The 72,089-nt window shown below is 40.7% G+C and overlaps 2 protein-coding genes across 3 annotated transcripts in view; one reads left to right on the top strand and one right to left on the bottom strand.

The window, feature by feature from the left end:
* Positions 1-6,614: 6,614 nt before the first annotated feature.
* On the top strand, positions 6,615-38,634 carry LOC143296870 (uncharacterized). The gene is made up of 17 exons (XM_076608842.1): positions 6,615-6,644; positions 8,191-8,337; positions 9,094-9,211; positions 9,599-9,712; positions 10,662-10,758; positions 11,665-11,771; positions 12,351-12,428; positions 13,391-13,471; positions 14,007-14,286; positions 14,673-14,923; positions 28,267-28,353; positions 28,764-28,868; positions 29,471-29,573; positions 30,532-30,629; positions 31,377-31,451; positions 33,444-33,521; positions 36,732-38,634. The coding sequence occupies exons 1-17, from the start codon at positions 6,631-6,633 to the stop codon at positions 36,921-36,923; spliced, it is 2,025 nt and encodes a 674-aa protein (XP_076464957.1). The 5' UTR covers positions 6,615-6,630; the 3' UTR covers positions 36,924-38,634.
* Positions 38,635-49,246: 10,612 nt separating this feature from the next.
* Positions 49,247-72,089, bottom strand: part of LOC143297364 (high affinity cAMP-specific and IBMX-insensitive 3',5'-cyclic phosphodiesterase 8B-like) — a 326,384-nt gene continuing 303,541 nt past the window's right edge. For both annotated transcript variants that reach the window (XM_076609672.1, XM_076609671.1), the window contains exons 8-20: positions 69,841-69,929; positions 69,528-69,586; positions 68,755-68,837; positions 66,916-67,086; positions 66,202-66,253; positions 65,376-65,514; positions 63,648-63,846; positions 62,404-62,534; positions 60,323-60,409; positions 58,320-58,464; positions 55,827-55,994; positions 52,726-52,855; positions 49,247-49,465 (exon numbers count right to left, since the gene is read on the bottom strand). In XM_076609672.1, the coding sequence (XP_076465787.1) occupies positions 49,356-49,465; positions 52,726-52,855; positions 55,827-55,994; positions 58,320-58,464; positions 60,323-60,409; positions 62,404-62,534; positions 63,648-63,846; positions 65,376-65,514; positions 66,202-66,253; positions 66,916-67,086; positions 68,755-68,837; positions 69,528-69,586; positions 69,841-69,929 (1,563 nt within the window). In that variant the 3' untranslated portion in view covers positions 49,247-49,355. The remainder of the gene's footprint in view (positions 49,466-52,725; positions 52,856-55,826; positions 55,995-58,319; positions 58,465-60,322; positions 60,410-62,403; positions 62,535-63,647; positions 63,847-65,375; positions 65,515-66,201; positions 66,254-66,915; positions 67,087-68,754; positions 68,838-69,527; positions 69,587-69,840; positions 69,930-72,089) is intronic.

A 72,089-nucleotide genomic window follows, 5' to 3' on the forward strand; every position in this document is an offset into this window, starting at 1 on the left:
AAATAGAAATTGAGTAGACGTTTCGTCAGTGAGGATCAAGAGAAGCCATGCAATGATCATAATCTTCTCCTGAAGTGGAACTGTTGGTGTTAACCGCTGTATATGTTAGATACGGCACCGAAAAATACTGAAGCCCTTGACCATATCTGTGAAAAGCAGTTGACAGAAGATGAGATCGAGAGGGTGTGTCCACTTTCTAATCTCAGTGACCACCGATAATACTTTCTGCTTGAAATGATCGATCGCCTTATACATATGTTGTCCATTTCAAATACTCGTTACCTTGCAGAGATCGATGCGGCGTTGGTTGATTATCTCACACTCGTTTGTATTCGTGACCTATGTTTATCTTATCATTTCCAGGTATAGATGGCATCAAAAACACGTGCTCCATGTGAAAATGAAGCCTCATCTTGTGCCGAGTACTTCAGCCAAATAAATCCTTTCCATTCATTTTGCTAAAGCAATCTGTGTTAAATATACGAGTGTCTGTGTCTTTTTAGCGCGTCAGTTCGAATTCGTGTTGTTGTTGTTGGTTTAAGCACGCGCATGCAACGCACGCACACAAACATCCTTGTCCGCGTTTGACACAAATTTGACCTACACTCATTTTTCGTACGGCTCTCGTGTTTTTTGTTTTGCTTTGTTCGTTTGATCGTTGTTTTTTTGTTGTTGTTTTTTTTGTGTGTTTTTTTGTGTGTGTGTTTTTTTTTGTGTTGTTGTTGGGTTTTTGTTTTGTTTTTTGTTTGTTTGTTTTGGGTTTGGTTTTTTTTGTTTGTTGGTTGGTTGGTTGGGGTTTGGTTTTTTTGTTTTTTTGTTTTTGTTTTTTTGTTGTTGTTGTTCCTCTGTCCATCTTTTTGTTCGTTTTTTCATGTGCTTTCACTTTGGCTCCGTGCCACATTAATTAATACTTTTGTGTGTTCGATTTTTTTTTCTCTCCAGCCATGTACAGGATCCAACCGGAAAATGGCATGCTATTTTCTGTCGCGTTCCTTCCTTCATTTCCTACCTTCATTAATTCCAACCCCTTCTTTCTTTCTTTCTTTCTCTCTCTCTCTCTCTCTCTCTCTCTCTTTCTCTCTGCCTGCATGCCAGTGGTTGCGTATCAATATCAAAACAGCTAGTAGTATTGATATTTTATTATTGTTCTTCTAGAGATAGTTTGCAACTCGAAAATAACATACTTATCGAGTTAGATGTCCAGAAAAGTACATTGGGTAACTTTATTTGTGCCTAAAAAAATTAATTCGTATGTCATAAAGCATAGAGATACAGAACAGTACATTGGGTAACTTAATTTGTAACTGAAAAATTAATTCGTATGTCATAGAGCATAGAGATAAGTCGGAATCGTGCTGTGTCCTTACGAGAATAGCATTGTTCGGTGCATTTTCTAATGATCATGAACACCCGTGGTCATCTCCCATCGCTTATCAAATTGCCTTGCTGAACGTAAAGTGGGGCTTTCCTCGCGATCATTCCTGGCACAAGTTTAGAATTACACACATCTCTAAATTGGTTTCAGCTGCAAACCAACAACTGCTGTTAATTAAACAATGAATAAGAATGAAAACAAAACTATATCACGCATCCTTTTAAGGCAAGACGTATATCAGTTGAGAAAACAAACAAACAGCAACAACAAAAACAGCAACACACACACACACACACACACACACACACACACACACAGAGTAAGATGTTGTGATAGAAATATAATCTGGAAAAGAAATGCCGTACAAAGAAAGCTCTTACTTTGACATCAGTTGTAAAGACTCCAGTTGTCCAATAAAATGATTGTGTACCCCGCTGAATTCATGACATTCAACATGCACGCCATGCATGCATTCTCCTTTCCTCAGAAAGTAGAAATGGGTGAGACAGAAGGGACCCACATGTGATCCCCAAAGCCCAGTGCCCTGGCTAGCTTTTTTTGCCTGTTCTAATGTGGATTGAAGAGGGTCGTCGAATTTTGGGCGAATCTCGTTTAACTGATTGTCTGTTCAGCCTGAACATCACACACACACACACACACACACACACACACACAAAACTATGTTGTGACTGGAGAATTAAACAGTACAAGCATCTTTATTCGAGTCTGTAATTGCTTGAGGATGAACGCCTTTTCCCTTGAAGTTCCAGGCAATGCAGACGTTAAACAAAACGTCTAAATTCTTTTGAGACCAGCATTACAAAGTTAGCCTAATCAAGCGAATAGATGTCGCAGTTATGCTGTTTCTTTTTTTCTTTTCTTTTTTTTTTCTTCTTTTTTTTTTTTTTTTTTTTTTTTTTTTTTTTAACGATGGGATAGACTATAAGAAGCACTGGATGATCAATGATTTTGCCGTCGAAGAGAGATTAATGAAGACCCAGCCATGCGATTAGTTTCTTGGGTTTTTTGTTGTTGTTTTTGTTTTGTGTGTGTGTGTGTGTGTGTGTGTGTGTGTGTGTGTTTCATTTTTCTTTGTTGTTGTTGTTTGTTGTTGTAGTTTTCTGTTGATAGAGTTAATAATTTGCTATTTTCAGTGCAACAACAATAGCTGCCGTATGAAAAGTACTGTGTGTGTGTGTGTGTGTGTTGTTGTTGTTGTTGTTTGTTAGGGTTGTTTATAGGTGTTTTCTTTCGTTTGTTGTTTTGCTGCTTTAAATGCTAATATTCCATTTTCAGAGCGGGAACAAGACCTACAGTGTAAACAGCTTTTTGTGTGCATGTTTTTGTTTTGTTTTGTTTCTTTCTTTCTTTCTTTGTTTTTGTTGTGTTTAATTAATGTGCTGTTTTTGGCTCACGAACAAGAGCTGTCGAGTGAACAGCTGTGAGTTACTATTTCTGTTCACCTGTAATGAAGGGTGGATTCAGAGATCTATCTCTGGACGAAGGACTAAGACAAGCGGCAGAGCTAACTAAAACATCCCCGTAACTTTTACAGCAATCTGTGTACAGATTGGGATAGAGATTAATTCATTTAATTTAATGTCAGTGATCCAGCGTTGACAAAAAACAAACAAACAAAACACACACACACACACACACACACACAGCCACACACACAAACAAAAAAAACACAAAAAAACAAAAAACCAAACAAACATGCAGATCTATTTTTGATCCTCGGGGTCGAACAGGACCTTCCCCCCCCCCCCCCCCCCCCCTTCCTTCTTCAGTAGACCAAGACTATTTCCGCCTCCGGTAGATCGGGACTATTTCTGTCTAGGGTTGGGTCCCCCGAGACAAAACTTGTTCGCCTTATTCATCGAATGCCATTACTGATACAGAGAGAAGGAAGCATGAGTGGGAGTGTGGGAGAAGGGGGGGGGGTTAGACTAAAAAATAGCGAGAAGTATATTAGACTGCTATGGCCTTTTTTTTTTTTTTTTTCCAGGAGTGGAAGATTGCCAGAATCTCCATATCTGTTTCTGACGCGGGGAATTGTAAGAAAGGCCAGACTGGCACAATCTCTTCATGAATAGCCAATCAATTCTTTTGATTCATTCGGCCATTCATCTTGATTAATTTGCTGCATTCTTGTCATATAGCTGGAGCCTGCTGCGTGTATCTGAGTGGGTATGAATTGTGGTCTGAGTCATCTTCCCTTTGCTTCACCCTTCGTTCTAATTTTTCGTTTGATTCTTTTTCTTCTTTTTTTTTCCTGAAGGGATCCACGTCATCTTTTTGATTATAGTGTTTTGATGAATGCGATTGATTCAGAATGTCTTTGAGCAATGTTTCTGAGTCAGTCCTGTGACGTTCATCGGTGAAAGATCAAGTTGTGACTCACCATATCAGGCCCTACATTGTTCGTTTTCTTGTCTCTAATCAATCGGATGATTCGCATTAAATTATCGCCTCTTTTCCCAGGGTGTTCCCATCAGTGTAGCACAGTGCATAGAGAGACAGACCGACAGAGAGAGAGAGATGTATATACATACATACTATTCAAAAAAAAAAAAAAAAGAAAAAAAAAAAGAAACGCAACAACCCATTACAACTGACGGAGGTTTTTTTCCCCAATCGGAAAAAATGTAGAAAAATAACGGAAAAAACCGAGAATGTCTTACTTGTTACGCCGTGAAGGTTGTTCTTTTGACATTTCAGTCAGTTTCGAAGGTGCGGTAATTGGACAGTAATTGTCCAGTGAGCCATGTCGGAATCAGTAGGGGGTGTGACCGCCCTGGACAGCAATGACTGCTCGACACCGGCGGGACATGGATCTGCATGATGAGGTGGGTGACCACTTGATGTGGGATGGCATGCCACTCCTCTTCGAGTGCCTTGAACAGATCCTGCAAGTTTTCCGGCGCGTTGACCCTGGCTCAGAGCCGTCTGTCCAGCTAGTCCCACATGTGCAATTGGACAGTGAGGGCCAGGGCAGCGTGTTCACGTTGTTGACAACCAGGAAGGCCTGCGTATAACGTGCCGTGTGTGGTCTGGCATAATTTCCTGTATGAAAATGGCGTGTGGGGGCGGCCAAAATTGGGAGAGCATGAGGCTGCAGGACAACAGCCACATAGCGCTGGACGTTCAGAACCCCATCGACTCGCACCAGTTGACTACATCCATTGGCACTGATGGCGCCCCAGGCCATCACACTCCCACCACCACGAGCAGGTGCTTGGTCAGGTCAACGCAGTTTTGCTGCATAGCGTTTGCTCATTCTTCGTAAGACTCGTCATTTCCTGTCGTGACGTTGCAGAAGGAATTGTAATTCGTCATTAAATAGCACGTGGTTCCAGTGACGGGCTGGAGTCCAGAAGCGATGCTCGGTGGCCCACTGGAGGCGGTCTAAGCGGTGGCGCCTTATGAGGACAGGTCCTCTGACCGGACGTCGAGCGTGCGGCAGGCCAGCTGCGTGCAGCCGATGGCGGACGGTCTGTTCGGAGACATATGGCACTCCATTCAGTGCCTTGACTGTGGATGAGTCTGAAAAGAAGCGGTTTCGCAGATGTAGTGGACGAATAAAGCGGTTCTGGGCTGCTTTTTTTTTTTTGCTTTGCATTTGTTCGTCCAGTGCGTTGTCTGTCTGCTGTGACACCAGTGGCTTCCAGTCTGACTGATGGTGCTTCGTGCCAACATTGAATTGTCATGCGTTTTCAGCTGGAGATTGTCCAGCCTGCAGTCGGCCAATGGTGTTGTTTCTCTGTGCTGGACTCGGGTGGAAATTTTTGGCATTGGAATTTTTGCATTCAAATCCGATTCGACAAACTGCAATTTTTCTGGGATTTTTAGCCATGGTGTGAGTAAACAGTTCATCGGCATTCCCAATCAAAAACACGACTGCCATGTATAGCACACACACACACACACACACACATACAAAGACAACGAGACATTTTCACCACAGGCTTCACAATTTGCACGAGCAGATGTTCTGCGTGTGCATGCCTGTTGCTTACAATAAATCAGTTGACAAGCGTAATCGAAAAAAGACATACCCAACCCATTGTGCATTGCAATGATATTATTACATTGCCTTCTGAACAATTGTTGCGTTTCTTTTTTCTTTTTTTTTAACAGTTATAGTTAAAATCATTTTTCCATGAGCAAGAAATTCTAACACTTCTCCACCACTGTTATACCCAAGTGTATGATCAGTCGAGAAAGAAAACTGTACAACTACCTATATCTTACGTAATCAGTTATGTCCTGACTGAAATCTCAATAATGAATGTTCTTGTGACAAAACACAATTCCACTGGGGGCAGTGTGTTAGTCACAGAATCCAATACCTAGAACCAAACATTCAACTGAGTCCGAAAAATATACGGCTAGTTCGATACCGTTTACAGCCCCCCTGGTCAACAGATCTTTTTCACTGAGTGTTTCCTCAGTCTCTCACTGTGGCTCTCTAGTTTCATCGGGTACAGGCAAGAAGAAGACTGTAGCCTTCTTGGGGGCTTACAGTCGTACCACACGCAGCATACACAAACACCCGCGTTTAAAAAAAAAGAAGAAAAAAAAAGGGTTAGATGATGATTTTTATTGGCTTTATTTTTTGTCAGGTGGCTTTGATTTTGAAAAAAAGATAGTTAAAATACAGTTGAAATAATTCATTTTGTTTCAGTTTCATTTAAAAGTTAAAATCCTTCAGCGGTACATGGCAAGCTGGAGCCCCAGTTTACTCAGTGTGATTCCAACAACTGATTACTCAGTTCAGTTGCACGGCAGCCACATCAGTCCTTATGACGAAGACGACCTGCAGCTGATGTAAACTGATCACGTGAACGACAGCATGTTGATCAGGGATCCGAGCCACCGTGACTGAACGTTCCCTATCCTTCTCAATGAATGAATAAGTAAACAAATAATTAAGTAAATAGAATATATCATCAGAATTGGAAACCACAATTTTCTGACTGCTAACTTGAATTTCGGCTTCAGCCAACCAGTATGCAGTAGAACAAACAAACAAAATGTTCAATACATTTTTTGGGGCGTTTTCCAAGCCCTTTGTCACTTTTTTTTCAAACAATCAAAGTATCTGTTTCACTGTTGGAATGTATGGTTTTCGTTATCATTACTCAGCCTGTTCTGGCACTTATTAGAGTGTCAGACATCGCATTTCCAAAGATTGCGGTAATACGACGAATGAATTTTATTTTGGAAGGGAGATAATTCTATCAAAACGTACGATGGCGACTAAAAGGTAGGTAGAATTTGACGTCTGCAATAGTGTAAACATTAGGAATATGCTGATGTAGCATTTCAATGGAACTGAGAAACGGATTGCATTAAGATGTACATCGATGTATTGCATCATTAATGCAACTTGTGTGCGTTGTAAGTTGGAACAGAATCATGTAAAATTCACCGGCTGAAAAGGTCGGAAGATTTATCTTCGCAGCCTCAGCCCGATATTTCACAGACACAAACAAACAATAAGAAGAATAAAAATCATAACCCTGCGTGTGTGTGTGAGAGAGATGTAGCGAGAACCCACGTTGATGTGTATGCGCGTGTTGTTGCTGCTGCTGCTGTTTTGGCTGCTGCTGCTGCAGTTTTAAGATGATGTGCAGACCGGTTTGTGATGTATGTTTATATTACATTATTACATAAAAAATGTATTTTATATGCAGTTATTAATTCTATGGTACACACTTGCACATGTTGAATATACTGCGCATATGCACATACACTGTCGTGTCAGACTTAAAGTTAAACTGTTCAGTGTCACATGCATACCACATTACCACCACATTTATATGCACACACAGGTGCACACAATTGCATATGCACACAATTACACACATGTGTTTGTGCGCGCGCGCTCACACACACACACATTTATCACATTGTAACAATGTCACTAACGTGCACAGAATTTTTTTAGGATGTCCATGGAAGTCAATTCTTGTTTGCATAATGCTTCCGTACTATCTAGTTAATGGATACCTATCCTAGCATTGCTGCTGGATATCCATAGAAATCTGTTATCTCCACTTCATGTGCATGTTCTATTAAAAGGTGATGGAATCATTGAAAATGTCAGTGGAAACACATACTAAAAAATGAAATCAATAAAGTTGGTAAACAAATTTAAGATATTTTCCCCAACATAGATCAATATACAAGTACCAAATGTCTTAATATTATAATACAGATACGTCTGTCAACACTTTTTTTTTTTTTTTTTTGGATAAGTATGTTTATGTTGTCCACTGACTTCATAGCTCACCGCTGAGAAAGTCTATAGGTTTTTTTTGTGTTTTTTTTTTTTCTAGTGAAGTGTTTTCTTTCTTTTCTTTATTTTTGTGTGTCTTTTTTGTTTTGTTTTTTCTCTCTCTTTTTTTTTATACTTTAAAATTTTTTTAACCAAATACTAGGTGGATTTGAAAATTGAGGATATTTGAAAAATTCTCTTTGCTTATATTTCCCAGCTCAAAGAAGCTTCTCTCAGCTGATACCAAAATAAATGAAAAAGTTTTCCTTTCTTTTGGTCTACTCCCCCATCTAGAGAAGAAATTTATAATCATATATATATGATATTGTAAGATTTGTATAAATAATGCATTATGTCATATATTTTTAATGATTTGCACTGATCGTCTTTTCCTGAGGACAGATAGGAGGATAAAGACTGACATTGCTGACAAGAATTCAAACACAGTAGATTCTATTGGTGGTGACTGTGTCCGCTTTATTTGTTTAGGTTTTTTTTATTAATAGCTGATGGTTGATTTACCACTGCACAGAGAGATAGATGACCTGGCAGAGAAGATGTCCACGGGGTTAAACTTGGACCCTGGGGGCCAGTTTCTGGACATGGAGGAGCTCGTCTACAAGGCCAGTCCTCAGGAACTAGAGACACTGCGCAACCAGGTCCTTCAGAAGCAGAACCTGTAAGTTTGTAACATGTATACATGTGTATGTGTGTGTTCATCTGGGGGTGTGTGCACATGCATGCAAGTGCATGTGTGTATGTGTTAGAGCGGAAAATAGGTAGAGCCTAGCAGAACCAGGTTGTGATGTGCATTGTATGATTAAATGTATCAGTATGTGTATGTCATATGTGCGAGTGAGTGTGAGAGAGAGAGAGAGAGAGAGCATTTGTGTGAAGGGGATCTGTGGAGAAGCTGTGTTCCATTTCTGCTTTGTTTCGTAAATGTCCAAGGATCTGTTGATTTCAGAGGATCTATAGTTACATTTGAGAGTTTTGAAAAATTTATAAGAAGTCAAGGAAAGTGGGGAAAGCCATACAGAAGAGTTTCCAAGTTACATTGAGGCACTAGTCAACATTTTGCATTAACTGAGCCCTTATTAGCATGTCCCTTAAATGCACGTTCCATGATGAGAATTTATACACCATGGAAAGGGTGCATGATAAAGGAATGTAAAGCTGATGAGAATATAGAGTCAAAAAGTTGTGAAAAGGGTTATGTAGGATTCTGTGTGTGTTGATTGTGTAAGACAGAAGAATGGACGATGACAATGGGCATTAAGGACAGGTGCAAAACTCCAAGAAATGATAATAACTAAAGTATAAAGCCTCTCCTCTTAGTTTTCCTATGCTCGATCTCACTTGTTCTTGACTCTTGTAGCTGTTACTGAAAAACCAAATTCAACAAGTTGTGGTGCAGATTTGTGTGTTAAATCAGGTCCGGGTTTGATGACGAGGGTCTCATCAAGCGCATTGTGCAAGCCACGAAACCCAAAACAGCTGATAACGGTGCAGGGGACAACAACCAGTCCTACTTCAACTGTTTCCAGAATCAGGTATCATGTCTATTTTTTTCTCATTTTGTGGGACATTTTGTAGAAATGCAGTGATGTTCATTCATGCTTTCATTTTTTTTCTTTAGCTGTAGCACAGTCTGTTGAAACACAAAATACTTGCCAAAAGAAAGAAAGGTAGCACAGACTTAAAGGTTTTAGAAAAAAAACAAACATGGAAAGCCAAGGAGCACAAAAAGAAAGTTCATTGATATAAACCACATTGCCAGCTTATTTGTCTATGAATGCATCTTATTGTTTTGTGTAGATGTGTCATGTCATTTTAGTTTTTCTTGACTCAACAGCTTCTTGGAAGCTTGTGAGTGTGCATTACAAAAGCTGAGTGGAAAAATTTGCTGAACGACCATGTGCTGATTCTTTTCATTGCAGATCATGATGCCGACTGTGGTGGACAGAAAAGAGCACATGCCTGCCAACCTCAGTGAAGAGTGGCTGGGAATGCTGTGTCCCCAGGCAGACAGAGTGTTGGTGATCGCCTCTCATGTGAGCATTTCCCCGTCTGGGTCAGGGAGGGTGGGAGGGGGGAGGGGGGGGGGGGGACAGGGCAGGTTGTGAGGGCAGTGATGGTTGCAAGGAAATCAGCAGGTTTTGAGGGTAGTGATAGCTGTAACCAAATCACCGGGCTTGTGTTTTGTGGCAGGTTTTAACTGTTGAGGGTTGTCCTCTCACATTGTGTATAAACTATAATTATCTTATGTCTTTATCACCGTTTCCTGTTTGATTAAAGTTAATTTGCTTGTCACTGAATGATTCTTGTTAATGACATTGATTTTTTGTCACTTTTTATGTGTGTGTGTGTGTGTGTGTGTGTGTGTGTGTGTAGTATGACAATAAAGAATATTGAAAAGTCAATGGAAGGAAAAACAAAATTTTTGATAGTATTGAAACATGTTTGGTTTTCACTTCACACATACGAAACATAAGAATAAAGGTTGTGTGATCATAATGGATAGAAGAAAACCTTTCAGACATAAACATACTTTTAGGTTTATTGCACCCTCTGTTATTCATACATATCTTTTTCTTTCATTCATTTATTTCTTTTGTTTAATATTTTATAGCTGGGAATATTTTGGGGAGAGGAGAATCAGGATAGTTGAAGATTTGGTTTTGTTAAGTTTGTGTTTATTATCAGATTATTATCAGATTTTTTATGCAATGAAAGTGCAGGGAGAATGGGTATAGATTGATTTTTTATTTTTTAAATTGATTGTGTGTATCCCATCAACAGTACATGTGCTGTCAAGAAGCAGTTAGCTTTAGTGCTACCTGTGGCGATGTGTAATTTAGTGTGTATTTGACAATTATTATTTAAAAGGGGGGAAAAAATGCATTACGTTTTTATTGTTGTTGTCATGGCTGACAAAGATATGAGCAATCTTTTGACTTTGGGACAGGAAAGGTCCAACACAAAGAGTGAATCTGTGAACAGAAATCCACGCGCGTGTATGACTTGGAGGGGACGTGGATCTGTGAGCATGACACTCATCTACCGGGGGGCAGTCCCAGTGACGTCAGCAAAGTGGAAGGTATTAAAGGAGCTGGAAAATATCAATATTTGATTTGATATTCATTGGGGCTTGCTTTTCTCTCTTTAATATAGAGAGGAGTTAAGGTCACTAAACCATTCACTGTTAACAGATAGTAAAGAGTGGTAACTCTTTCCATTCACAAGATGCACAACTTCAAATCAATGCTGCTTATGCTACAGATTCAGCTAGCACACAGATAAATGAAAGATACATTGGAACAAACCCAGACACTTCCTCAAGCATGCTTTCAGTGACCCCTTTTTTTTTTTTTTTTAAAGGGAAAAGATTTAAAGAATTCCTGAAATTCAAATTTTCATCCAAAATATTTTCCACAGCAGGGTTTATATACTGACTGTTATTCTTTATTGTGTATAATACTGCTGGTCTTGTAAAGATTTTGATTGATTTCGAGATCAGGTTTTATAAGAATACTGGAAATGAATGTGTAGCATTTTTTAACTGATGGTGTTTTGTTTATTTTTTCTAACGTAAATATGACTTGTCTCAGATTTTGCCAGTGGCAACCTGTGTTTAAGAAAAAAAAAATTGTTTTGCATTTTGATATCAACACCAGTTGTAGCTTAACTGTTAATTATCTTTGCTCACAGTCCAGTTTGCATGTGTGCAATTATTACATGCTTCAAATGTGTACCACTGAAGTAAAAACAACAACAACAGTGATTTCATATATAAATTTGTGAGGTCATGTATCTTTTAATATTATGCTCTTTTTCCATTTATGGAAGCTGGTTGATCTGATAATGATCCACAAATCTTGTGTGTTGAATCAGCACACATAAACCATGAATTTTGTTTGTGATGCTGGTCACTGAAATCTTGCACACTGTCCAGAATTTTTTAAAAAAGCCAAGCAAACAAACGAGGTCAGTCCTTTGGTTTCAGATGAGGGTCAGTGCACAATTCTGGATTGTCTTTACAACGACGAACATGAACTATATTACGTTGTGGACATGATGTGCTGGAAAGGCCAGAGCTTCTACAAATTTGAGGTATGAATCTGTCAGACCACAGTTTCACACAGGTTGGTGTGTGTAGATGTCTCATTCTGTTGTATTTGTTCATGATTTTGGTGTTGATGACATTTGATGATAACAAAAGTGATGATGATGAAAAATAAAAAGTGCATCCTCACTCAGCCATGTAAGAGAAGTAAAAGGGGGAAGGGGGGAATGAGGAGGAAATGTGCCTGTAACCGTAGAATGACATGACATGTACAGTGGTTAGTTGTGTCTAGAACAAAGACCCTGTTGGAAATGTTGGGTTTGAGGACAGAAGTGAAGGTGACAGTGGTGTGCTATCAAACCTGTTCTTTTGCAAGATGTTTCATTTTTCAGGCTTTGTTTTTTTGTTATTTTTGTGTTACATAAAGTTATCAATTGTGAGTCTGTATTATGGCCTTTTCTGTTATTTTGTTTGAATATAGCAGTTATAGCTATACAAATATGGTGATTAATTATTATTCATTTACTCATATAGATATTAATTGCAGTGGGTTTGTTGTTGTTTTGCTTTTGTTCAGTTGCCTTAGTTCAAAGTATGAAAAAAAAACCTTCTTTTTTTTTCTACAGACTGGCATTCGAATTCAGACTTTGGAAGAGAACATGAAAGCTTTGCCAAGCATCAGGCACATTAGCCAGTCAAACCCAGTAAGTTGTATGATTTCTTGTTGTTTTTATATTTGTGTTATAACTGGTTATGTTGGGAGGGGATGAAGTACTAAGCATGAAAAGGGAGGATGAGGGTTCTAGAAAAGGTGCTGTGGGGATGGAATGGTTAGAATGGATTAACAATCATTTTCCCATATAATAAGAAAAAAGAAATATTGTAAATTCTTGATTCAGAAAACAAACAAGAACGCCAGAGAATCGACAGGCAGAAAATATGAAAAAAAACTTAGCCGTATGAAGAGCACAGGAACAGGAGTCATGATGGCTGCCGTCAAAAGAGGGCGCTAGCTAGCGGGGACAAAGGGGAGGTTACCTACTTCCGGGAGGTTATCGGCCGTAGTACTTTCGTTTTCTCCGCATAGGCGGATAGTAGTTTGCACAGGACAGGAATGTCAGACCCCTGCCGGAGTCTGCTGTAGTTGGGTCACGGTAAGTGTGTTATTTAAATGTAATTTTAGATAGAAAATTTCCTATTGGTGATCTGTTTAGTACAAATGAAGTTTTGTGGGTGTATTAGATTAACAGTTTAATGTGTGAAACTTGTAAATACTGCCCACCCAGTCATTGTTTATGTTGTGTAAAAGGAGTTGAGACATATTTTGTTTAAGTATAGCATTAACAAAACAAAGAAGGATGAGAATTACTTGTTATGCAAAATATGTTTGTTCCATTTTCATTGTGTTTGGCATTTTTCTTCTTTTTTCTTTCTAATGGTCTCATGAGGCCACACTTTCATGACAGCCTGTGAACAAGAAAATGTTTGTGCAGTGTTACTGATAAGGAATTTGTGTATGTGCATGTGTGAGTGTGAATGTCAGAGAACAGAGAGACAGATGTTGCTATGCTTGTACATTCCTTAGCTGACGCCCTTCACAGATCCGAAATGATTGGTTGTAGTACTGATGTGACTTGCTCTGTCAGTTAGTGTGTTTCACTTACAGTTTCGATTTCGGACACTGCCAACCTTAGAGGGCAACCCGAAGAACGTACTCGCTACAGTCCTTAAAGATACAAAGTTTGAGGTGAGAGTTACCCTTTTTTTCTAATGTCTTTTAAGTTCTTGACTTTGTTTATCCTTTTTGTTTTAATTTATTTATTTAATTTTTTAGTAATGAATCTTCTGTCTATTTTTTTGTCAAGCAGTTTTATTTGCGAACAAGTGCCTGTGTTTGCTGTGTTGTTTTGTGCAGAAATGTTTCTTAGCTAAGAACTAAGTTAACTGTGTGTGTTGTATGTGTGTGTATTTGTGTCTGTGGATGAGTGATTGTTGTGTGGATGAGTCCATGTCTATATCAGACCCTGAAAGATTGTGAGTGGTGTGTGTTTTTCTACCTCTGTTCGATTCCTATGTGTATGACTGTATATTTGTGTGTGACACATATGTATTTTTACCATGTGTATTCTGTTATTTCAGGAAAATACAAGGTTGTGGGGTTGTTTCTCAGTGTCCACATGAAATGAGTGGGGGATTTTTAAAGTTTAAAAAAAAATATTTTAGCTCTGAAAGCTGAATTTCCTGGATGAAACAAGGATGTGACCTGATGGATTATGTGACAGATAACTGGCTTGCTGTTCTACCACAAACGGGCTCTCTACCTTCCCGGTCTGTCACCCGTGGGGGTGTGGGTGGAAAAACGCTTCGTTCCGTCCGTGCTAGACATTCCAATGGACATTCTCCATTATCATGCCATGCGGCCATGCAAGCAGAACTGGCGGAAGACTCGATACGAGATGTCGGAGGACGAGCTGTGTGCTGTACGCAGTTCTCCTTCAGTGTTTGCCAGGAAGAGACAGCAGTACAGGAATCAGGACTGGGATTTTAGTGACCAGAGTGAAAGTAAGTTTCTTGTTGGATGTAGTTCTTTTGGTATTTTCATTTGTGTGTTGTTGTTTTTCTGTTCTGAATGGTAGTTCGTTGAGCTGAAGTTTATGTTTTTGGACAGTGGAATATGTCTCAAAAGCACAAGTATTCTTGCACTGTCAGTGCAGGTTAGGATACTCCTAATCAGGGGGGGTGGATGGGATTATCCGGTAGAACACCATAATGAACAGACAAAGAGATCAGAAACTGGGTAGTGGGTGAATGGAATTTTTCAGTGCAGAAAATTAACATTTTTACTATAGTAAAGAAAGAAGAAGAAAAAAAACAACAGACATGTGCAACATTAGACTAATATCATCAGATAATCTAGTCATTAGACTAAATCATTTGTTCTCTTGCAGGACATTTCCAGCCTTTCCCCTCCTTCGGACAAACTCCGTTCTTCCCTGGGTGTGGGGGCTATCCTGGAGGGGGTTTTGGAGGCTATGGGGGCTACAACACAAACTACATGTATGGCCAGCAGCAGAGATTTTTCACACAACAGCCGCCCTACTACAACCAGGCAGCTCGCTACATGCAACCCAACCAGGGCAACTACACCCAGCAGCAGCAAGGAGCTGGGGAAGGGAAGAAGGGCAAGCCGGGCAGAAAGGTAGGACGATGGTCGTGTTTTCTGTCTCCCTGTGGGCGTTTGTGTGTGTGTGTGTGTGTGTGTGTGTGCATGTTTGATAACTCTAACAATTATGGATGCTTGTAAAGGTCTCTATCCAGAAAACTGCTACAGGTGCTTTACATGATGCACAGTATTTTACATGATGCTCATTACATGAATGTTAGAAATACCCAGATCTTCTCATCCCAATCAGCTGATCCTCTGACATCGCGTAACGTCTCTTCTGCCACTTCTTTGTGATAAGACATACCTCATGAAAATGGAGTATTTACACAAAATATGTCTTTTTTTTTATTTGTTTAATTTTTTTTTTATGATACATAGAAACTGCTTGACATTTTCATAACATTAGCACTACAGACTCACAAATGTTGACTCAGAAAACAAAGTTTACACACTGCAATACAAGAACAAAAGATCAAGCATCAGGAAATCAAAGGTCAGTTCACTGTGTACCAGTTGAATACAATAACAGTAAATGCTCGTCTTTTTTCTGTTTGCTTAGAACATAATTTTTTTGCTAGTGGTTTTTTTTTTAATTTTTTTTTATTTTTTAGGAGGCTGCAGAATGTGTTTTTAGATCTGCATACACATATTTTTGGTCCACATAAGAGTATACTTACTTAGGGTTTGTTCAGAGTGCTAAATGATTCCACATAACAACATTTAGGTGCATCCTACACCTGTATCCTCCAAAAATCATAACTACATGTTTCAGTGCTGTAAGCTTCCTATGAGGTGTCACTTAGCAGCAACAGTACACTGTTCAAGAGAGAATTCAGAGTGAATGTACCCACTACTGTGTTGTAGAATTTCCTCATTACAGCATAATTCATGGGTGTTAGGTGAGTGGCCAGAGCATTGAACTTTCAATCTGAAGATGAGCGGGTTTGGGGTTGAGTTGGGGGTTTTTTGGGGTTTTTTTTTTTCGTTTTTAATCTCCCATGTCAGTGGATGTACAGTCTGCTAATGCCTGAACCCCTATGTGTGTATATGCATGGAGATGGGCAAATACAGATATTTAAAACCCTGTAATCCATGGCAGATTTCAGTTGGTTGTGGAAATACAAAAATATCCAGCATGCGCTAATCATAAGCAGAATCATCCGCAGGTTGATGTAATGGAAAGAACAGTTCAGTTGTGACATTCGGGTCCTTTCTATCGTGCATGCAAATAAAGTGAGTTTATGTGATAACCTTGTTCTTGTTTTGGTTGATAGGCATGTCTGTGGAAATCATTGGCATTTTCTCAGGAATTATGTCTGTTGACACAAAACTATGTACAATTATATGATGTTCTCTATTGATTTGATCTTTCCAGTCATCCCCTCCATAATCACTACACAGCAGCACAGGCCACAACTGACACAGTAAAAGGTTTAACCACAATTTTACTAGAAAATGCTTGGTTTTTGACAGTAAACAATAATATTTTAAAATTTACTCTTAGCACACATGTAATTTGAGTGAACGTCAAACACAATCTTCTTTTTTTAGATAAGAAAATTAAATAATTTCTGTTGATGTAAAAATCATTTAACTGCACAAGGTTTGCCTCACAGAGGTGAACAAAATCTCCCCTACTTGTGCCGTTAATCATCCTCCACCTCCACAATTTCCTTATCAATGGAAACAAGTGCTGATATATTTTCCTTGGAAATATCTGAAATCAGACACTGAAGTGAAAGCTGACACTATTAATCACCATTGTTGATGATTTAAGTTAATTTCAGCAAGGAGGAAAAATATTGATGGATAAAACAATGCAATTTTTTTTTTATTGGGAGGTTATTGAAATTAATTAGAAACATATTACACTAAGTAGTTAAAAAAAAGGAAGTGATAAAAGCAAACTTTACATTTCTATTAGATAGTGGCAGTTAACATAGTACACAAGTACTATAGTTACATAGAATTTTCATGTTTCAACATTTGGAGAAGCTCTTTGTAAAATTCTTTGGAATGCACAAGTCAATAACCCCAGTGTCAAAACAGGTTTAAGTGTTGGATGAGGAACCCGGGTTTGAATCTCGGTGACGGTGCCTGGTGGGTAAAGGGTGAAGATTTTTCTGATCTCCCAGGTGAACATATGTGCAGACCTGTTAGTGCCTGAACCCCCTTCGTGTGTATGTGCACACAGAAGATCAAATACGCACGTTAAAGATCCTGTAATCCATGTCAGCGTTCGATTGGTTATGGAAATAATAATATACCCAGCATGCACACCCTTAAAGTATGGCTGCCTGCATGGCGGAGTACAAAAAACAAAAACAACAACAAAAGGGTCATACACGTAAAATGTTACATGTGTGTCTGAGTGTGTATGTGTGCGTGCCTGAAATCTGATTGAATGACACAGGAAATGAATGATGAGCGCCCAGTGGTAGCCGTCAGTCGGCTCTACCCAGGTAGGCAGCCTGTTGTGCAAATGACCCTGTGTTTGTAAAGCGCTTAGAGCTTGGTCTCCAACCGAGGATAGACGCTGTATAAATATCCATATCAACCAGTCAGTGTCTCCTGCATATATCTGCTAACACAATCAAAGACCAAGATCTTTGTCATAACAATAATCATTTGTACCATACACACTCTCTGCACAGTGCATCTCAGAATACACTGGGAGCAGCTGGTATTTTACAAACACACAAACACACAAAGAACTTCTTTACAGGAATGTTTGTCATTGAACACACACAAATGAAGTTAAGTCAAGTATGTGTGGATGTGTCTGAGAAAGCTGTTTCATAAAATTGGTGTAATGTTCTATACAGTCATCATCTGACCACGTTATTTGTTAAATGGGTATGATGTATGTGTTCATGGACTCCACACCTAGCCATCATTAAATCTTTCAGACCCACCTACACTTGTGATTTGGCAATAGCAGCTGCTGAAGAAGAAAACAACAAAAAAAAACACAACAAAAAATGTTACTTGCTATGGAGCTGTGTACTCTTTCGGATTTCTATCAGTAATGTGAGATGTTTGTATTTGTATTTGTTTTTATCACAACAGATTTCTCTGTGTGAAATTCGAGCTGCTCTCCCCAGGGAGAGCACATCGCTACACTACAGCGCCACCCATTTTTTTTGTATTTTTTCCTGCGTGCAGTTTTATTTGTTTTTCCTATCGAAGTGGATTTTTCTACAGAATTTTGCCAGAAACAATCCTTTTGTTGCCGTGGGTTCTTTTGCGTGCGCTAAGTGCATGCTGCACACGAGACCTCGGTTTGTCGTCTCATCCGAATGACTAGCGTCCAGACCACCACTCAAGGTCCAGTGGAGGGGGAGAAATTATCGGCGGCTGAGCCATGATTCGAACCTGCGTGCTCAGATTCTCTCGTTTCCTAGGCGGACGCGTTACCTCTAGGCCATCACTCCACTTTTTTTTTGGTGCTTTTGTTGTTGTTGTTTTTCATTTTGTTCCATATCTTACCTATTTTGGAGTGATGGCCTAGAGGTAATGCTTCTGCCTAGGAAGCTAGAGAATCTGAGCGCGCTGGTTCGAATCATGGCTCAGCCGCCGATATTTTCTCCCCCTCCACTGGACCTTGAGTGGTGGTCTAGACGCTAGTCATTCAGATGAGACGATAATTTGAAGTCCCGTATGCAGCATGCACTAAGCGCGCATAAAAGAACCCACAGCAAGAAAAAGATTGTTCCTGGCAAAATTCTGCAGAAAAATCCACTTCAGTAGGAAAAACGAAGAGAACTGCACGCAGGAAAAAATACAAAAAAATGGGTGGCGCTGTAGTGTAGTGACGCGCTCTCCCTGGGGAGAGCAGCCCGAATTTCACACAGAGAAATCTGTTGTGATAAAAAGAAATACAAATACAAATATTTCTTCTTAGTCATGTCTGCCATACTACCAGTGCACACACACAAGACCCTGTTTAAAGCTTATTGATATTAAACACCATTTGTGAATCAGTCTTAAATAAATCAAATCACCTGTGTCAAGCACTGCACAGACATAGGATGGTCAGCAGAGGGTACAAGTGATATCATCATCATGGAAGTCCATTGTGTACAATGAAGAAGTCAGATACTCTGGAGATGAGAACACAGCCAAAATGCAAATGCACAAATGCGGCCACACTCTGGGCAGGCAATAGCAGATGATAGGTCTTGCCTCCTATCTTTTCAGGATTAACGCTTCTCTTCAAACTCCAAAACTCCATTGTAGACAGATAGTCGCTGGGTGCTGCAGTCAGTGGCAAAGGTTTCCCACCCTAGAATGGGAAGCTTTCAGGCAGTCCTTGAAGCGTTCCAGTGGTCTAGTGAAGTTTGTAGCACCAGCAGCCAGCTTGGAGAAGATGAATATCATTGGCAATCATGTGTCTTTCTTTTTAGACATCCCATGGGATCTGGTATTTCATGATGAGTTCTTCAACCCCAGTCATCTTTGCTCTGTGTTGGAAACTCTGGCCTCCCATGCACGTGATAACTAAGAACCAAAATGCACAACACTGCAGAGACGATTGATTTGCAGCATGCTAACATGTGTGAAGACAGATACCACAAGATCAACATTAATTTTGGAAATGTATGCAACAGGCTGGAGATGTTTTAACTGGTCATCCCTGAAGTCACTTTGAAAACAGCTTGATCAGAATGGTGGAATACTTGCAGACTAAATCAACAGTTGTTGTTTTTTTTAATACTGCCTAATAAGTGAAAGTCAAGTGCATGCACAGACTACTTGCATAATGAAAATATGCACATTAAAATTCACAGGTGCGGACAAAAATCGTCCAGCTAAAAAAAACTGAAAACCAAGCCTTCTACAGTAGGGATACATACTACCTCTTCAAAGATCCAGCACTTTACAAGCTGAATATGTTTATCACCTGTGTCAGTGGTCTAGATTTTGCTATCATTGGGAGCACAGGTGACAGACTGTTTTTACTGGCCATGTCAGTAGAGTAAGAGACCATGCAATGATCCTGTCAGCAACACCAAACGTAACAGGTGGAGAAACAACCCTGAAACAACTTTGATTACAGAGTTTGATCAGAACAATTGGAAATGTCCAGCCTTGATTCATATAGGCTTTGAAAACACTGCATAATGATAAATCTCTGATGCATACAGGTGAGAACATTGACTGACTCAGTGAATGAATCAGTTAAAATATAACTTACTGCATTTCCTCTTTACAGAACAACATTTACAGAAACTGAAAAAAACATGGTGCTGCAGCAGCTGGGAAATATCAACAGAGTTATCTCTCTTTCTCTCTCCGTTTTTGGTTGGTTGGTTTTGTGTTGATGATGGGAACAAAGTCTGGCTTTTGTTGTGTTGTTTGTCTTGACTGAATAACAGAGCAGAATCTTTAAAAGTTGATAGCTTTCAAGAAGTGAAATGGTTTTGATTTAGGTCTGGTACAAGCCCGAAAAGTCTCACCGTTTAGAATGGCCTGAATGTGATGTGGCAGAGATAGTTGGGTTTTTAATTTTATGCAAGTTGTATAGGGATTTTTCACCATGTGGTCAATTGCATTACTTATATAAATGTTATTTGTTCTGGGAAGAATCTACAAATTTAAATTGTTCTGGGGAGAAAGATTTAGAATACCATCATGTATTCATGCATGCATGCATGTACTGCACAAACATGCCATACACCTGAGCAAATGTTCTACCAAAACATGAATCTTATTCATGAAATTTTGAGAAGTGCCAGTAAGTAACTTTGCAAGTAGCAGGTCTGAACAGTACAGTATTGGTCAAGGCAGAAATTTAGCTTTCTTCCAATTCAAACCATTCAGATTTATTACTATTTTTATGTTTCATGAACCCATATGGTCCTCTCTCCATGCCTTAATTCATCTTCCTGAGATACTAGATTATTCTGATTGAGTGTGGTCACTCAAAAAAGCTACTAAAGACAGCACCACATTTTCCCATATTCTAGGACTAAATTGTCAGTGCAGTGACAATCGACTTCAAAATGCAAAATAAGAAATCTCCTTTTTATTTTAATTTTAATTTTATTTATTTTTTTTTTAAACCCTAACAGGGAATTCCCATTCAGCATCTTAAATGAAAAAGTTGTGTCAGTCACATTTCTTTAACTGAAAGAAACCACAGCTCCAAATGTCAAGGACTGCAAGAGGCTGAATGAGACTGCATACCCCTTGTTCCAACATTTCATTCTGCCTGTCAAAAACAACTTTAAAAGACATAAGAAGCTGCCATGGTGAATAGGCGGCTTTGGAATCGACGAGAGGTGTGATTTCTCAGTTTATGAACAGCTTCTACCCAGAGTTGCAACACATTCAAATGGAAAGTTTGGGACCACACAGTCAAGGGTCATCCACTTTAGGAATATGTCTTAGGAGTATTTTGTGATGGACGCTACAGGTATTTGTATTTCTCAGGTCTGGTTGGTGCCAGGATTTGGAAAAAAAAGAATGTGTAGAGTACAGCCTTGTCATGCTGTTCCAAACCTACCAATAAAATTGACTTCCATTACAGTGGCAGCATTACTCTTACTCTCATTATCATTAAACATTTAATTGTCCCATTAATCCTGTGGCTTTTTATACCATGTTGTCACGGTTACATCAGTTTTGATTTCCCCTCCATTTCAGTGCATGTGGAGAATTCCTGTCCGAGTTTTTCGTGTCTGCAACTTCATGGAGGACTGTTGTTATATGGATGTGTTGTGGTGGTCTCAAATTGGGTGGGGTGGATAGGGATGGGAGGACTCTTGCTCCATCTGGTTCCATGACAAAGCAGTTATTCAACACTCAAGACTCCTTTTTTTTCTTTTTTCATATCCTCAGCATGATAAAGAATAATCAGTTGGACATTAAAAGAATATGTACATGCATGAAAACCTAATCCTACTCGTTTTCTCCGGCAGGCTACTATCACTTCACTTTTCGCCCTTCCGAGCTAGCCGGTCCCTTGCTGATCTAAGACAGCAGGGCCCCAAAAATAAATTAAAAAAGCCAAAAGTATTGGGGTAAGAGAGGGGGTGGGGAGGAGGAGGGGGGGTAGGGGACCTATTATCTAATTAACTACTGACTGGGGTTCACCCTAGACTTAAAGGTGTCCAAGGTGTCTGCTGCCATAGCTGTTTCAGGCAGGTTGTTCCAGTCACGTATCGTTCCTTTCCTCTCCCTACTACCTTTCATACCATATGCACACAAGGACCTTCAATAGTGTGTCAATAGGTGGTGTCCTGCTGTGTTGAATCAAAACAGGCATTAATGATCGCCATCAAAGTGACTCAGCAGCAAAGGAGTCTCCTGGTGTGGGGCCTTGGAACTGTGTGGAGAGCCAGTGGTAAGACTGCAACAGAAAAAAAGAAAAGAAAAAAGAATAAACAATTCTTCTATTTTCCAACAGTGGTGATATAAGCACATTAACTGATTAAGAAAGAAACAAAGAAACTTTCACTTCCTCCCAGAAGACTTAAACTTGTCATTTCCAAACTACCTTGCATTTATCTTCAAATATGACAGCAGTTAATGTTGCCATTCAGTTCACGCAAAGACCAACAGTTCAAACAACAGGGTGACTGACAATGTCCCATGTGGTCAAACAAAATGTAAGACAGGTCTCTTCATCTTTCAATTGTCAAACATCTTGTGTGCATTGAACATGTTCCTTACATGCCCAGATGTATAGATAAGATACTAAGACAGGCACACACACACAGACACACACACGCACAGACACATACACACACACACACTGTACTCAAAATGTTTGTGTGACTGTCTCCTGAGCATCAAACTGACCTTGAAAACTCCTGTTGCTCCCCACTTCAACAGAGAAAATCACAACCAGAATCATACATGTCCAGGTGTCAGCAATGTGGTGAAATCACACCACAACACCCTGTGTGAATCCACAATCACTTCAGGTCAGTCAGCTATTTTTCAAACCAACATTTTCTGTATTTCTTCACAAAGTTAATTGCTGTAAAGGATATTTTTTTTAAACATGCAAGATCGGATTCACACGAACACACACTAAATAATTATTAAAAAAAAAAAAAAGATAAAAAAGATATAAATGTTCAGAACAAAGGATTAAACTTTTTTCCTTTTTCTTTAAAAATCAAGTACACACTCATGACAAGCTTCTAATTTTGGATATGTAATATTAACTATTATACTAAACACTGATACTGGTAATGACGGTACTGAAACTTAAACAACCGCTTCAGCTACCCTGAACAATTATAAACTTATATGCAACAAAACAAATTTTTGCAATATCAAAGTTATAACTTGCAATCATGATTTACAAGATAATGTTTATGATTATTCTAAAAAAATGCACAATATTCATATTTATACAGATATAGATATATGTTTTTTAAATTGTTATTGTCACCACCATATGGCTTCTCTCTCTCTCTCTCTCTCTCTCTCTCTACTTATCTGATATACATTTACACAAAAGACCTTAAAGCTAAAGCATAAAAGAATGCATGCACATTTGAGACTGAAGAGTCCCATATATGCTGATGCCATCCTTGCACACCCTTTATCAGTGTGTGTGTGTGTGTGTGAGTGAGTGTGTGTGTTTGTTTTCTGGGGTGTGCATGCATGTGTCTCTGAGAGTGACAGAGTGGGGGAAGGGGACATCTGTGTCATACAAATTAAATTTTTTTTTTTAATGTACTTACATTATGTGAGTTACCCTGAACAGCAGCATCTAACCATTAAACATGACTATGCTCATGAATGTGGTTTCACCATTCCATGCCGTCTGTTACAGCTGCATTGAGAACTGGCATTGTTTGCACAGCACTAGTTTCCTGATTTTCTCATTTCTCTTGAATCAAACGCCATTCCCTTTCATTGCACTTTTCCACTGTTACCCCGTGATTTGGGCTGACTGAAAAGACTGCATGATATGGAGTTGATATGATACAGCATTGTGAAATAACAGACTCCACATATATTACCAAACAGTCTTTTTCAACTATAAATGCAGTGTGTAAAAAAAAAAAAAAAAAAAATCGCAGGTTGCAGAATTTAATGGGGAAAAAATCAGTTCACCAATGTGCATCACAGATTACACACCCAGCGCGCGCGCGCGCGCGCATGCAACGTGCACGTGAGGAAGACAGCGAGAAGGGGTCGTAAAGGCTTATGAACGTCAGTCCAGTCGTAATGATTTTGTTCATTGGGTTCTAAAACACACAGAACAGATAAACACTTGAACTTTCACAGTTACATAAACCTGTACACATTAAAAAGCTGTTCAAAAACTCATTTCAACAGTGAGCAGAAAATACGGCCCTGCCTTTTTATTTGCATGTCATGTGACAAAGCGGTCATAAAGCAAGCGGAGTTTGACAGAGTGTTAGGTGTTGCAACGCATTTCCCCGGTTCAGTATTGCAGCCAACAGAAACGGTTTGGTAATTTCTGCCCGCTTTTGTTTTAAAACCCGAGCAGTTTTGTTTCGTGACTTACTGCCAGTGTGCAAATATGTTTGGCTTTCGGGAAAAAGGCACTGAAAGGGAGCTCCTGCTGGTGTTGGAGGTATGGTTGAAGAATGAACTTGTTTCTCGTCGTCCGTATTTTGCATTCATTCACATAATAGTAGATAATATGTCATATTATCGGGTTATATGGGGTATAACAGTCGTAATGTATTGCATTGTTTGCTATAACGCATACCCATATATGATAGAAATAAATGTGCTAACGGAAGGATCCCTAAAAGGCGAGCTTCAATGGCCTCTTTTCGCCCGGCAGCAGACAACTTATAGAAGAAACAACACTTGCAGCGCAAATTTCACGGACTTGGAACCTACAGTCCAAGAAATCTTGTTGAAAGAGATGGGGAAAAGAAAGAACAAGAACAAGGTTTGTTCGCAGAGCCGGATAAACCGCTCAGTACCGCGGAACGTAAACTAGTTAAAAGCGTGGTCCATTATATTTTTACAATTTCAGCGTATTTTTTGTTTTTTCAGTGGTTACGAGTGCCAGTAGCACAAGCAGTTTTAGAAATCGGTGTATTCTTATCGTGCCAATGAAATCTTGCAACAGAAAATGCAGTATCTAGTTTTAACCTTGCGACTGTCGGAGCACTTTCAGTATTGGACGTTGTCGGACGACATTGTCTCACGTGAAACAAAATACGCCTTTGTCGTGACGAAAACAAGCACGCCTTGCCAGGCCGGAGGAACTTTATTGTTGAGATAAAGAAGACTGCTGGTCTGGGCTTGCTTCTTTGGTTATTTAGTTTAGTTTGTCTCCTATTTTCTCCTTTTTGCTGCTACTACAATTTGCTACACTGCACACTGGGAAACTCTTAAGAAAAATGGGGGGAAATCATCTTTTTATCATGTTTTAATCAGTCATATCAACTAAATGTTTGAAAATAACCAAATCTTTATCACTGCTGCATATCTGAAACATACATTTGAAAAAAGGCATTTTTTGTTGAATACAGAATAGTCTTTTATTGTTTTATTCTGTAATGCTGAACATAAGAAAACATGCTGCATGTGGATGCATGATGATAGTCCTGTTCCACTGTGACCATCAGAACAGCAGAGGAGGTAACTGCTGTCCCAACTATCTGGGCTAGAATTTGATTATAGTGGAGAGTGGCTGGCCCAAATTACATCCCCACTGTCTCGGTCAAGAAGGTTTTACTTTTAGGACAGTCAGCGTTCGGATGGTTCCCAAAGGCCAACTAGCCCACAGGGCTGCAGCACAAAGACTGTAAGAGCCAGTGCAGTTTTTCCTCGCAAGTTTGAGTCATGGTCCATTACAAAAGACAAAGCAGAAAATGAGATTTCCCACTGCAGTGGAAAAACTATTGAATGATTGATAATACAGCTCTCACTGGCCCAACTGAAAAAGTGTAATTGTAAACTTTAGTCAGTCTGCGATATGATTATAACTTAAACTGAGTGTTGGGCTAATATGGAAGTACATATTATGTTAACACAGCATTAGCACCCATGTGTCTTACGATGTGTCTAATTCAATTACATCAACACAATCTTGATGACAACGACGTCAGAATCACAAATTAAATCAAGGGATTAATATGGCAAATTGGATAGTTGTTGGAAAATATTGTTAAATCTAGATCCAGTGTTTGAAATTTGAAATAAATCAGTTCATTACTTATACAGCCTCCATGACAGCGCATGCACATGGTATATCCACACACAGAGTCTGTCATCTTACTTAGCTAATCGGCTTGTTGATAGACACCTAATTGTTTAACTGAGTAATGAAATCTATGAATATTTGATTTCAATATTAAGTTATATATTTTCTTAGATACTAAATAGTGTTTGAATTGAATGGTGTATATTAGTCATTGCAAATCACAAATGAAATAGTGTAACAAGTTGCACCTGCAATTCTGCTGTTCCATTAAATTGGTGATTTATAACCATTTTTTTTATTTTAGCTGGTTGGGCAGCCATTGTCTATTTTCAGGAATTTATGTATGATGGTTATGTTCATGTTTCCATCGAACACCAATGGATTGAAGCATTTCAGATGTGCATCTTTGATCTTGTGCATAATTTGTTTAATTGTATTTATAATGCCTGTGTAGACAAAGGGTATTTCAGCACTAGTAGGTATGTGCATATGTTACTAATGATATTGATTTAAATGATCTTGGGCTCACAAATATAGATCTCCATCCGTGCAAACTCAGCAGGGTAGACATAATTCCAAATGCCTGGCCATAGTGCCTATGTTCAGTTGAAGACTTGAACATAAATTGCATACAGTGATCAAGGAACACTAACCCACATTTGCAGACAATACTTTCCTTTCCTATATATTCTGCTCTGTCTCTTTCTTCCTATCTTTCCTTTGCTTCCTCAGTTTCTTTTTCTTCATCCCCTAGAATTCCTTTTATTTTGTAATAATGTAATTTGTAATGAATGAATAATATATGAAGGCTTTCTTTCAATATTTGGACTTACTTTATTTAACTTGAGCATTTCCTTTTCCCTTCTCATCCCCATACCTCTCTCTCTCTCTTTCTCTCTTTGCCTCTCTAGTCACTCTACCTCATCCAGGTTCCAACACATTACACTGAGAACATGGTTTATACTATTTGGTTGGTTGACACACCAAGTCCTACTCTCTCCTTGCAATAAAGGCTTTCTTTCAATACATGGACTCTTTATATTTGAAGCATTGCCCAATTTTCCTTCTCACCAGAATAGTTGGAATAACCCCCCCTCCCCCTTCTCTCTCTCTCTCTCTGCTTTCGTAAAGCAGACGAGAGATGGCAAATACGCTGAATGTCAGGGTTGCTTCCGATCTGACTCAACGCCAGAATCAAATTCTTAGAGAGGAAAGAGAAGCTGGGAAGAAGGCATACTTCTGGAAAGGTCGGCTGTACTACAACAAGTACAACAACAACCGATCACCCCATCGACGCAATCTCCACAGAGACCACAGAGAAAGACCCACACATGCACGTCCTGGTAGACATATGACCAGGAACTCAGCTCCTGATGACCGCACGCAGACGAACGACGGGACGCTGCAAACAACAGTTCTGCCCGCGATATCCCACCTCACTACTTTCCTCAAAACCATGAAACAATGGAACAAAATGTCACGAACGGTAACTCTCCCTCGATGTTTGACATGCACGCCTTCCCAACACTCCCAGGTCATGACGCATGATTACATTCCAATCTGCCCATCTATCTTTTGTCTTTTTCTTCTTCTTTCTGTCTCTCTCTCTCTCTCTCTCTCTCTCTCTCTCTCTCTGTGCGTCTTACTCTGTCCTCTCTCTCTTTTCTACCCTTTGTTTGCTTTACATATATTGGCGCTGTTCTTTATAATGGATGTTAACACGGAAGCCCCCCCCCCCCCGCCCCGCCCCCCTCCTTACCCCTGTTGTCATGGGCAGAAAGGCCTAAACAATAAACCATTCAGACTTCAGACTCTCTCTCTCTCTCTCTCTCAGCCTCTGTAGTCCCTCTCCCTCATCCAACACATTACAGAACAAGGTTTAGAGTCTGAAAACTTTGACATTTTGCTTTACCTTGCAGCTTGCTTTGTCATTCTTTGCTCTGTTAAGAATAGCATTCTTAGATCTTTAAAAGAGGAAACTTAAACAGTAATTTACAATTCTTATTTGTGACTAAGTGACTTAAAACGATGTGCAGCATCTACATGTTTACACAGGGAGATGAAAAGTCCATTTATTTTGAACAAATTCACAAAAGAATTAAACTGGATGCTGACTCATAGATGTCTGTTACATTGATTGTTGTGATAGATTTCAAATTCTATCTGCAGTGTTTTGATGATTTTCTATTTGGGGTGACAATTTTAAGGTGTTGATGTGCAGGGAGGAGATGGTGGAGGGAAGAAACTTCAGCTGGCCATTCCAGTGCCAGATGATCGACCAAACTGGGACTACAGTGAGAGACATGAGGTGAGTGCTGTGGAAAGTGTGTGTGTGTGTGTGTGTACACAGGTGTGTGACTCCCTGACTGTAAGGTTTCTACATAGGATTTTGCAGGTGCTGTATGTACTTTGTGTTCATTTCTTTGTTAATGGGTAATGTTAACGGATAGTATTCTTGTTTCACCAGTTTAAGTTATAGTTACACTTTCTTGGTTGCTTTCAGTGGTGGTGATATATGTGAATTTAACTTGACAAAGAATGTGATTTTTTTTTTTTTTTGATTAATAAATAGAATTGAAACAGTATTGATGTATATTCAAATATTGTCTGGAGTACTGAAAAAACACAGGCTGTTTAACTTCGCATCTGATTACAGTGAATATTTTTTATGTATCATTGTATAGAGTGTATAGCAAATTGAAATTTCTGTTTCTGCAGGTAATGATGTCTGTCACCATGGAGTACATACCAGAGAACTTTGAAAAAGAGTATCTTGCTGTCATCTGTCCAGTCGCCAAGAGGAGAATTGTTGTATCTTATCTTGTGAGTCGATGCTTGACTTCCGTGTGTGTACAAACTGACAAAATCAGTCTCTCTCTCTCTCTCTCTCTCTCTCTCTCTCTCTCTCTGTGTATGTGTGTGTGTGTGTCTCCCTGTATATATATATATAATAACCCTGTTCAGTTGTCTCAGTGTCTGTATGTGTGTCCGTCAAGATTAACTTACACGTTTTCTCAGCAACCCCAAGTAGCTTGGAAACTATGCCAGGCAGGATGCTTAATGTTGATAATGTCTATGTAGCCATCGGTGTCATGAAGAAATTGGCCCTCAGCTGAAGATCATAAACCTCAATAAATGTTTCAGAATGATTTTGTTACTAGATGTTTTTTCAGAGTTTTAATATTTTCTGCATTGGTAATGAGTTTTTTCATACACCACTATTATACTGGTGCTTTTCTTTCTTTACTTTTTTTCCTTTTCCTTTTTATTTCCCTTTGGTATAGAATCAGTAAATCTGGAAGTAGGTTAAAAAAAATCAAAACATTATGCTAAATGCACATTCATTTTGATGTTTGATTTTGATTTGAAATGACATCTTCAAGCTGCAGGCTGAATGACTTTCTTTGTACTGGTTGTGCTATCAGGGCTGGACATGCAGTTACAACAAACTTCTGAACATGGACAGAAAGTTTCAGTCAGCTCTGCCTGGAGGCAATGTGAAATCTGTTCAAGTCATCAAAAGCAATGGTAAGTAGAATTTGGGTTTCTCTTGTCTGGGTCATTTTTCTCCTTCTCTTTAAGGCTTTCTCATTTTGCACTGGTAATTCAAACACAAAAACAAACTATGCATATGAGCAAACAAGCACACCTGTGTGTGAAAGTATTTACTGTTAGATTTTCATGCGTACACATATTCTAATTGGATTTCCAGGGTAGGTGTAATATACAAGAAACTTGAATTACTTTCTTAACGGTGAACACTAAACTGATTAGAAGTATCTTGTGTTTCCACAATTTTTTTTTTTTCAGTGTGGGTGTTTTGTGGTGGTGAACTGATTAATCATGTGCAAGGAGTTGTATACTATGTATCGTATGCATTCTTTTGTGCATCCTACCACAGATGTCAAGTTATGCATTGGTATTCATAGGTGATATGGCATCCTAAGTTGAAATGTGCCCCATGGTGACCATGAGCATGCACTATTTAATTAATACAAATGGATTTTTGGGGTCTGGGAATCAATAAACCTTTACTTGGTAATGACTTATCTTTGGAGAAAGTGGTTTTGAACAAATAGTTTAAATTAATCAAAACATGAACATCGCCATCAGTTTACCATTTATATTCACCATTTCATGATTAACTCTTGATAATGGTCATAGATTAGTTTTAATCTAGATGTTGGCCATATTTTAACAATCTTTTCCATACTTCAGATCATGTCTCAGTGAATAGCCAAAACATCCAGTGATTATTGTGTTAAACAATGCTTTTCAGAAAAAAAAGAAACGATACATATCATACATGTGAACAAAATTGGACAGCAGTTAAGATTTTTCCCATTTATAAACTGCTGAAAGCATTCAAATAACACAAATTAAGCAATGATCAGATCATTGTATTTTCTCTGTGTGTGTGTGTGGTTGTTTTTTTTTGGTTTTTTTTTTCTCCAAATTTATGTGAATTACTGGTACTGTGTTTCAGACATGTGTATACTTGATTGCCTGCATCTGAAGGCAGAGAGAACCTTCTACATTCTGGACTTGATGCATTGGAAGCAGCTGCCTTACTACCAGTCTGATGTAAGTGCACAGAGGTCTTTCTTGATTAATGGCTATTTGTGCACAATTCTGCAAAGATGTACTTGTTGTTGAACTGCAACTGCAAAAGCCAAGGCCTACGCTGTTTTGCATGAATGCGGATATATTATGAATCATATCCCTGTCCTTAAATAATGATAAAAAAAAATAATGAGATGAATTTAACTGTGTGACGTGTCTCAATAAGCTGAGAATCTTTGGCAAAACTTTGATACAGTTGTGGGTGAAATAACTGTTCAAATATGATGATAATTGTTTTTTTGAGAACTTGTCAACAAACATGATGAAACAGTCAGGTGAGGTGGAGGCATTGGACTGGATTCTGTGTTCATAACAGTTAACGTTGGTTTTTGTAAATGAAACTTTTAAACCTGTGTTGGTTACCTTGTCCTTGAGATTGAAAAATTTTCCTTGCAGACCGATGCTTATTGCACTTAGAGTAATGAGCTGTCCTTTTTTGTCTTTTTTTTTTTCCTTGTAAGCCAATTCCATTTCCAGTATCAAGCACAGCTACTATAATTTGCCAACAGAGCCAGCACACTGGCTGTAGCCTGAGTTTGATACAGGAAAAAAAAGTTAGCCAGGCAATGGAGTTGAAGGACACCTCCCCTCATAGGTCTTGTGATTCATTTATTCCGTTTGTGCTTTCCTTTGAAAAAGTTGTGGAGAGGTTACTTGTCATTGTGACATTTGTCTCATGGTAACTGTATTGGTTTGGTCCATTTACAGACAGAGTTCAGATTTCACTGGCTGAACCAGATCGAAAGTGAAATGGATCTGACCACCATCCACCCTGAAAATGAGGTAAGCAGTCCTCGTCCACTTTTGCTGTGGAAATTTACATGCAGGAGTTGTACAGGTTTTTAAAGTTGTGAAGAATTTGTAAAAAGTATTTCATTGTTTTTTTTATAGTACCATACCTTATATATAAAAAAAAGAAGAAAAAAAAGTAAAAAGTATTTGTTTTTTATAGTACCATACCTTTCTTATATTTAAAAAAAGACTTTTTGTGTGTGTGTGTGTGTGTGTGTGAAAGGCTTTAATTCTTGCTCTCCATTATTGGAACATATTTTTTATTTTTGTCAGTGAGAAAACACAGCAGGACAATCAGAATTTGATTGTGAAAGAACATAACAATAAAACAGATTTAAAAAAAAAAAAAAAAAAAAGACAAAAAAAAAAGACCTGAACCTGAAAGGAATTTTCTGATTGAAATTGTGGTTCCCATCTGTGTGGCAATGATTTATTCAGTTCCAAAGGACATAAACTGGAATTTAAAAGAAGTGTTTTTGAAATGGGTTTCTGCTCTTTTAAAAAACACAATTCTCAGCTTTGATGTTTTAAAGGTTTTTAAAGTTATAATACCTGTATGTTGAGTGTCTGTGTAGCAACATCATTGTTTTGGTAGCATTTGGATTCGTATCAAAAACAAAAAAAAGTGTAACATAGCATATCAGTCTGAAGGACTGATGTTTCTGTCAAATGAACCATTGTAAAGAAATGTGTGTGTTGACTGTGTCACATTAAGAACTAGTGTTTCTGTCAAATTAACCATCACAAAGAAATGTATGTATTACCTTACTTCAGGTCAGTGCATTCTTTCATATGATAATGTTCTACTGATAGCTATATTGGGATCTTGTTCTTTTTTTTTTCCAAGATTTGGATCTATCTTGTTCTTTGCTTTGGAATGTACCTCCAGGTAGTTCAGTTCCAGGTTTCCTGAAAGAAAGAAATATTAACATGATTTTTAAATTTTACATGGACTGAACAAGACAAATATTTATTTTATGGATGAATTGGTCTTTTTATTTTGTTTTAATTCATCTTGTAACATTTTATTTTTTTTTGACTGATTTTAACTCACTCCGGACGAAAGGCCGTGATCTGGGCCCAACTCTTTACAGCTATTTCAGATGAAGGGCCCCAATGGAGGCCTTAGATAATTTTTAATTTTTGGAGTGGCACCTAATTTCCATAATGATGCTATGAGCTAAGAATATCTTAACTGACCTTTCCATTCTGCACTGTGACCAGTAAATGCAATGTGCGTTGATGTGCTTGCGAGTTGGAGAGTTATTTTTGAGGTGACTGGTTCATGTGAACAGCGCATGTCAACAATGGTGTCTGACCCAGTTTTGTCCCAGTCACAAGGCAGACAACAGAATTAGACAAAGGGGCCCTATGGTGGCTATATAACATTCTGAATTTAATCTGTTTCAAACTCTTTGTTTACAAGTCATCAATCAATACATGCAAATTTCAAACAAAAAATATGGATACTTTTGTCATCTCACTGCATGATAGCATAAGAAGGGAAGAACTTTTATATTTTGTCCCCAACTAACTCATTATGTTACAGATCAGTTTGGAAGTTTTCAGTTAAAAAATCGAACATTTGTTTTTTGGTGATTTTATTTCTTACCTGTACATCAAATGGGTTGTCTGTGAGGAAAGTCAGGGGAGCTAACTGGTAGTACGAAGTGAGCCATTTGAACTAATGGGTTGTCAGCCTTGAAAAGGCAGGTTTTAATTTGGTAGGGAGATAAGCAACCTGATTTGATTTTGATCCAGCCTTTGAAAATGCTGCAGTTATTTTGATTCATCATTTTTGATAACTGTTACTATGTTAGGCAGCCTGGTAACTAAGACTACCTGCATGCATGTGCACACATTTCCAGCTTAATACATTGCTTATTCATAGAATGAGAACAGTTTTCTATTCAAAAGGATTCAATTTTGATTGGCAGACTGCTGACATGTACTGTAAAGCAATGATGTTTTATTTGATAACAGTACAAGTTCAAAAACATGCCGAGGGTACACTGTAACCAGAAGGATTTGTATGAGGCACTGGACAAGACCACATTCAAGGTGAGTGTGATATGTGGTAGTTTTGGAGTGTGCAATATTTATGATCAGGGTTAGTGGACTTGTGCGTCTGCATGTGTCACTGTCTCTCACTCTGCATATACTATTCATCCTCCAGATTGTGTTCACAGGTTTGTGAATTGTTTTGCGTGTGCATGATTTCATTGGTGTCTGTGCATGGTTTAATTGGTTTCTGTGTGCATGGTGTAAACATTGTGTATAGACAAAAGTGGATGAAATGTTTTTCTTACAAGTCTCTTTTGTGTGTGCAGTTTTCTGGTGTGGTTTTTTTTGGGTTTTTTTTACCATTGTTGGGCTTTTCTTGCTGTAAACTAAATGATTTATGTGATAGGTATTCATTCTTTCCCTCACTGTCAAGGCCTATGTGCGTTGGGTTATGCAGCTGGTTAGCAGCTGTGGTGTAGTGTATATGGATTTGTCCTAACACAGTGGTTCCTCCTTGAGTAACAAAACTAAATTGATATCTCCCTCTCTTTTGTATTGTCTGTCTCTTTCTGTCTCTCTTTTTTTCTTTTCTTGTTATTTTTTTCTCTCTCTCTGCCAGTGTCATTGTTCACTGAAATTGAAAAAAAAAAAAAAAATGAAGATTACAAATTGATGAGAGTGTATAAGATAATGATAATGAGGCTATGTTATTTTTATTAGCTCTGAAGAAATGGAACACATATGGAATAATGAGCAGATAAGGTTTACAAGTGAACACTATCAGTTACACTAGTTTATCTGACACTTTCATAGGCATGGCGTTAAGAGTTTAGACAAGTTGATTTGAAATTTATTTGAGTTTTTGTTTTGCATTTCAGACAAATTTGTTGCACAAATTAAAATATTGGGTTTAAATTTGCATTAACAGAAACTGATCGACACTGGCTGATTAAACAAGGTGAGTCTGTGTAATGACCCTGTTTCGGCTGTCTTCTTTTCACATTATTTGTACTTGCATGATATAAGCTATATATATTTATATGAAAATTCTAAAGTAACAACATGTTCTTGTATGCACATATGTGAGTGTGAAAACTATTATACAATCTTGGGTGGTGGTTTTTCTTTTCCAGGTACAATATCCTCTATATTTAGCATAATTATGAATATGGGTATGGCCTTCCGTGAAGTGACTAAGCTCATAAGGGTAGGCTACAGTGTTGCAATAAACCTTTCATACATATTTTTTTTAATAATGGAATTTTTATCATTGAATAAAAACACTTTTAAGGTACTATACTTACATGTGGATAATCTCATGGCATGATATAAGATTTTCTTAGAAAAATACAAAATTTTGAAAGTATCAAGGGCACAGTGACTGGATCCCTTCTAAAAGATAGGAAGTAAATCTTACCATTCTTTGTACTTTGGGGAATACTTTATTTGATCCAGAACTTGCATATCAACATTGTGATTGTTGGAAGTAACATAAAATTAACTTTGAAAAATAACATTACTATAGTATAGATCTACTCTTCACATCCACATCTGTGATGTAAATCAAGCGAACTTCATTGATCTGTTTTCTTTGATAACAAGCAAAAACATGCACTGTATAACGCTATTAAAAGTACTAAGTATTTGTGACTGAATTATGTGTCGATGAAGACATTAAATGAGCAGTTAGAGTAAGTTTGTGGTATTGACAAAAGGCGATTGAAATTTATTTCCCATGTCTGTGAGCTCTTAAAAGAGGAAGGATGCTCTATAAATGTACATTATTATTATTATCATTGATTTCAAACCGACATTGAGAGTGATTTGACGGATGGAATCAGTCATTTTAAAACAGACACAGATACTTGGTAGATCTAATTGATCTTTATTTATCTTTCCTCCTGCATGATGCATGTGAGCTATGAAAGCTTAGCTGCTTGTGAACTTTAAGAAATACTGTGTCAATATTATTAGTGAAAGTAGGTGGTTTTGTCACTGCAGCCAGACCTTCAGCCTGCAGTGTGGGTGATGATGTTAATACTGTCAGTAGTATAACAGATAAGTCAAAGCACAACCAGCAAAGCTTACAACCATGCTCTAAATTAGTAACTTGTCAATGAACTGGCTGCAATTTAGAACTTAGAAGTATTCCACCAGGTTGATACTGTTCTCGTTGATAGCAGTTGTCATTTTTGTAATTGTACATGCGTAAGGGTCAACATGTTTGTGTCACTGTAGCACGCCTCCAGACTGCAGTGTGTGATGGTTTTTAAAAAAATACTGTCAGTAGTATAAGGGTTAGCATTTTTGCGTCACTGCAGCAGGCCTCCAGACTGCAGAGTGGGTGATGGTGCTAAAGAATACTGTCAATACATGTAGTTTTAGGGTCAGCATGTTTGTATCAGTGTAGCAGGCCTACCGACTGCAGTGTGGGTGGTGCTAAAAAGTACTGTCAATACATGTAGTTTTAGGGTCAGCATGTTTGTATCAGTGTAGCAGGCCTACCGACTGCAGTGTGGGTGGTGCTAAAGAATACTGTCAATACATGTAGTTTTAGGGTCAGCATGTTTGTATCAATGTAGCAGGCCTCCTGACAGCAGTGTGGGTGGTGCTAAAAAGTACTGTCAATACATGTAGTTTTAGGGTCAGCATGTTTGTATCAATGTAGCAGGCCTCCAGACTGCAGTGTGGGTGATGGTGCTAAAGAATACTGTCTATACATGTAGTTTTAGGGTCAGCATGTTTGTATCAATGTAGCAGGCCTCCTGACAGCAGTGTGGGTGGTGCTAAAAAATACTGTCTATACATGTAGTTTTAGTGTCAGCATGTTTGTATCAATGTAGCAGGCCTCCAGACTGCAGTGTGGGTGGTGCTAAAAAATACTGTCAGTAGTGTAACCCTTTCTACCCCACAGCTACATGCCTGCTAACACATGGACCAGCACTACATGAGACCACTGCAGAAAAAACCGGGTGGTTCACAAAAACGGCGAAAATTGATGGAGAATTGTTGATTTAATTGGTCAGACAAAGCTTTGTTGTCGTGCTTCTGGAATCAGTAAATGGCTCAGTTTAGAATGCCATCTGTACCAAACAAGAATAAACGAAATTAGAATAGTGTGTTGATACAAGAATACCTGTACCTGGTCCACAGGTGAAGTAATTGTGTTGGAGTTAACTCGCGCATGGAGTTGAATGAGGTAAGAGTCAACATATTTATGTCAGTGTAGCAGGCCTCCAGACTGCAGTGTGAGTGATGGTGTTGCAGGTGGACGGGATCCTCTTCTTCCAGGTGTATGGCAACTATGTTCCTGGCACCTCCACCAGCGTGCTGTGGCTGCCCCCGGAAGACATAGAGAAAGTGCTGGGCTGGAAGCCTCCCCAGCATGTCCTGCCCGTCAAGAAGAAGGGCGCCCCTGCAGCAGAGGCCAAGCCCAACACTGCTGAGGCTGCAGCATAAACAGTATCATTTGCCACCTTAAGACTGGTTTCCTTCAGGTCCAGGGATGATTCCTGAAAATGGAACACACATTTGTGTTGTATGGTGTTCACAGGAGATGTGACTGTGTGCTATGGTGATGCAAGTCATTTTGGGGGGTGTTGTTTGGATGCGCCCCAAAACTGTGAGTGAATGGGTTGATGAAAGGATGTGTTGAATGTGGAGATGAATTGGAATGGCTGGTTGATGGTATCAAAATGACTTAAGATCATGATTTTTTTTTTGTTTGTTTGTTTTTATTTTATTTGTTGTTCTGTTCAGTCACCGTGGTTGGTTGGTTGGTTTTCTTCTTCAAGAAAAATAATTATTATTTAGATAAGCAGGGTTAGCACTGCAGACTGTCACAGCGAATAACTTCTTAGTCCTATATATGTGTTTTTTGCAGGGAGTAACCATTTTAAAATGTTTTATTTTATGTGGTATTGCTGCCGTGGAAATACTTTTAGTGGATATAACTTCAGAGATGGGTAATTCTTGAGAAAGGACTTTAAAAAAAAAAAAAAAAAAAAAAAAAAAAAAAATTACGCTTGTTATGCATTTGCATTGGGGCTATTCATCTTTCTTTTGGTGCTTTTAGAGTTATAGAATGAACATCTGTCTTGAGAATTATTTGGATGGTATTTGCTTTCAGTTCTCATGGGCTTTTCAGTCTCCATCTCATCTTGTGTTCTTGACACTGAAGAGCTAGGTCCAGGAACATGAAAAGTTGATGCCTCAGTAGGTCTGTGTAAAATCATCTCTCTCACAGCTTAGGGAGGTGCTGCTCCTGCTTCACTGTCAGCATGGTCTGCCCAAAGTCTGAATTGTTTCATCTGAAATATTTCTCATCAAAGAACTTGTTGTTGTGATCTGCCTTGTCCTGTGTCCCACTTTCGCTCCCATTGCCATGAATTACTCCATGCTCACTATCCAATTGAAAAGTATGTCTTGTTCAGGGAAGGCATTTTAGATTTCACACATAGTGTGTGTGTGTGGCAGAATTTGATCTTGAAAGCAACTTTTACTTTTTTTGTTTGTGACCTTACCTTTCAAGGTACGAGTACAGAATTTCAGGGCATTTTGCATGCAGAGAACAAGTTGTACAGCTGGAAACTGGCATGGTTGCTGAAAGTCAGAACAGTGCTTTTCAAATCCAGTACTTTTTCTTTTATGGCAAATGTTTTTCTTTCTTTCTTTTTTTTTTTTCCTGAATATTGATAGCTGAAGTAAACTTGCATCAACATAACTCATGTGGTTTGTTCATTTATCTCTCAGTGTGTAGTAATTTTCAGTGTTTAAGACCTTGAAAAATATTTGTCATACTTCCATCAAAAGAAACAATGCTGGGCATTTGACTGGCTCAAGCAGTTGCAGGTAGGTCTTGTTACATTTACAGTTTATGCAGTACTAAGATCGACCTTGGCACTCTGCCAGTCAGGACGATTTGTTCTGCCTTCTGTGGACAACCAGTTAACTCTGTGTGTGACAGCAAGGATACTGGCCAAACAGAGTTATGAGAAGGATCCCGACCCCCCCACGCCCCTCTTTTGCTGCGTTGGTTGAAGGTGGCTGCCACATTTGTTGTTGTTGTTGTTCATATTGTGTTGTGCTGTCAACAGGTTTCTGGGTTAGTTTTGGACAGTTTGTGTCATTGCTATTTTCCCCATGGACAAATTAAAATACAGAAAATGTTTGGTGTTTTAACCTTTTCTGCTGTTCTGTGCTGGTGTAACTCTTGTTCAACCTTGCATATTGTCACGTGATTTTGAAACAAGATATGCCCAATGTTGTTGACACTGTATTGTGAGTGCGACCAGTTCTACACTGTTTCAGCTACCAATGCCCGAGGACAATTCTGATACACTTTCACACATATGTTAAAAAAACAGTCATAGTAGAAAGTTATATTTCACTATGTATGCAATGCAACCCATGGAGCACTTTTTCAGCATCTTTATTATCACATACTTCTGACAAATCAACAAAGGATGAAAATATCACTTCAGTTAGTCATTCCACTATTCAAAATATACCTTCTAATGAAATATAAAACAAGAACAGCAGTTCAGTGATTTCCCTGCCTCTCTGCCCCATGTCAGTGAACACTGTTCAGTGTGTGACCACTGATGGAAGGAAAGACAGAATTTTTTTTTTTTTTTTTTGTAACTATATCATTATCCTCTCACCACAATATTCTGACAGGTGCAATTGCTTAATGGATAGAACGCCGGGCTCTCGATCTGAACAGCCTGAATCAATTCCAGGTTGTACCCGGTGGATTAAGGGTGGAGGGTAAAAAAAATCTCCCAGGTCAACTTGTGCAGACCTGTTAGTGCCTTGATCCCCTTTGTGTGTACATGTAGATATGCACATGCACATTAAAGACAAGCACAGTGGGAGGGAGTGATAGGAGGATGTGGTGGTGGAAGGGGGATAGTGGGGGGGGTGGGGGGGGAGGGACTGCACTTGGTTTGTTTATGGACTGCTCAGTATCCTCCCTTCTCCCAATTCTTCCCCCTCCCCTCTGACATGTCCTTTAACCCAAGCTAGGGGGTGGTGGCTCAGGGGGCTGTTAGGATTACGGAGAGGGGGTTAGGAGTAGGATACAGTTGGTGGGAATGGTTGGAGGTGGTTCAAGGGTTACCATTTAAGGTTTGGTGTTAGGGGAAGAGTCAGAGACGGATAACTGGTCAGGTAACAGAGATGGGGGTTCTAGACTAAGGGAGGAGGGTTGGTGAGGAATAAGGCCATGGTCATCTGTTTTGTGTTATGGTAAGTAGGAGGGCCCTAAACTGACAATAAACCACCTTCACCTACCCCCAACCCTCTTTATCTCTTACCCACACATTGAACCAGTAAACCTACTTGACTTACTTGACTTATTCCTCTTGATTCCGTGGGGAACATAGGGCCGCAACAACACTCCTCCAACGCACCCGGCTCTGGCTGGTCCTCTTCAGTTCGGCCCACGTCATTCCGGCCGCCCTTGTCTCTGCCTCAATGCTTCTCCACCAGGTCTGCTTCGGATGGCCAACTCTCCTTTTCCCCTGTGGGTTCCAATCAAGAGCCTGTCTTGTGATGTTTGTTGCAGGCTTGCGTAGTGTATGGCCTATCCATCCCCATTTCCGTTTCTTGATTTCCGTCTCCAGTGGGGCCTGTTTTGTCATGTTCCAAAGTTCTTCATTGGAGACAACCTCTGGCCATCTGATGTTCAGGATGTTTCTTAGACATCTGTTGGTGAATGTCTGAAGCTTGTGGGTGCTGGTCTTTGTCACTCTCCACGTCTCTGAGCCATAGAGTAGAACCGACTTCACGTTTGTGTTAAAAATCCGGATCTTGTTGCGGATTGAGAGGGCTGTCAATCTCCAGATTGGTCGAAGGGTGTTGAAGGCGTGTCTTGCTTTGTTGCAGTAAACCTACAGTTAAACCTTTTCATAACACTTTTTTCTTCCAAGGTTCATACACATTTTTCAGATTTTTTTTCTGACAACTTTCGTCTATTAAAAATGACCCAGGTTTGTAACAGCTAAATTTTGGATTTCTGAGCTCTAAATTACTGATATATAAGTGATTCTGAAAGGATATTTCTTACTGAAATTATGGTTATCATATGTAACATATGATGATGCAAGACCATAACGTGGCGCTAAAAAAACCCAAACAAACCCACCATGCCTTTCATCCTGGTTCCTGACATTTTGATTATTGGCCTCTGGTTTTTAAATTAAAAGGTATCTTGATTTTTGTTTTAATTTTGTGAATCAAAACCTGTATTAACCCTGTCCTCTGAACTACATCAGTATGGCAGGGGAACCTGTCAAGGCTGACAGGACTGAATGGGTTAACCTAACATTTTGAGTGACTGCTCTTAACCAAATCATACAGCAGAACTCCACCCCCATGATCCATCTCCCACTTCAACCTCTGGCTTCCCATACACATGACTCCTGCCTGAGGGGTGGTCTGCATGCTAGTCTTGAACAGGACACAATCTGGCCAAGTCCCTGTCAGATACACTGAACACGTGAATGAGGGTGTCAGACACACTAAGCACATAAGTAACAAGTACTCCTGGCATGCAAGAGACAAAGGCCTTCATGACATCTCTTTCACAGGAATCTGCTTCATACACAACAGGATTTGTGGAACATAAAGAACACTATTAACACAAAAACACATCCTCAAAAGGAAGGGGACTTCACTGGTATTGGGCTGGTCAGCCAAGTGTGTCTTTAAGGAGGAAAAAACTCACTGAATCCTGCTGGCCTCGTTTGTTCTGATTGTGTGTGCACACATTATTCAGTATTTTGCTTGCCTGTATGTCCATGGTAAACTTGGCATCTTATTAGCAGCAACAGTCTTTATAAAACAAAATACTGACTCTTTACAAGATGAACTAGGAACTCTTATGCCCCAGTAAGACTTAGTATTTTATTGTTTCCTTTGAAGAGTAGACTGAAATGTATCATGGAACAATCTTTTTTTCTTTTTTGAATATATAAAGACATGGGAAGGCTCTGCCTGAACTCTAAATATACAAAGCATTGTGTTCTGGCCAAAACTGATCAAAATACTATGTTGAATGTACTGAAACATCCATTTTATACTTCCACGTAGCATATTGGAATTTACAATATGCAGTGTTGCCAACTCAAACACTGACCCCTGACCTTTACTCTTAAATAACAAATTTGATGAAGATTGTTTACAAGACCCCTCTCAGTGCACACATAGAAACTTTTTTTTTTTTTTTTTTTACAATCAATATATATTGTGACCTTGACCTTTAATCTTTGATTTTGATTTTCTCCAAGGACCATGTTGCACCCATGAACAATCACAGTACAGAGTTGCAAAATTGGTGGATGCAAGACATGGTCTATCAAGTTTCTAATATGTTGCCAGATAATTACCTTGACCTAATATGTTGCCAAATAATTACCTTGACCTTTCTCCCATCTTACCCTAAATGAGATCAAAGATCCTTTTCATACCTACCATCCTACCAGATTTAGTTGCTATGCTGCTTGCAGCCAACAAAATGCAACATTAAAGTTTACCATGGACACACAAAGACACTGGGGTGGTTACATCGACTTAATTTTAGTATGTGTTTAAAAAAAAAAAGGGGGAAAAAAAGAAAAATAACATTTCTACATTGTTAAATGAAGCAGTCCTTTCTTTGGTCAGTATTGAAATAATTGAAACGGGTCCTATCAAGATCAGATCCTTTTTCTTTGGAACACTGGGAATTAATTCCACTGAGCAAAAACACTAAAGGGTTATAATACAGAAGTGCAGATATAAAACAGTCTATGATTTTGCTACCACCAAAAAAAAAAAAAAAAAAAAAAAAAAAAATGTTTAGCTCCAACTTTTGGACTTCACCATTTCCCCCTAAAACTGAATTTAGTCAGAACCAAGATGCATAAACAAATCAGTGATACACCTCTTGTTTTTCTGTTGCCATGGTTACAGGTAAATCACTAAACCAACTCTCAACTAACTATTCACCTAGAGGCATGTTTGAAGATTGACTGCAAGACCAGTACACCAAAATAGTGATCTTGACTGTCAGTACAGATCATGCTGTCGCCATTCATAACTACCACTGTACAAAGTTGGGTTCATCTACCACTTGCAGAAAATGCAAGTTCACCAGGGTAAAGGATGTGTGGGAGGGAGACCATTATTTATCATTGTTGCTCATCAGCGCAGCCAACATACAGGACCACATCAGAACTGAAAACACTGTCAGTATCATTATCAATCCCTAAAACTGATAGAACCTGAAAAAAAAGGAGGAAAAAACACACAAAGGAAAATTAAGCACAAGTACAGTAATATTCATGCCTTCGACACTGACCATTCCATCAATATTTCAGCACAGAATAAAAAATAAAAATGAATTTAATTCAATACCTGAACACAAATGTAATTATACCTAGTACACAAAACTAACAATAACGACGGGCATACAGAACCAAAAAATTTCAATGGGCAACTCGCACATCCTTGACATAAAAACAAATAGAATACAGCACAGTAAGAATACCTAATAGTAATAACCAAGTCCAGAAAAAAAGACAAAAAATATTCAAGGCTTTCTTTCAGAAAAAAAAAAAAAAAAAATCGGGAGAATGGACCAGTTGTTGACACATACTTGACTGACACAAGTTTAGAAAAAAAAAAGTGGAACTGCACAGCAGCAGTACATTCTGCTCAAGAATACCAGCCCACCCTTCGCCTGCCCCTCCCCTCAAAGGATGATGCTGTGCTGTTTACAGTCAATGCACAAATTCACTTGATTAAAAAAAAAAAAACCTGTTGTAAAGGATTTTAAGTCATTCTATGTCTGTCATCACACACAATACCACAAGTGACAAATGTCACGTCTGTCCCACTGAAGACATCCAGAGCTTTGCCTGTATGTGTGAAGATGAACGGCCAGGCGACTGCTTTGATGCACTGACTGCAACGACAAGGAAATAATGGAGAACTTTAGCAAAGCCCCCCTGGGAGTGTGTGCAACTGTTGTCTGACTGACTACACTTCTGCCTGTCCACTGCAACGTGCTGCTCCTTGTAGGGCCTCACGCCCGTGTTGACAAGGTGCACCGGACACAGCAGTCTTATGCAGCGTCTTCTCAGGAGTCACATGTGTTACTGTAAAACTTTGTTTTGTAAAAAAAACACCAAAAAAACCCCAAACCCCCCACGCCCAAAAAAAACCCATGGCTTATATGCTTGTTGATCACAAGGCTGTGTTAAATGTTCAGCAGTTATTTCCATGTTCTGTTTCTGTCCAACAACCCTTTGTGTTTTCACCCACCCTAGAGCTTCCCTACACCCCTTAAAGAAACAAAGTAACACAAGTTGATCATTGTGGCAACTAACAGTATTTGATGGAACCCTGTGTTTCGTACCCCTGATGGCAGAAACAGAACATCATCCAATATCAATAACAGAAATGTCTCTGCTATCCTTTCGCACACTAAACATTTGTAACTCAATTTTGCAAACACTGCTGCCCGTTTCAAAGCAATGTTTTGTCAATTGCTTCGATCAAACATTTCAGCTAAACTTATCAAAGTGATGCAAACAGCTGAATATAAACAAATCTATGCATTCACAACTTCCTTCACACCCACACCCCTTCCCAAATTCTATTACTGCTTAAATTTCAACCAACATTGTGTGGCTGCCTTATACTTAACAGTACATCTGTTTAAAATGTTATGTTCTTTTTTTTTAACCATCAAATACTTTAAAAAATATTTCCTGTCAGCACAAATTAAGTGAATACAAATTTAATCCTATTTTAACATTTCACTGAAACAGTGACTCAAATTTGCTCCACTGACGAGTATATACATCCACGAAACGTACATCCACAAAAACCTATCCACTCAGCAGCAAGTGCAGTCTCTCCTCTTTCTGTCGCTCACACTGGAGCATCCACATATAACTGCTCCATTGTTACCTGGCCAATGTTATCCTATAAATGATGCAGGGGAAATGGTGTAGGGGTAGGGGGTGAGTGATGGAAGCAATCATGTTATTTTCTAACCAAGTGGGTGAGGCAACAGATGGTAACACAATGCCATGAATGGTTCAATGCACTCCCACTTCTATCAACTCACATTTAAAAAAAAAAAAAAAAGTAACCACAACAAACAAGTCAGTTTGAAAAAAAAATAAAAAGAGGGACCACAAAGCTGTTATTTTAGTGGAATAAAACATTTCTAACTCTAGAGTATAAATATAATTATTTTACAACAGACAAAAAAGTTAACAGGTTATATACCTTTCTCTACTTCCTGTAATAGTTTGGCAACTTCATCGTAATAAATGTGATCTATGAATCACAAAATAACTGGAACAGGATGAGGTGTCTAAAAAAAAGAACCCCCCAAAAACAAGTTTCCATTGTTTAGCAACATCTGTACACATGTATCACTGATCTCAGTGTTTGTCCTTTCCTTGTCTGGAAATCTCACAACTCATTCCCTTCCCTTTGGAGATTTTTTTAAACACACGAACTTACAACAACAACAATTAATAAAAAATATAAAAAAAAAGAAGAAAAAAAGGATAAGATAAAGCCAATCCGGCACCAGTTTCATACATTGTTTACAGCCATGCTGAGTCTTCCTGGAGGGAAAAATTATCAGATCACATGTTTCATGATTGAGCAGGTAACAAAACAGATTGTCAGTGTAACACAGAAGCCTTGCCCAAGACTTCTCACTCCAAGGCGTCAGAAGACAACTGTCCTTCACATTCTGGGGACACTTATTTCCTGCTTGCTTCATGTCACGACGCACAACTTTGGAAGTGACTGTCGCACACATTTCCAGATACTTCACTTCTGCAAGAAAAGTCAAGTGGTTTCATTCCCAAAGACATGTCGCTGTGAAGTCTCCTTGTTACCATTGCAGCTTCTGCTCATGAAGTGGTCACGCCCAGTGTCTGCTACAAGCTTCGTCTCTGGAGCTTCAGAGAAAGACAGTTCCACAGGCATGGTGCAAAAGTCCAACACACACTGTGGATCATTCTTTTTGAGGATCACCTTCAGCAACAGTCCTTGGAGGAAACAAACGGTAGTCCGAACAGGTAAAATGTGCATGCTATTTGTGATATATATATGAGGTGTATTCAAAAAGTATCCGACCTTTGTTCATAAAAACTACTCGTACCCAGATACAACAAACTTACACTAATCTCCTTCAAAGTAGTCCCCTTGGGCTGCCACACGCTTCACCCGTTTCTGACACGGTCGGAAGCAGCGCAGGAACGCTTTTGGGATGGCATGCAGCTGGTCTGTCGCATTCTGCATGATGTCTTCTCTGGACTGAAATCTGGTCCCTTTCAGGGACATTTTCAGCTGTGGGAACAGCCAGAAGTCACACAGAGCCATGTCGGGAGAGTAGGGAGCCTGATGAAGCACAGGTGTGTTGTGACCAGGAAACTCTGTATCAAATATGAAGAATGGGTGGGTGTGTTATTGTGATGGAGCTGCCAATTGTCCGCTGCCCACAGGTCCCACCGTTTGCGTTGCACAGCATCACGAAGGTGACGCAGAACCTCTTCGTGTGGTGTGTACTTGTGATAAACCACGCCACTGGAGTCGAAGAAGATGGTCAGCATGACTTCGACATTGCTGTGGACCTACCTGGCTTTTTTTGGCCTCAGGGATGTTGGATGCTTCCATTGTGATGACTGCAACTTGGTTTCTGGGTTGTACCCATAAACCCAGGACTCATCGCCAGTGATCACTGTATTGAGGAAGTTGGGATCACTGTTCAGTCTCCAGCATGTCCTGTGCGACCTCTAAACGGAGCTGTTTCTGCTCAATCATTTGCAGCTTTGGTATGAACTTCACTGAGATTCTCCTCAAGCCCAAATCCTCCTGCATAATGGAATGAACGGATCCCACCTCATCTGCAAGATCTCTGATCATGATTCGACGATCCTGCATCACCAGGATCCTCAACTGGTCAACGACAATGTCATTTCAGGATGTTGAGGGCCTACCAGAACGTGCCCATTCCTTCCTTCATCCCCAAAGGCATGTTCAATCTTGCAGATTGGGAACAGCCAACCTTGACAAAATAGGATGCAGTAGTGTGGTTCAAGTTTTTCAGTCATTTTGTCAAAAACGAAAATCCGGCAGCGCTCACTTATACTTCCTCACTCATGGACAGCTTCTGCTGGTGGGAAAAAATTCACGCATGTGCATTAGGGTCGCCTACATACCAAACCACGCCTCCCTAGCTTCATTTGTTTACGCACAAAAAATTAAGGTTGGATACTTTTTGAACACACCTCTATATATAGACACACACACACACACATATATATATATATATATATATCCTGCCGCGCATCACAGCACTGAATGTTCTCTTCACTTCTCTGACAACCGGTGTGTCTTGACACTAACAATGCACAGTGCTTGATGCTGCTTTCCACATTCTTAAGTCTGAACATCGTTGCATTATGATTGCAAAAACGTAGTGTTGGTTCATTATGGCTTCTTTCAAAACAAATTTTTTTTTTTTTTAAGTAACTGATTATTAGCTGCTACATCTTACCAACACTGGTGAGTCTACTTGTACATCATCACTGAAGTTACTCGAAATCTGCAGGTAGAAACTGATATAGGTCAATGCTATAAACTGCCAACTAGACTGGCCAGACAGACTGCTGAACTGATTTTCTCACTTGCCAGTTGTCAACAATCATGATTCATAGACACTTTATGAATATCGTTAACTGCTAATGTAATGAACCTTCATGTGGACATCATTATTTACACCAGCTGACATGTTTTGATAACTGAAATGAACCAACATGCTACACTACATGCAGTAACAACCAAAAAAATTTCTGTTCATTTCAATCAGAGGTGCATCATCAAACAGAGGAAACATTTTCAGTCAGCTCCAGTCATAGTGCTTCTGTCAATATGTGAAAATGTGAGTCCTATTTCTCCTGTTTTCTAACTTTATTTCCATTTATACTCACGCATATGCATTCCTGTGTGTTTTTATGTAGTTTTTGTGTGTGTGTGTGTGTGAATTCAGCAAACTTCTTTTTTGTCTTAAAGTGTCACTCATAAAGGAATGACTTTCCAGTTCTTTTTGCACCTTGTTCAAAGGGCTGTATGTCGACTCCACAAACTGGCCACAACGGAGCGCCAAATTTGGGTGAGCTGATATGGTATTGCCAGAACACAACAAATAATTACTTGGTATAAGCAGTAGGCAATATAAGAAGTATGGTAATGCAGAGTATCATCTGAAATTTCCCATTCGCTGATTTTGTCATGAAAACCATTCTCTGGAAGCATCTTCTATATCTTGAAGACATGACTTCTCACGGATCACCACAGTTACCAGCCACTGAATACTACTGTCACTTGGCAGTATCAGCCAGTTGCCGTATCAATGAATGTCCATGTTCTTGCAGAACCGTTTCTCACTCCACTGGAGAAAATTTTCTATCCTTAAGTATCCTCTTCCATTTCCCAAACAGAATATACCCTTTTTTCACAGGTCAGCTCTATTCCGGTACCTGTTTCACACTCCATCTTCATACTATCAATGGAGTCTGGAATCGTGTGCGAGTACAGCCATAAGCTTGTCAGATGGGCAACCTTCACTGCAAAGGACATCATGAGATCAATCGTTGAAAACACTTTACCATGTGGTTATCGTGATATTCTCTGAAAACTTTTTTGCTTTGTTTTTTGTTTAAAAAAGTGGTATCACTTGATTATCCCTGTTGTGTTACAGAAATCACACTGTAACTTCACACCATACCAAGCCCACACAAGACCAATCTTGAACTGTTTCAGTTTTAGTTTCAAGGAGGCATCAGTGTGTGGACTGATCACTATACACTACAGCACACCTGCTTTAAAATATATAACGATGTAAAACAAAACAGCAGGTGCCAGACCTACACAACAGACCCAATCAGGTTTTGAAGGCCTATTTCAAACATAAAAAAATGAAGTAAAACAAACAAAACATATAACATCAAAAATACCATTACATCTAAATAAAATAAACCACATGAATTACTAAAATAGAAAAAAAAAGTGCATAAGACAAATAAAATTAAAAAAAGAAAGAAAAATGGAGCTAACTAAGTTTAAACTTGCACACACACACACACACACACACACACACACGCACCTGCACACAAAGACACAAAGGCATTCACACATAGTACATGCACAAACCTATCGTCTCACAGAGACCAAGGCCCCCGCCCTTGACATTCACACACACACAACCTTCAGTCATGCCATGAAAATTCACAACTTGATAATTCTCTGCTCACCACAACACTGACAAAAAAACACAGTCCTGTATGTCACTGGACAGCACCAGCTAACTCCCCAACACAACGCATCATCATCCACAGTCAGTTCACGCTGATCGCACTCACACCAAGGTGACAGACACCACTGCCACCTCATCGACAGCTCAACAAAGGAAACTCCAATGATATCAACCCTCCCGTTTTAAATCCACCACCCCCCTTTCCTGAAAAGTGGGCTGACAACATTTCAGCCCTTGATCTTTTGCCCACAACGCATGTGGGTTATCACATATTTAGTGTCCACACACTCTCCATGGGATCAAGTTATCCCATACTCGTGTGTGTGTGTGTGTGTGTGTCTGTGTGTATGACTCTGTGTGTGTGTGTGTGTGTGTGTGTCTGTGTCTGTGTGAATGACTCTATGTGTGTGTGTGTGTGTGTGTGTGTGTGTGTACATGTGTGTGTGTAAATGTGTGTGTGTGTGTGTGTGCTGTTTGTGTCATCCCACACACCATCCAGGAACCAACTCTCCAGGGGTGCACAGAGCTAGCCACTTGTCTCTTCACTGCGACACCAATGTTCAAGATGTGGAGACAGGTCCTGGGCTGGGTGTGGAGTCTTCGCCCAGTTCCTTCCACCGCTGATAGTTGGTCTGCAGATAGTTCATCAGATCTGGGATGTCGCAGTAATCTGAAACAACCAGCAGCAGATATAATCACACACTGTTTCATCTTATCACTTACCTTTTTTTTTTCTTTTCTTAACATCTTATCACTTACCTTTTTTTTGTACACTATATCAATACACACAGCAGACAAAAAATAAAAAAGAAATCCACTGTAAAATTATTTTTTTCAGCATGTTCTTTAGAAAAGTTGTAGATGGATGCAAGAAACTGGAAAAGTCTAAATACCACTATTAAACACCCGTATGCTTATGTTTCTATGGAAAATGTGACATGGTAAGCTATATCTTCTTGTAATTTTACCAATGAACAGTGTACTTGAAAGATTAGGAATATCAGAAAACCAGCCAGGCACAGCACAGCACATACTGCCCACAAGTTTCAGGTTCACTCCTCGCACACTGCCTGATTTCACAGACTCTGCCTGATTTCACAGACACTGCCTGATTTCACAGACACTGCCTGCTTCCTGACCAGTGAGCCAGGGACTGTTGGGAAGACAGGATCACACAGCACAAGGACGGTCATCAAAAGACTTCCTCAAAATGCTAACACTGCTTCAAGAATGACAAAAACTGTATTCAACTGCCTGCAATCCAACCTCGGGTATGTTTGCTCATGTTTGTTTAAAGCCCTCCCATGCATTATGTGATCAAAGAATGCAGGCTGGTATGGGACGTTACCCCCAATGTATCTGAAAAAAGGGTTGTTTCCCTTAATGTCCAGTTGTGGAATTTCAAAACTTGGGAGTTTTGAGGACCCTCTGATCAACAGACTGACAGTCAGTGTGCAGAACTTGACCTCAAAGCTTAGAGCCCTCTGATCAACAGACTGACAGTCAGTGTGCAGAACTTGACCTCAAAGCTTAGAGCCCTCTGATCAACAGACTGACAGTCAGTGTGCAGAACTTGACCCCAAAGCTTAGAGCCCTCTGATCAACAGACTGACAGTCAGTGTGCAGAACTTGACCTCAAAGCTTAGAGCCCTCTGATCAACAGACTGACATTCAGTGTGCACAACTTGACCTCCAAGCTTAGAGCCCTCTGATCAACAGACTGACATTCAGTGTGCACAACTTGACCTCCAAGCTTAGAGCCCTCTGATCAACAGACTGACATTCAGTGTGCACAACTTGACCTCAAAGCTTAGAGCCCTCTGATCAACAGACTGACATTCAGTGTGCACAACTTGACCCCAAAGCTTAGAGCCCTCTGATCAACAGACTGACATTCAGTGTGCACAACTTGACCTCAAAGCTTAGAGCCCTCTGATCAACAGACTGACATTCAGTGTGCACAACTTGACCTCCAAGCTTAGAGCCCTCTGATCAACAGACTGACATTCAGTGTGCAGAACTTGACCTCCAAGCTTAGAGCCCTCTGATCAACAGTGACATTCAGTGTGCACAACTTGACCTCAAAGCTTAGAGCCCTCTGATCAACAGACTGACAGGTCAGTGTGCAGAACTTGACCTCAAAGCTTAGAGCCCTCTGATCAACAGACTGACATTCAGTGTGCAGAACTTGACCTCCAAGCTTAGAGCCCTCTGATCAACAGACTGACATTCAGTGTGCACAACTTGACCTCAAAGCTTAGAGCCCTCTGATCAACAGACTGACATTCAGTGTGCACAACTTGACCTCAAAGCTTAGAGCCCTCTGATCAACAGACTGACATTCAGTGTGCACAACTTGACCTCAAAGCTTAGAGCCCTCTGATCAACAGACTGACATTCAGTGTGCACAACTTGACCTCAAAGCTTAGAGCCCTCTGATCAACAGACTGACATTCAGTGTGCACAACTTGACCTCAAAGCTTAGAGCCCTCTGATCAACAGACTGACATTCAGTGTGCACAACTTGACCTCAAAGCTTAGAGCCCTCTGATCAACAGACTGACATTCAGTGTGCACAACTTGACCTCAAAGCTTAGAGCCCTCTGATCAACAGACTGACATTCAGTGTGCACAACTTGACCCCAAAGCTTAGAGCCCTCTGATCAACAGACTGACATTCAGTGTGCACAACTTGACCTCAAAGCTTAGAGCCCTCTGATCAACAGACTGACATTCAGTGTGCACAACTTGACCTCCAAGCTTAGAGCCCTCTGATCAACAGACTGACATTCAGTGTGCACAACTTGACCTCAAAGCTTAGAGCCCTCTGATCAACAGACTGACATTCAGTGTGCACAACTTGACCTCAAAGCTTAGAGCCCTCTGATCAACAGACTGACAGTCAGTGTGCAGAACTTGACCTCCAAGCTTAGAGCCCTCTGATCAACAGACTGACATTCAGTGTGCACAACTTGACCTCCAAGCTTAGAGCCCTCTGATCAACAGACTGACATTCAGTGTGCACAACTTGACCTCAAAGCTTAGAGCCCTCTGATCAACAGACTGACATTCAGTGTGCACAACTTGACCTCAAAGCTTAGAGCCCTCTGATCAACAGACTGACATTCAGTGTGCACAACTTGACCTCAAAGCTTAGAGCCCTCTGATCAACAGACTGACATTCAGTGTGCACAACTTGACCTCAAAGCTTAGAGCCCTCTGATCAACAGACTGACATTCAGTGTGCACAACTTGACCTCCAAGCTTAGAGCCCTCTGATCAACAGACTGACATTCAGTGTGCACAACTTGACCTCAAAGCTTAGAGCCCTCTGATCAACAGACTGACATTCAGTGTGCACAACTTGACCTCAAAGCTTAGAGCCCTCTGATCAACAGACTGACATTCAGTGTGCACAACTTGACCTCCAAGCTTAGAGCCCTCTGATCAACAGACTGACATTCAGTGTGCACAACTTGACCTCAAAGCTTAGAGCCCTCTGATCAACAGACTGACATTCAGTGTGCACAACTTGACCTCCAAGCTTAGAGCCCTCTGATCAACAGACTGACAGTCAGTGTGCACAACTTGACCTCCAAGCTTAGAGCCCTCTGATCAACAGACTGACATTCAGTGTGCACAACTTGACCTCCAAGCTTAGAGCCCTCTGATCAACAGACTGACATTCAGTGTGCACAACTTGACCTCAAAGCTTAGAGCTAACAGGCAGCACACAACATGCACATTCTATCTCACATCTGCAATGAAGCAAAGAAGAAACATATTCACAATTAATTTTGTTCCCTAATGCATTATACTCGGCATTTATATCTCCATCGTAGCACTGGTTGTATTCAATGGCTCAATTTCAAATCTGCAAATCACACAATTTTCTTTGTTTAATCAACCTTTCCAAAAGCAAACACTCACAGTCCCACGCGTCAAACATGTTGTTGATGAAGACATCGATGAAGGCAGTCTGAGATTTGGGGATGGAACACGTCTTGCGATCAAACACCGGCATCACCACAGGTAGTCCTCGCTGCTTCTCCTCGTCCGTCTGTCACACAACACTTCCCACGGTCACACATCAACTACAGTCTGCAACCACGCAGTCCAATTAATTCAATTCAATTCAATTCTATTCAAAATACTTTATTATCTGCTTCAACCAAAAACAGAAAATTTTCTTTAGGCTCACTTAAAATAAACTGAAATGCCCGTCAGCAAAAAAAACAACAACCAAACAACCCCCCCCCCAAAAAAAAAACAACTGACACACCCTTCACTTATCACCATGTACACATCAATTATCATGTAAAAAGAAAAACATGTGGGTAAGATACTATTACATTCAGAGTGTAACAACTGTGTGTGTTGCGTGTGTGCCCGTGCGTGTGCATGCATTGTTTTGTGTGTGCGCACGCGCGCGTGCATATGTGTACATTTCAACCATTATAAAAAGGAGAATATTCAGTAAGATAATAATAACATTTAAAAAGACAAATGCTCATCAACAGATAAAACCAAAAAAAACAAAAACGAATGAGCAGTTGGCACACCCTTCCTTGATCACAGCATACATATTAACTATCATGTTAAAAGAAAACATTTAGGTAAGAAAACAAAAATTACATTTTAAGATAAAGTGAAACACACTCATCAATGATATAATAGGAAAATATTCAGTAAGATAATTATAACATTTAAGAACATGAAATCACAGTTGAAGGGTCAACACCGCCACCAAGACTAAAAGCATGTAAAACTCCTTTCACGCCCCTCTGCGGCAAAACAATAACACTGAGCACACGCTCTCTCTCTCTCACACACACACACACACACACGCACACCCACACACGCACACCCACACACGCACGCACCCACACACTTACAGGAAATTCTTTTTTTTCTAATCATGTGAATAAATCACTTTTATAACTCTCTCTCTCTCCTCTAACACAATCACGAACTGTGCAACAGCAAGTGCACATTTGTACACTCACGAGTTGAGTGTCAAAGCAAACTGGATGGCAATGAATTCTAAACCTGTGTTACAGTGAAACCTAAACCATGTACTCCTACTGAACCCCCAAAGTGCACTGTGGGATTTGTCAGCCCATGGTAAGCTCTCCCCCACAGTTCAATGTGCTGTCAGCTCATTGCAAAGACTTAGCCACACAGACAAGAGTCATCTACTCCACAGATGAGTTGCTTATACTTTCTGATTGACAAGGTGTCTGCATCTCACAGATCTTTTTTTTTTTTTTTTTTTTTTTTTTGCTGCTCCGTTATCTGCACAGTTTCAGCAGCATTACTCCCATGCCGCTCATTCCGAGCCCCCCATCCCCACCCCCCAATACACAGCCACACCTGGGTTCCTCTGTCACAGTCCAAGTGCTGACAGTCCACAGGAAACCATCAATGTTAGGTCTCCAGGAGGCCACACACAAGAGGAGACCCTGCACTGCTGCTGAGTCACTTTGGTGGTTTTCAGTGGTGCCTGTTCTGATTTAAGGTACTTAGGACACCACCTACCAAGCCCCCTACTGATGACATTGATACCTTAGTTGCAGAGCCAGACTGAGCTGGCATCTGCCCCAGACTGGAGACCTGTCACCATGTCCCTTCAGTGACAATGGCCCATGATTCTGCCCACACTGAAGGCCTCAACAAGACTCACCCCAAGCACACAAGTGGAGGGGTATTGCAACTAAGGTCACCATGAGAGCAGGGCATGAAAGGCCACATAATTTGGAGCTTTTTTTAAAATTTATATTATTGCATCTTTGGGTGTGTTCCTCTTATTTCCTGACCAACACTGCAAGTATCTGTATCTCTCGCGCCTGGTTGATGCCAGGATATCTTTATGACACAAAGCGTAAAGTACAGCCTTGTCACATAGTCCCCAACCTGAATGGACCTCAACAGCAGCAGCATCATCATCATCATCGTCGTCGTCATCCTCCTCCTCTTCCATCATCATCAATATCAAGAAAAGTCCCTAATCATGTGGCCTTTCATGCCCTGCTCTCATGGTGACCTGTTCTGATACTCCTCTTCAGTGTTTGGGGTGAGCCTTGTAACAGTCTTCAGTGGCAGCGGATTCATGGCGGACTGTCATTGGAGGGACGTGGTGGTGGTCTCCAATCGGGGGGAGACCCCCACTCAAGTCTGGCTCCACAACTAAGCCATCATTGTTGTCAGTAGGGGGCTCAGTAGGTGGTGTCCTATGTATGTTAAATCAGAAAAGCACTTGCAAACACTACCGAAGTGACTCAGCAGCAGAGCAGGGTCTACTTCTGGTGTGTGGCCCCCTGGCAACCTAACACTGACAGTTCCCTGCCGACTGCTGAAGATTGGGGATCTGTGACAGACAAACCTGGGTGTGGCCGGGGATGGGGCACTCAGAATGGGCGGCATGGTAGTAATGCCACTGATACAGTGCAGATCTGATGATGGGGCAGCAAAAAAAAAAAAAAAAAAATCTCCCTGACAGCATCACCATCAACCTCCCCACAAGGTGACTGCCCTCCCACTCCATTTCCCTCCACTGTGGTCATGCATGTGGTGAGTTCACGCCAGTCCTTTGGGTCAGCATGTTTGTGGGGACTGTTGTTAGCAGCTGGGGAGTCACTCTGGCTCAAAACTGCAACTCAATCACTGTCATCAGTACAGACCTCAGTACTCAGTAGTGTCCTGCATGGGAAGAATCAGAACAGACAACACTGAACACCACCACCCAAGTGACTGAGCAGAAGTGCAGGGTCTGCTCTGTCCTGTGACTGCATACAACCTAACACTGATCCCTCCTGGATTTCTGGCACTGGGACAGAACAAGCTTTGCTGTGACAAGGTACAAGGGGGGGGCGGGGGGGGGGGGGTTTGAGATGAGTGGCACTGGGTCAACACCATTTCTATGGCAGGAAGACAGGGGCAGGGGTGTGTGCGTGCGTGCGTGTGTGTGTGTGTGTGTGTGTGCACAGGATGTATAGCCAGATAGCTCAGAAGACCAATCAATATTGGTGTACCTGTGAGCAGTACTCCTCTGCGATGCGCTCAGCCCAGGCCTTACACAGCTTCCAGGGCCGCACAGGGTTGGAGACGTCGGCACACTTGATCAGCATGCGTTTGATGAGGGTGCGGTGCTCGGGTGTGGACAGGTGTTTTATCCTGTCCGGCGAGACGCTTGTGCTGGTCTGCCACACATATCACCAGCCACACTTTAATCATCACAGGTTACATCTGTGAAGAGAGAAGTTGTGTAGTCTTTGCCATGGAATGCTTTACATCCCAGGTGGCCATTCAAGCTGAATCAGGGCTATGGAAGCAAGAGCAAAAACTACCACCTCTAGACCCACACAGTGATATCAAAGTGTAAGTAAACAATTTATCACCAGCTTTAACAATCTGAACAGTTTGCAAAGGAACTGAGAGGGCTGACATGGCCTTGTCCTCCCTGATAAAACAAAACAAAGTCTTGGGAGGAAAGAGAAAGAGGAGGGATGAAGGGGAACCAGAAGGAAAGAGACACATCGTTTTACATCACTGCACTGAACTGAACAGGAAAGAGACATAATTTTACATCACTGCACTGAACTGAACAGGAAAGACACATAGTTTTACATCACTGCACTGAACTGAACAGGAAAGACACATAGTTTTACATCACTGCACTAAACTGAACAGGAAAGAGACACATCGTTTTACATCACTGCACTGAACTGAACAGGAAAGACACATAGTTTTACATCACTGCACTGAACTGAACAGGAAAGAGACACATCGTTTTACATCACTGCACTGAACTGAACAGGAAAGACACATAGTTTTACATCACTGCACTGAACTGAACAGGAAAGAGACACATCGTTTTACATCACTGCACTGAATTGAACAGGAAAGAGACACACAGTTTTACATCACTGCACTGAACTGAACAGGAAAGAGACACATCGTTTTACATCACTGCACTGAACTGAACAGGAAAAAGACACACAGTTTTACATCACTGCACTGAACTGAACAGGAAAGAGACACATCGTTTTACATCACTGCACTGAACTGAACAGGAAAGAGACACACAGTTTTACATCACTGCACTGAACTGAACAGGAAAGAGACACATAGTTTTACATCACTGCACTGAACTGAACAGGAAAGAGACACATCGTTTTACATCACTGCACTGAACTGAACAGGAAAGAGACACACAGTTTTACATCACTGCACTGAACAGAACAGGAAAGAGACACATAGTTTTACATCACTGCACTGAACTGAACAGGAAAGAGACACACAGTTTTACATCACTGCACTGAACTGAACCAATCAACAAACTGAGCAAGTAGAATCGTGTGCCAAAGTTTCTTCTGTTGTTTTTGTTTTTTGTTTTGTTTTGTTTTGTTTTGATGAAAAGACAATGCAGCAACATGACACAAAGTCTGAAGCAGTCAGAGCCTTGTCACAGAATCTAAAAAAAAAAAAAAAGAAAAAAAAAAAAAAAAAAAAAGGATAATCTCACACAGTTTTAATGTTGCTGAACCTGCAGAATCAGTTTCAACAGAACACCTTTGACTCCCAAAGGTTAACACATTTTCTTCACAGCTGACACAAAGTTACACCCACTGAATAATCAGTGCCCAAGCTTTCAAAATTACATCTTTTACAATTACTGTGATACATTTCATAAACACAATGGTTATGCCAGCTGTCATTATTCCTTGTGTAAATTCTTTGAATGGCAAAGTTGGTACTTTGAACATAACAAAGTTAATTCAAAAACAATTTCAACAACAATGCTAGAATAACAAGAATAATGAAACATCATGCATTTCTTGATTCATGTGTATTAAGTTAACTGCCTTTCTTGATTCATGTGTATAAAGTTAACATGTGTATAAAGTTAACTGCCTTTCTTGATTCATGTGTATAAAGTTAACTGCCTTTCGATTGATTCATGTGTATAAAGTTAACTGCCTTTCTTGATTCATGTGTATAAAGTTAACATGTGTATAAAGTTAACTGCCTTTCTTGATTCATGTGTATAAAGTTAACTGCCTTTTGATTGATTCATGTGTATAAAGTTAACTGCCTTTCTTGATTCATGTGTATAAAGTTAACTGCCTTTCTTGATTCATGTGTATAAAGTTAACTGCCTTTCGATTGATTCATGTGTATAAAGTTAACTGCCTTTCGACTGATTCATGTGTATAAAGTTAACTGCCTTTCTTGATTATGTGAATAAAGTTAACTGCCTTTCGATTGATTCATGTGTATAAAGTTAACTGCCTTTCGACTGATTCATGTGTATAAAGTTAACTGCCTTTCGATTGATTCATGTGTATAAAGTTAACTGCCTTTCTTGAAACAACTGGGTAGCGTTCCACAAGATGGGGATGCTATTCACAGATACTGAAGTCTGCAATAGACAGGCTTAGACAGATCAACACTTGAGCACAGACAAGACACAAAAGCCAAACTGTTCCACACACACACACACACACACACACACGCAGACCAACCTCAGCACCAGAGCCCTCCGTGTCGTACTTGAGGACGGACTTGTTGACAGAGTTGACAAACTTGTTGAGGTGCTCAAAGTGCTGCTTCATTTCGGTGGCCAGCACCATGTCCACAATGGACACTCTCAGGCTGAAGTAGTCCTCCCTGCACACCAGTCTTCTTCTTCTTCTTCTGCGTTCACTTGTATGCACACGAGTGGGCTTTTACGTGTATGACCGTTTTTACCCCGCCATGTAGGCAGCCATACTCCGTTTTCGGGGATGTGCATGCTGGGTATGTTCTTGTTTCCATAACCCACCGAACGCGGACATGGATTACAGGATCTTTAACGTGCGTATTTGATCTTCTGCTTGCATATACACACGAAGGGGGTTCAGGCACTAGCAGGTCTGCACATATGTTGACCTGGGAAATCGTAAAAATCTCCACCCTTTACCCACCAGGCGCCGTCACCATGATTCGAACCCGGGACCCTCAGATTGACAGTCCAACACTTTAACCACTCGGCTATTGCGCCCGTCCTGCACACCAGTCAACTCCCTTCATAGCTTTTTTCAACCAACAGTTATCACCCTTTTTCAACCAACAGCTATCACCCTTTCCGAGATGCCAACCCCTGTCAAGTGTTTGTAGGAACAATCAGGAAATTTGGTAGGAACATTCTGAACTTGGTAGGAACACTCGGACTCCGAGCCACATCAGCAGACGTATCTACAAGGCGTACAAACACTTGGGCCTGCATGCAACATGGTGTAGCTGCTACGGTTAAACTGATTGGTCCACTCAATGCTGTTTCAATGTAAACACCCACACGATTAGCTGAGCATCATTGCGCGAGACCCTGGCCTAGTGATCGATAGGAATAGATTGTCTGGGTAATGTTATGACCCAAGGTTGTCATAGCCGAGGGGTGGCAATGGGGACAAGCTCCCATTGTCTATAAAATGCCCCTCACGGCGCGCGTCTCCAACAGCCTCTGACAACTAAGTCCAGCTCCTAGCCTGCTCGTGTGGCTTAGATATAAGCCCGGCGGAACTGCTACTACTGATAGGAGAAGGGGCGAAGGCGGGTCACCTGGCGCCTGAAAACCAGTGCTTTGGGTAGATGGGGTTCATCAGTCTGGGAAGACAGCTCATCTAAGAGAAGGAAAACTCTGATTTCAAACCTCCGCTGCCTTGCGGCCATACCCACTCATAGGAAAGGCTTCGGGAGTCAACCCTGAGGAAAAATCCGGGCAGATGGAGTCCGTTAGCCTCAGCAGGCAGTTCTTCCAAGAGAAGGAAAACTCCCAAGAGAAAACCCGGCCAACTGTAAACCGTTACCAGAACAGGAGATCACCGAAGACGGCGCCACAGTGGCCTCTCTAAGGGGCGTGATCTAGTCAAAACCGGCTGTGCACACACTCTACGACACATGGCTACGCAGACAATGACAGGAAAGCATGTGACCACGCCATGAAGTCGAAAATGAACTTGTTGGAACAATTCTGACATTGGCGTAATGTTGGAACAAACTGTGATCGAGTTTAACAAAATACGGCAAAATCGTAGCCGTTAGCATCTCTGCCCTTTACACAGGCAGCAACGAAAAGAGTCATGTGACTCACCAATTCATCAGAGGGGAAAAGGTTAATCATTTACACTGACAGAACTGCAGAAATAAGAACAGTAACACACTTCAATTTAGTGCAAGCAAGAAAGAAGCTAAAAATTTCAGTACTCTACACAGACAAGATGTACAGCTGCAAAATCTGTCAACACAACCAATTTAAGACCATGACAGGAAATGAAATTATCAGTTCATATTGGGTGCAAATAAAGATTCCACACTTTGGATGTGTGTTCACACATAAACTCCTTTCCATGCCAGTTCACTCTCAATATCCGTCTTTTAATTTTTACCTTGCAACTTCAAAATCACTGATCGATCTTTTTGCTACTTCAGTATGGCATTTTTACTGTGACTGCACCAGTATACCGCTCTCCCTGAAAAGTTTTCTTACCTGCTGAGGTTCTGGAAGATATTGACAGAGTCGTCTTTGTGTGTGAGACGGAATGCCAAGCTTGCATGATGACTCTCCAATACCGCCCTGAAAAAAAAGTAAAATAAAGGTTTTACTTACAAGGCAAGGAAAAGTATACTGCCAATGCAGCTTCTTCACAAGTACTGAAAAGGACTCAAAGACAACACACACACACGCACACACACATGCACACACACACACACACACACACATGCACACGCACACTCGTGCCTTGAAGTGACACATAAGTTGTAGACAAACTTAACTCAATACATCTCTGCTTGAGGTCAAGAACAATTAGACCGTTCTGCTAAGAGTGCAAAAATACAAATGACTCGTGAACAAACAACTGGTTTAAAGCGTACAATATACTTGCATTCCCAAACAATTCTGTTTATTCCTTACTTATTTGTTTTGCAATGTAAGATGGCATCAGATATTCAGCTCTGTACCACCACACCAAAATGACTTGTTAATGACTAAATTTGTTGTGAATAATAATAAAAAAACAAAAACAAACTTGTTATAAATAATAATATGGGTTTAGAAACAGTTCAGGTGACCAAAAGATATTAAAACAGATTTGGGGCAACAGCAGTAACAGCAAAGACAGGTTAGACAGCCTGTGTTCAAATGATTCATAACTTATTATAAAAAAAGTACCTTGCAGACATTTTGTTACAAAAACCACAGGTAAAATGATCAACATTAAAAAAAAAAATCAAGTCCTAATGAACCCCCCTTCTTTGCATATTTACAGATTATTTTCAAAAACTGCTCTAACGCATTTTCAAAGATGCCACTTCAAGTTAACATCAGTATTTTCTGTGTCTACTGTGATTACTGCATGTATACAACTAATCACTACTATATATGGGTAATTTACCTTGAGTCAACATTTAAGCATTTTATCTTCCAAAAAACACAAGTAATTCTTGTGTATTGTTTATGCATTTTTTACCTGGAGAAAATGAAGTATTCTGTATCGATGCAAAATCCATGAAGCCACAACCAACGATTCAGTTTCAAAGACGCCACAACCTGTGATGCATTTTCAAAGACAATGCTACCTACCAGCAATGCATGACAATAAACTGTGCATCAGTGACACATTGCATAAGAACTCACAGGTCAGTTATTGAGACCAGGGTGTAAGCCCTGTATTAGTGAAAAGCTGTCAAAGAACTCACAGGTCATTATAGAGGAGTGCCAAGGGGTATGTCTGATAGACTTGTTCAACTATGACCATCAGCACAGCAGAGGAGGTAACTGCTGTCCGAACTATCTGGGCTACAATTTGATTATAGTGGAGAGTGTTGCCGAAGTTACATCCCCACTCTCTTGGCCAAGAGGGTTTCAGGAAAGTCTGCATTGGGATGGTTCCCAAAGGCCTACTAGCCCCTAAGGCTGCAGCATTAAGAGCCAGTGCAATTTTGCCTCCTAGTTTGAGAGTCATAGTACTTCACAAAAGACTAGGTTGTCAATAATTTCCCATTCCAACCGAGAAACTATTGATAAAACAGCTCTCACTCTGCTGTTGGACCACAGGGGGTGGGGGTGGGGGGGGGGTGGGGGGTAAGCCCTGTATCAGTGAAGAGCTGTCAGAGAACTCACAGGTCATTATAGAGAGGAGGGCCAGGGGGTAAGCCCTGTATCAGTGAAGAGCTGTCAGAGAACTCACAGGTTGTTATAGAGAGGAGGGCCAGGGGGTAAGCTCTGTATCAGTAAAGAGCTGTCAGAGAACTCACAGGTCATTATAGAGAGGAGGGCCAGGGGGTAAGCCCTGTATCAGTGAAGAGCTGTCAGAGAACTCACAGGTCATTATAGAGAGGAGGGCCAGGGGGTAAGCCCTGTATCAGTGAAGAGCTGTCAGAGAACTCACAGGTCATTATAGAGAGGAGGGCCAGGGGGTAAGCCCTGTATCAGTTGTCAAAGAACTCACAGGTCATTATAGAGAGGAGGGCCAGGGGGTAAGCCCTGTATCAGTTGTCAAAGAACTCACAGGTCATTATAGAGGAGGGCCAGGGGGTAAGCCCTGTATCAGTTGTCAAAGAACTCACAGGTCATTATAGAGGAGGGCCAGGGGGTTGCCTTCATTGACCAGGAAGGCGTTGGTGCGCCCCGGGTGATCCACATCGTGCACTGTGGCGGCTATCAGACTGGCCACACGGTCCATTGGTTCAAACACCGTCTGCGTCAACACCACACTCACATTTGGATAACGATGTAACGGTGCAAACAATTGATGCTCCCGTTTCCCAGGCAGAGAGCTTGTGGAGTTTACAGTAAAAAAAAAATGAATACATCTATATAATAAATGCAACTAGTACAAACAAGCACGTGCACATGCAAGCACAAAACACACCTACACATGACGAGCTGAAGTCTAAAAAGCACATTCATCAATAAGATGGTAGATTTGCTCTCTCAAAAGCACATTCGTCAATATGATGGTAGATTTGCTCTCTCAAAAGCACATTCGTCAATATGATGGTAGACTTGCTCTCTTACACACAGATATATATATATATATATATATATAGAGAGAGAGAGAGAGAGAGGGGGAGGAGAGAGAGATATATATATATACACACTTTCCTATCTCAAGTACACCCTCAGGCACATGAGCAAAAACAGCAATGTGCATACATACATACACTCTAAAATACTAACAAGCACACAAACTTACGTAAGCATGCATGCCCAACCTCAAACATTTATGTGACAAGAGGTACATATGAGCAAGAACCACCATTTCCACATCAGATATTCTTGCTCTCAATAAACACAAGAGCTAACATTATCATATTTAGGAATGCTCTCTCTCTCTCTCCAATAGTCCACACAACTTTAATACCACTTCCCTCAACTTTACCCACACAGTCAAAAATTAAAAAAAATAGAGGAAAAAAACCCACAAAAAACCCTCATACAATAACATTAAGAGGAGCACAATCAAGCACAACACACATTTTTACTTGCTTTCTCACACACCACAAACACATGTACCAAAAAATACACACAAATGCTCTCTGACACAGCAGCACATTGACTGATCTTTCATACACTACACCACATCAAATTTTAAAAACAAATAAACAAAAAAAACCAACACACCCTGACACAAACATGTATACTAAAAGGACGCTTGCTCGCTCTCTCATACACACACTCTCCTCGCATAGACCTGAAGACAGAACCCACGAACCCATGCACAGACACAACCCCTCCTGGCCCCCATCACCACAACCCTCCATGCTCACCTAACCCCCTTCACCCACACCCAGCCCAAACCAAACCCCACCTTGGTGGTGTCACACTCCAGGAAGTAGGCCGAGGCATGGAGGACGTCGGCGGCGTGGGTGGAGTTGTGGTAGTGGTTGGCGCTGTGGTAGTTGTCCTCGATGGTGTGCAGCCACTGCACCACCACCCCCTCCTCGATGCCCAGGAACTGGCACACCTCAAAGCGCACAAACGTCTTCAGCCCCAGGTACATCAGTGGCCTGCACACCAAAGTCGCTCACATCCACAGAGCAGGTCAAAGAGGGCACGCAGAAAGATCAAATACACAATTCAGCAATCGCCAAGTGGGTTAAAGCATTGAACTTTCAATCTGAGGGTCGTGAGTTCGAATCTCGGTAACAACGCCTGGTGGGTAAAGATGGAGATTTTTCCAGTCTCCCAGGTCAACATACGTGAAGACCTGCTAGTGCCTGAACCCCCTTTGTGTATATATGTACGCAGAAGATCAAACACGCACATTAAAGACCCTGTAGTGTTTGGTGGGTTATGGAAACCAGAACAAACCCAGCATGCACACCCCTGAAAACAGAGTATGGCTGTCTACTTGGCTGGGTAAATAAACAAAACCATTATAAACATAACATGTTACATTTCTGGGTGTGTACATGTGCGTGCCTGAAATCGGATTGAATGACACAGGAAACGAATGATGAGCATCTAATGGCAGACGCCAGTCGGCTCTACCCAGGTAAGCAACCAGTAGTGCAAATGACCGGGTGTTTGTAAAGCACTTAGAGCCTGGTCTCCGACTGAGGACAGACACTGTCCATATCATCATTCATTCATCACACAGGTACAGTGGTCTGCATATGATGTACGTAACCCATGTGAAAGGCAGCCTCCTGAATGTTGCACAGACACATCAACAGCCTCCAGGCAATGAGGTATGTATGTGAAAGGTAACAATTAACATGCCATGATTTCACACTGAAAAATCTGTTTTCTTTACAGGACTGACGATGGAAACAAGCGCAGGACAGCAATTCTTCCATTATTTTGGAAAGAGAATAAAAACATCTGTCATGACAATAAGCGTAACACTGTGGGGGGTTGGGGGGGGGGGGGGGGGAATTCAATTCCAACAGGGTGATGATATCTGACCTGCCATCTCTCCAAAGCCTTGAAGACAGAGCTTCATCACAGCGGTGGGATTGTGAAGTTTTATTTCGATCTGCCAACAATGGGCTAACATCTGTGTGAAGGTTCAACCATGATGACAAATGGAATTGGCCCAACTCAAATGTGCATGTCCAGTCTTCGTCAGGTCAACATCAACTGCTGTGAAACCACAGCAACAGTATACCGATAACAAACAGACCTACATCTTTTCTTCTGATGACAACAGCTGTCGTAAAGACACACAGACAACAGGCCAGTGCCTTAATTCATTACTGCTTCAACAAATCAGCAAAACATGCACATCAGTTGACAACCCTGACTGGCCGCATGTCAACATGCCACCACCTTTCATCAAAATGCTCAAACACAACAATACAATTATGACAATGGCTCCCCGTTCATGGTATGAACTAGGTAATGCTCAATGTACCAACACCCAAACGTGATAAAGATGCCACATACACATCTGACCAAAACAATCTCTCATGCACGCAGACAAAAATCTTAGGCACTCTTGGCTGTCTTGATTTGAGCAAAACATTTCACCCCCACATCTACATAACCCAAACTACACACACAAAAACAGACAGACGTGCACCCCACTTCCTACCTCTTGTGGGTGGCCTCTTCCAGCTGAATGACGTCAAAGTCCCAAGAGGGCTCGGAGTCCAGGATGTCCTGCAGTTCCTTGGGGATCTGGGACAGTGAGGCCGGCAGGCCACTCACATGCTGGTGCAGATGGGGCTGCACTGTGGGCCGCAGGGGAAACAACCCATCAACATGTCAGTGGAGGGTGGGGGGTGGAGGAGGGGTAATATCTTTGGTTTTCACTAGCATCTATTGTGGTTCGTTTTGTTTTTTTGTTTTATCTGCACTCAAGTCTCACCAGCTCCTTTCAGAGCCTTGCTGAAGGTGTAAAAAAGAAGGACTGATGGGACAGGGAATAAATGTTTTTGCTTGCATTTCTTGTGTGTGTGTGTGTGTGTGTGTGTGTCTGTGTGAGTGTGTGTGGGGGAGCCAAGTATCATTTTAATATTTCTATTCTGATGCTTTTTTGTTGTCATCCTTTTCCCCAAACATTGATCCATCATAGGCACAAGCAAAGACATCCAGATTTAAGTATCTGTTGCCTTCAGGGCTCCACCATTCATTCTCAACATGTGCCTCTGAAGAATTATGTGGCAAGGGAGCCAATCAGCTGTCTCACAGCACAGACAAGACTAGTCACGTTTTTTTTGTGTGTGCTTTTTTCATGAGTCACAAGATTCACATACAAAAATATGCACATACATACAAATGTTAGACTCAAAACTGGCAATACAAGGTCATCTCAAAGAATGTTGACCGCAAATGACTGGATTTTAAACATCAACAGGTTGACAAACTGAGAAAGTAACCAACAAAAGGAGAAGAAGAAGAAGAAAAAAAATACTCACAAGATTTGTGGGTCTGAATATCATGTGCTGAATTTCTCCTGGCCACGTTTTGCTGAAAGAGAGAGATAACCATTCATATATATATACATGTTATAAATGTATTCACAAATCAGCCCCTTCCAACAATCTCTGTGGTTGCCTTCACCTCTACACACCATCTCGCTCTCTACAATCAGCTTCGGACCCACTCAGTTTACGCATACCCAGATTCAAACACTCCACTGTCGGCCACCTTTCTTTCTCTGTCTCTGGGCCTTGCATTTGGAATGAACTTCCTCTTTCGCTTCGTCAGGTCTCCGCACTCAGCTCCTTCTAGTCTGGCCTTAAAACTCACCTCTTCCCAAGATAGCCTCCCTTCCCCCCTCCCCTACCTCTTCCTTTGTCTTCAGTTTCTCAAGTTTAGAGTCATGCATGCATGTGAATGACCGGTGTGAAAGCGCTTTGATTTGTCTCTGCACAAGATTCAGCGCTATGTAAATACTATTATTATCATCATTGTTATCATCATTAGTTGTAGTAGTAGTAGTTTCAGTTCAGTTTCAGTAGCTCAAGGAGGCGGCACTGCGTTCGGACAAATCCATATACGCTACACCACATCTGCCAAGCAGATGCCTGACCAGCAGCGTAACCCAACGCGCTTAGTCAGGCCTTGAGAGTAGTAGTAGTAGTAGTAGTAGTAGTCGACGTAGCATGAACAATTTGAACTCCACTCACCGACACCAGGCCCCCCACCAGGTCGGTGGTCATGGGGTCCTTCTCCGAGGCCAGCATGGGCAGCAGGGGGGCATAGAGCTCCGAGGTCTGCAGGATCTCCACCACCTTCTCCAGGGCCTGGGCCACTGTCAGGGAGCTGGACTCCTGGGCTGCCGTGATCATGCTGATCACCTGCAGGGGCCGGCACCCAGCACAGTCAATCATGATGATGATGAGGAGGAGGAGGATATGAGTACTTACACAGTGCCTATCCTAAGCAGAGTGATGGCCTAGAGGTAATGCGTCTGCCTGGGAAGCGAGAGAATCTGAGCGCACTGGTTCGAATCCCGGCATAGTCGCCAGTATTTTCTCCCCATCCACTAAACCTTGACTTGAGTGGTGGTCTGGACGCTAGTCATTCAGATTGGATGATAAACCGAGGTCCCATGTGCAGCATGCACTTAGTGCAGTGAAAACGAACCCACAGCAACAAAAGGGTTGTCACTGGAAAAGTTCTTTAGAAAAATACACTTTGAAAGGAAAACAAATAGAAAAACTCCAGGCAGGAAACAAAGTGCTCTCCCTGGGAAAAGCAGCCTGAAAAATCTGTTTTGACAAAAAAGTGTAATACAATAATATACAATACAAGCTGTCAGCACTTTACACAAGTCATTTGCACAACAGGCTGCCTACCTGGGTAGAGCCCAGACTGACAGCTACCATTTGGGCGCTCATCATTCGTTTCCTGTGTCATTCAATCAGGTTTCAGTTATACACACATGCACACTCATACAGACATGTAACATTTTACGTGTATGACGGTTGTTTGTTTTACCCCGCCATATAGGCAGCCATACTCCGTTTCTGGGGTGTGCATGCTGGGCACGTTCTGTGTTACCATAACCCATCGAACGCTGACATGGATTACTGGATCTTTAACACATGTACTTGATCTTCTGTATGCGTATACACATGAAGGGGTTCAGGCACTATTTTCATGGAGAATGAATAATTAGCCAATTTCATCACACTGAAAAACACAACTAAACCACAGATATAAAACAGAAAACAGGCTGGGGAATTGTCCAGGAGAAACCTTTCCTCTGAAAATCGGCCAAGGTCTCAAAGTGACTTATTTGCAATGCTTTCTTCGTCAAAAACGTCATGACGATACACCACTATCAACATGCTTCCCATTTGAAAATTACAAGATGGCAGCTATAGCAAAAGTGATGTCACGGTGTAATTGAAAAACTGAACCAGGCTTGAAGCAGACTGGATGAAAATAAGACATTCTCATCGATTCTTTTTCCCCCCTTCTCTGAAAATTTTTTTCCCCTCTGAAATCAACTGCTCTTCCACTGAAAACAGCACATCTGCTGAGAGTTTCCAAGCCTGAGAAAAGCACATGATTAATGTGTGACTTTGTAAAGCAAAACAAAACAAAATGTGTGGCTTTCTTATGTCTACATTGTAATTTCTTGGCTTTTCAAAGAATAGATCCTGCTTTAAAAAAGTCTAAAAGGCCCTAAAGCCTTTAACCGCCGTCCAGGGTAGCGATTTCATATCTGAAGTGTCTGGGGTTCAGCATAGGTGAAGCCCAATCCTTCCCATCCACCATTCCAACCTTCCCTAACCGGTCAGTTAACCCATTCACACCTGGGTGGAGTGAGGAAAACCAGTACAAAAGTGTCTTCCCCAGGATAGTATACCAATGCCGAAGCAGGGCGCTGAACCCTGGTCACTGGAGAACACAGGATCAGAGAAAAACCAAAACCTAACGGGAGTCTGCCACACTGCTTCCCAGAACATCTTTGCAATGGGTGGGGGGGTGGATGCAGGCCATGAAAATACCAGTACCTTGGTGATGGGAGCTTCGATGGTGGTGGAGTGGGTGGCTCTTGTAATGGATTCTCGTCGACGTGGAATGCCATGAACCCCGCCTGGAAACAGTCACACCCGGGGTTCTGATTTCAATTCTAAATGAAACAAAGTTCTAAGATTAATTGTATCTTATTTCTTTAATAAAAATGAAACAATATTTTGTTGTTCACTTTAGGAACAAAACCAAATTTCAACAAGCATCAAAACAAGGGAGGTAAGCCTTCATGACACATGATTCCAACTGAATTTACCACACAACAGAACAGGGTGCAAAACCTTCATGGCTCACATGCCATTCCTACCCTGCTTTCTTAAAAGAAGATTTCTTACACTGCTTTCTTTTCTATGTGAGAACTTATGTTACAGATTCTAGTCAAGACAATGACAATTAAAACGCTTTCTATCATGATAAATGAAAAGTCTAATACTCTGTTAGTGCAGCATTTTAAAAGTTTTAAATAAAACAAATGTGACATTCATTGTCATTTAATTTTTAATTGACTGCATTTTTTTTTATAACTATTATTCCATAAAAGTTTTGAATGTTGTCAGTAATACTAGCATTTCCTTCTGGGTACAGCAGTCAAGCTCTTTTCACTTCTTCACTGTTTTGCTTTTCCTCATCCATCTTTTTTACCACTGCCAATATTAGTTATTGCCATTCCTTCCCCGCCTTACAACCATATCAACTCCCTACCATCACAACTGTCACTGTCACACAACACTGCCATTACCTTTGCTACACTCACCATTTGCAATCTGGGTTTCAGCGGTTATCGACTTGACAGACACATACTGATGTACCTTCCTGAAAAAACAACAACAAACAACATCATCATATATTTTCAATTTCCCATTCTTGCTTCCATTTACTTCCTTATCCTGGAAGGAAAAGGAAACTTTGATATCAAGCAAAATAAATGTTGCTTCTGAGAACTGATGAGCAAAAAGGCAAGGTAAAAAAACGAAAGTGATCTGTGGATAGTCAAGTCATTCAAGAAAGCAGAGAAGAAAAATACAGATGAAGAGTTGTTCGTTGGACAAAGGAGTGACTGTACTCACCCTCCAGGACCCAAAACGGGGATGACCCTACAATGGAAGGGAATCGAATCCCCAGTTTTCTGTCGAGTGTAGCAGGTACCTTCCCAATACTGCACACACACATACACACACACATTCACACACACACACGCACATACGCATGCACATGCACACACAAACATATATATTCAATGCATATCATGCTGACAAAATGTACTAAAACATAATACTCTCAAGTGCATATAGGCATTCACTCACACACACACACACCACACACACGCATGCACACATATGCACGCAAACACACACACACACACACACGCTTGTGTGAAGGATTCACACACTGAGTTAAAACATAAGATGACAGGTATTGGGGACATAGCCTAGGGAAGGAGACTCAAACAAAATAAGAGAGGGCAACAAAACAAAGTTATTCCACTCATAAATACTGTATGTATTGGAAATGTGTGTGTGGCTTTAGTTATTCATGAAAATACTTGTAATTCAACATTTTCTTTTTTTATTTATTTTTTTTTGGGGGGGGGGATGGGTGGGGGGGTTCACAAAGACAAATGAGAGAGAGAGGAAAGAGATAGAAAGGGAGGGAGGGAGGGAGACAGAGAGGGGAGATGGTGCAACCATACTGGCAAATCCTTCCAGCAATACCCTATGGAGAGCACAAACACAGAGGGAAAAGCAAGAGCTGTACATAGGGAGAGAGAGAGAGACAACAACATTGAAAAAAGTTGTACAAATGCAAACAATGAGAGGCATTGAGAAGGAACAGCCAGAGAAAGAGTGGATGGAGGTGGTCCGCTGATGGGGTGGCGAAAACATTCACTTTCTCTTATTTTTCAAACTTAAAAAAACAAAAACAAAAAAAAAACAATATCACATTTGTTAGGACTTTGTTATGAGATTTTGGACTGTACACATTTAACAGAATGCAATGAAGACAAGGTACATGCAAATAATAAAACTGTCCTCTCAGCAGAAATGTTTTGTTTTTTAAAAATACTTTTGGGAAAGAGGGGAAGAAAGGAAGACTTTCCTTCATTTCCCCCTTGTCAAATACCATCAATGACTGACAGGGGAACACAGAGACAGTGACAAAAACCTACAATAACTGACATATGTATGTTTTTAGAGAGAGAGAGAGAGAGGTGGGCGGCTGGGGGGGGGAGAGAATTTCCTGTTTGGGCGAAAATTTCTGGTGGCCACCGTTATGCAAATTTCGTGAGTTTTACAACCGGCAGTGCATACTGCATCCAACTAATGGACAATTAATGAACAGTTACCCCAGCACTATGCGACCTGCATGCACTCACGCACACATGCGCGCGCTGACACACACGTGTACACACACACACACACACACGACAGCTTAATTCTTTCCTCCAAGCCGTACGCGCGTGCCTGGCAAATCCATCGGACAAAATGTTGGCTTATATATATATATATATATATATATAGAGAGAGAGAGAGAGAGAGAGAGAGAGAGAGCTACAAATAACGAACGTCCCTGAATTTAAAACACTCATAGGGAATACTGCAAAATGTGTCTGTACCTTCACAGAACTGTTATTAAGAAAAATGAACAAAACGTATGCGCATACCTTTGCCCAGACATCATCATACAACACACGTCTCGCACCAGGTGTTTTTTTTTTTGTTTTGTTTTGTTTTTTATGTTGGGCCTGAAATCTATTCCCCCATCAACAGCCGCGGTGTAGCAATCCCAAGATGCTTTGGGTGTGTCAACACAACATGGCCGACCTTGTTGTTCGGTGTCTTCCGGGTGGGACTGATATCCACAGCGTGTTGCACGTGCGTGCCAGACTGTGGTGAGCTGTCAAGGGAGGCAACACGGTATTGCGTGAGTAGCTTCCGGGCTAATGGATACCGTGTCCTCAACGACCTTGAACCCTTGTGCTGTGAGCTGCTGGGTGTGTCGGGGGGCACAGCTGGGTGTGTCGGGTCCTCCCCCCCCACCCCACCCCCTCTCCCCAACTGGCCCAGAGGTATTACTGAAAGGACGTAAGCTTTAAACTTTCTCTTCACCACGAACCTCCATTTTTTTTCTCCTAAACGGTGTTTGAAAGATTAGAATTAGAAATCGACACCCCCCAAAACAACCCTACTTTTATGCATTCTTTTGTGCGTTTGTTGTTGGTTTTTGTTAGTTTGTTCTTGTTTTGGGCTGGGCATGGGGAAAAAAAAGTTCGCCGGGTATGCATTGCGACGTATCATTCAGTGTTTCATAGCTTGTT

This window comes from Babylonia areolata, chromosome 22 (assembly GCF_041734735.1).
Source record: "Babylonia areolata isolate BAREFJ2019XMU chromosome 22, ASM4173473v1, whole genome shotgun sequence".
Lineage (NCBI taxonomy): Eukaryota > Metazoa > Mollusca > Gastropoda > Neogastropoda > Buccinidae > Babylonia > Babylonia areolata.

Excerpts from the sequence above, each read along its gene's own strand:
- LOC143296870 (XM_076608842.1), top strand. Across the intron at positions 10,759-11,664 it reads TGACGTCAGCAAAGTGGAAG|ATGAGGGTCAGTGCACAATT; the intron begins GTATTAAAGGAG and ends CTTTGGTTTCAG. Across the intron at positions 12,429-13,390 it reads ACATTAGCCAGTCAAACCCA|TTTCGATTTCGGACACTGCC; the intron begins GTAAGTTGTATG and ends TTTCACTTACAG.